General features: G+C 42.9%; 4 protein-coding genes across 4 annotated transcripts; 1 reads left to right on the forward strand and 3 right to left on the reverse strand.

The window, feature by feature from the left end:
- Positions 1-1319: 1319 nt before the first annotated feature.
- Positions 1320-2924, reverse strand: LOC4350568 (uncharacterized). The gene has a single exon (XM_015760467.3). The coding sequence runs from the start codon at positions 2856-2858 to the stop codon at positions 1491-1493; it is 1368 nt and encodes a 455-aa protein (XP_015615953.3). The 5' UTR covers positions 2859-2924; the 3' UTR covers positions 1320-1490.
- A 21126-nt stretch (positions 2925-24050) lies between these two features.
- Positions 24051-26747, forward strand: LOC4350569 (omega-hydroxypalmitate O-feruloyl transferase). The gene is made up of 3 exons (XM_015759951.3): positions 24051-24168; positions 24298-24792; positions 25585-26747. Exons 1-3 carry the CDS (start codon positions 24166-24168, stop codon positions 26473-26475), a joined length of 1389 nt encoding a protein of 462 aa, XP_015615437.1. The 5' UTR covers positions 24051-24165; the 3' UTR covers positions 26476-26747.
- A 1039-nt stretch (positions 26748-27786) lies between these two features.
- Positions 27787-34021, reverse strand: LOC107276343 (GRAS family protein RAM1). Its single transcript, XM_015761225.3, has 3 exons — positions 32810-34021; positions 28588-29363; positions 27787-28303 (listed from the first exon to the last, which is right to left on the reverse strand). The coding sequence occupies exons 1-3, from the start codon at positions 34019-34021 to the stop codon at positions 27940-27942; spliced, it is 2352 nt and encodes a 783-aa protein (XP_015616711.2). The 3' UTR covers positions 27787-27939.
- A 3975-nt stretch (positions 34022-37996) lies between these two features.
- On the reverse strand, positions 37997-44374 carry LOC4350570 (uncharacterized). The gene is made up of 8 exons (XM_015760296.2): positions 43903-44374; positions 43092-43254; positions 42597-42797; positions 41033-41275; positions 40232-40379; positions 40020-40085; positions 38918-39086; positions 37997-38821 (listed from the first exon to the last, which is right to left on the reverse strand). Exons 1-8 carry the CDS (start codon positions 44357-44359, stop codon positions 38460-38462), a joined length of 1809 nt encoding a protein of 602 aa, XP_015615782.2. The 5' UTR covers positions 44360-44374; the 3' UTR covers positions 37997-38459.
- Between the last annotated feature and the right edge of the window lie 27715 nt (positions 44375-72089).

Genomic DNA, 72089 nt, shown 5'->3' on the forward strand with positions numbered 1-72089 from the left:
CCGCCTCCACCACCACCACCTTCTGGTCGCCGCTCCCTATCCACTGGCAGCCGCACGCGCGCGCACGCCTGCCGCCACCGCGCGTGCTCGCACGTCGCCTCCGCTAGCCGCCGCTTGATTCTGTTACTCGGTTAGATTGCTTCGTGTATTGTGGGAGGTTCATTGCGCGATGATGCCTCCGAATGGTCAGGACTTGCATGGCGGCAGCCTCGACGGAGGCGTAGTCGTGCTACCGCCTCCATCTCCGGCGACACCGCCGCTGCCTCCATCCAAGATGGACTGCTTCTTGTCCTCCATTTGCACGCCACTCAATCTCCAGCTGGTACATATCGATGATATAGATAGATGCTGCTATGTGTGGTTGAGGTGATTTTGATCTTTGGTTGGATGCTTGATGTGCTCAGTTCATCGACGTGGCGTCAAGGTGGAGCGGGCGACCACGGCGGTGGCGGCGGCGGTGAAGGAGGCGCGCGTCGTGCCGCGCCATGCAGCGGCGCATGGGGTTCGCGGCGCAGGACGACGTGCTCCACCCCACCTCACCATCCGTGAGACGCTTCTCTTCTGCGCCATGCTCCATCTCCCGACCTCCGCGCCCGCCGCCGCTGAGGCCGTCATCTCCGAGCTCGGCCTCGTGTCGTGCACCGACACCATTGTCAGCAATGCGTTCGTCCGCGGCGCCGCCTCTTCTGCGCCATGCTCCGCCTCCCGGCCACCGCAAGCTCGCACGCCGCCTCCGCCGGCCGCCACTCAGCCCCACTCATAGCCGCCCGTTGCTACTCCCCCGTGGCAAAGAGAAGTAAAAAAAAAAGAAGAGAAAAAAGAAAGGGGAAAGTTGACGTGGCCACCCGTTGCTACTACCCCGCGGCAAAGAGAAGTAAAAAAAAAGAAGAGAAAAAAGAAAGGGGAAAGTTGACGTGGCTTGCTGACATGTGGGTCCCACGCTGACTCAGCTGCCACGTAGATCAAAACCGGGTTCTCGAAGGATCTCGGGTGACCAGTTTTGTATAGGCAAGGGACCCCACATATCTGGTTTTACGGTTCGAGCACGGTTTTTTTATCCGATGAAAATAAATAGATTTTGACAAACAATGCCATCCCATTGCGCGGCTGCAAACGAACACATCACATATTTGTACTGGATTCCTCATTAGGCCAGATACAAAACTTTCTAGATCGGTGCTGCAACTCGCCGCATTTAGGCCATGTTCGATTTACTAGAGAATCTATGTTAACTGCAGATGTTTCGTCGAAAGTTTGGATCTCACCCTGTCTGAATTTTTCTGAAACGATAAGAAACCGTGGCGGAATTGGAGTAAATATATAGCAAAATTGTTATCGTTTGATTCGCATTCGAAAGGACTACAAACCAAATCAAAAAACGAAAGAAACCAAAAATAATATTACGGATTTTTTTTTGTCTGTCCAACTCCAAAAGCTAAGAACTAAAAAAAACTCTTGTTTATTCAATCGCTGTAGCAGCTTCGGATGGACTAGCTGTTCGCCTTGGCTTCCTTCTTGAGCTTCTTGTTGCGGCGGCGCCGCCGGTCGCTCTCCTCCACCCGCCGCACGGCGCGCTCCAGCGCGTCCACCCGCTCCGCCAGCGCGCCGATCACCGCGCACTGCTGCGCGCTCCGCTCGCACAGCGCCGCCACCATCTCCATCACCTTCTTCATCTCCACCCCCTCCTCCTTCTCTTTCTCCTCATCTTGGACCGCCGGTTCGTCGACCCGCGCAGCGGGCGCCGCCGAGCTCTCCACGGCCTCCACGTCGTCGTCGGCGGCGGCGGCCTCCAAAGGGGATTCTGCAGTCACCATCTCCCACTCGCCTTCCGCCTCTTCCTCCGCCTCCTGCATCTCTCCGCCCACCACCTGTTCGACCGCTTTCTCCGTCTCGGCCTCGCCGCCGGTGGCTTGCCCCCCGTCCACCTCCATCTCGGTGCCCGCCTCAGGAACCGGGATCTCCACCTCGGGCTTCGGTTCCGCCTCGACGCCGTGCTCCTCCTCGGCGCGCGGCGACCCCGGCGCCATCTCGTTCTCTTCCATGTCGACGGCATCGACGGCCGCCGGGGCGTCGTCCGCGAGCTGGGACGCGTCCTGCGCAGGCGACGGCGTCATCATGTCCTCCTGCGCGTCGTGAGCCTCCTCCATGTCGAGGGCCGGGGCGGCGTCGTCGGCGACCACGCGGGCCTCCTCCTCCTCCTCCTCCACGGGCGGCGCCGCCGGCACGTGCTCGAGGGCGTCGACGGCGTCCTGCAGCGCGAGGACCCGCTTGGTTACCCTCCTCCGGTACTCCCTGGCGCCGTGGACCGCGTCGAGCCGGAGCAGCAGCCGCATGAGCGCCTCCCCGAGGGCGACCCTCCCCCTCGCGTCCCGCCTCAGCGCCTCCGCCTCGGCCGCCACCTTCCTCGCCACCCCCTCCGCCTCCGCCTCCACCGCCCTCACCTCCCGCACCATCCTCCTCGCCAGGAACCCCCTCGCCGCCGCCTGCACCCTCACCGCCGCCGCCTCCCTCCCAATCCTCGCCACCGATCGCGGCGGACTCATCTCACTCTCACACCCCTTCGCCTTCGCCTTCGTCTCAGACCCAGCAAACTGCACCGGGACGGACACGGACACCGGCCTCGCCCTGCTCCTCCTCGAGGAGCTCGGGCGCAGCACGTCCACCGTCTCCACCGGCTCGCCGTACCTGTACTCCTCATCGGCCGCCGCCGCCGGGAAGAACCGCGGCGAGGCGTGGCGGCGGCGGTCGGTGGCGGCGGGGGCGGGGGTGTAGTACGGGTAGGCGTAGTCGTAGGGGGAGGAGGTGTAGTAGTAGTCGTAGGGGTCGTAGCCGAAGAATCGACGAGACGACGACGCCATTGATGCGATCTCCGAGCTTCTCTTGCCCTTTTTCGATTCGCCTGATCTGAATTTTGTTGCGATAGTGAGAGGGGGACACGAGGCGGTGGGGATTTATATGGCTTAAGAGGGGAAAGGTTCGAGAAGGATTCGGATTGTTTCGGAATGTTCTGGAGTCTCGGGGATTCGATTCGGAGACGGGTCGGACTCCGGACTAGTCCGTTCTGGAAGAGTGGGGAACGAAAGGATCGGCGGTGGATGACGTGTGGGGCCCAGCTGTGGGGTTGGGTCACGCGTGACGCACGCGCGACGGAGGCGGTGGGGACAGGCGGGTTTCGTGGGTTATTAGATTACAGTGCTGAGGGGGTTGTAGACCGTTGGATGGAGAATCGACGGCTCTGGTTGTGGCCGCTGTGGATATGTTGACTGCCACCGGTGGTGATCTAATCGACGCGATAAGATTTTTGTTTCTTTTGCTTTTTTGCGCATTAGTAAGATTATCAAAATTAACCTAACTTCGTATCGTAATATGGGATGACAATGTTTTGAGTTGTATGGATAAGCCTCTAAGTTAGGCCTTATTTAGTTCCCAAAACTTTTCCTAAAAACCGTGACCTTGCTCCGCGCCTATCCGATGCCGCTGGCGTGCCGCCCTGGAGCTCCACGTTCTTCGGCCGCCGCCTTGAGCTAGAGGGAGAATGGTCGTCGTGCCACCTCGTCACCGTCGGCTCGTCCCCTACGCTAGTCGTGCTCCTTGCAACACCTTCCGGCCAGCTGGACTCTCCAAGCTTAATTAGTCGCCACTGCGCGTCCCCTAGCACGGCCTTGGCGGTGATGTGGAGGCGCGTCGTTGACTTGCACTGCTGGACTGAAAGAGGAGAAAAGGAGAAAAGAAATAGGGGAGAAAAAAAAGTGACGCTAACACGTGGGTCCCACATGCTGAGTCAGCCGGTTTGACCGGGTCATAGCACCACGTCAACGAAACAACCCACTAAAACCGCTGAGAGAGTTAAATTACACCGGTTTTAATAGTTGAGGGATTAAGATATCCGGTATTGCAGTTCAAGGATACAAATTAGATTTCGAGCTATATTTGAGGGACTCAAAGTGGACTTCTTCCTTTTTCAAATGAACAGAACGGGCATGAAACCCAGATCAATAAACAGGGCCAAACTCGTCCATCAACTTCTGGGCTCGTTACAGAACACAAAACTCAACAAGCTCCCCCAACAAGAAGTCAGCACTCAGCAGCAGACTGACAATAAAACAACGCGTTTTTCACTTAATTTTACTCACCTTTTTTCTATATGTGCTTCCACTTTTCAACTATACGCTTGTCTCTTCTATCTCCTCTTCCAAGTACTCCCTCCGTTTCAAAATATTTGACACTGTTGACTTTTTAGCATGTGTTTGACCATTCGTCTTATTCAAAAAATTTAAGTAATTATTTATTCTTTTCATATCATTTGATTCATTGTTAAATATACTTTCATGTACACATATAGTTTTACATATTTCACAAATTTTTTTAAATAAGACGAATGGTCAAATACGTGCTAAAAAGTCAACGGTGTCAAACATTTTGAAACGGAGAGAGTATTACTTTTAGTCCTAATTCATTTATACATTGTGTATTAGAAAAATTACAATATAAATAATTGAACTTACAATGTAATTACAAGTATTGAAATTTATAGTGTAATAATAGCTACTTCCAGAGATCTTTTACAATGCTCGAGAGAGGTTCTCCAGATACCTCTCCTCAACTTAAACAATCTGCAGCAACCAAGAGGTTGCAGGAAATTAATTATACTGTCCTCGTTTTCTGACAACAGCTACTATCAGGTAACTCATTACTCAACATTATATAGAAGTGATAGAAATTAGAAAGAGATATGCCATATGAGTCTGAGCTCCTTAAATATCAACCGGATACTCTCGTTCCTGTTTCTTCAAGAAGGAAATCATATATTTCTATCTCATTATGTGAGGGAACTAATGTAGTATTCAGATATCATCTACTCCCTCCGGTTATGCCTATATGATGTTTGTTCACTTTTCGATCTACGTTTGACCGTTCGTCTTATTCAAATTTTTTTTTAAATATGCAAAATTATAAGTCATGCTTAAAATGTCTTAGTAATAAATTAAATCATAATAAAATAATTAGTAATCATGTAATTTTTTTAATAAGATGAATAGTCAAACATCAAAAGTCAACAGCATCAAATTAAAAAAAATGGAGGGAGTATTAACCAACATGTGACATATACACACGCACACTATCATCATAAGGCATATGTAATATATACTACATAAAAAAGTGGGGGTAGGAATAGTATTTGCATCATATATGGAGCATATCATATCCTGTCTATATGAATGTACTCCCTCCGGACTGATAATATTAGTTGTTTTGGACAAGGGTAAAGTCAAACTTCAAAATATTTGACTACAAATAATTTCTAAAATATTCATCTTAAAAATATGAAAATCATATGTGTAGATTAGTCTTAAAAAATACTTCAATAAAATCATATATTTGTTGACATTTATATATATATATATATATTATAATAGAAAATAATTGTCAAAGTTACTTTTTGAAGACCGTGCCCTTGTCCAAAACGACAAGTATTATCAACCCGGAGTGAGTACTAGGGGAGATGATTTTTAGCACTTGGGTGAACATCCACTCGTTTTTTACATGTTACCTAAATATATAATTATTAAAAAATTAATAAGATAGATTAATATTTGTTACAAACATGTAAGTTCAAACTAGTAGATACACATTCATAATTATATTTGTTACAACTTGTAGAAGTGGAATTTGAATTTAAATGTTTGTGAAATGATACATCTCATATTAATATATCTTTTCAAATTTTTATTTAGCTATTTAGATAACATGTAAGAAATGGGTGGATATTCACTGGGTGCTTAAAAAGAAATTTCCCATGTACTCCCTCCATCCCAAAATAAGTGCAGTTTTGCACTATTTATTTCCAACGTTTGACCGTTCGTCTTATTTGAAAAGTTTTTATGATTACTATTTTTATTGTTATTAGATGATAAAACATAAATAGTACTTTACGTGTGACTAATTTTTTAAAAAAATTTCATAAATTTTTCAAATAAGACGAACGGTCAAACGTTGGACACGGATTTCCACGGCTAGACTTATTTTAGGACTGCCTTCTGTCCCATAACATAAGATATTTTGGGTGAATGTGACACATTCTAGTACAATGAATCTGGACAGACCAGAATGTGTCGCATCCCCTGAAATCCCTTATATTATGAGATGGATGGAGTAGCTACTTCAAGATTTTTTCCACATTCCGCCATGCAATGCCGCATTGGCGACTCAATTGATCATGGCCGTCTCGGCCGGCGTCGGCGCGCGAGAGCCGTCTTCGTCGTCGTCGTCGCTGTCGCTGCCGGCGGCATGCACATACGCGACGTAATTTTAGCTATAGCTGCAACGCGTACAATCTTCCGACGTCCAACGGGTGACATTAACCTTTTGATGATTTAGACAGCGTACTGAAGCCGAGCCCAACGTACATCCAATCTTTTAACTACTTAGGCAGTGATTTTTTTTTTATGCTCCGATGGAGACAGGAGTACATGAAATGATCCTGGGTGCGTGGTCTGTGCATCATTCTGCGCAATCTAGCTTACTAGGGAATCTTCTTATTCTCTTTTATTGGCTCCTCCTTTTTGTTTTTTTTAATCCCACATGGAACGGTTTCGTTAGCTGCTAAGCAGAAGCCGCCAATAGAGCTAGCTAGCATAAACTCAAGAATAATTATTACTCTCCTAGAAAACAAAATCTTACTAGATAACGTCTTGAAGCACGTCCCTTTTTTGAGCCTCGACCTTTCTTCGTATTCCATGCCAAAATCCACGCCATGGAAAGGTTTTGTGACCTCCTAATTGAACACCAATGGAGCTAGGAATAAACATAAGAATAATTATTAGAAAATAAAATATTAATTACTAGTTAATTTGAAGCACGTCCCTGCATTGTTGTTAGGTTCATTGTCCTTTTGTACACAGTCTCACGAGAATGAGGATTGAGATAGGGAACAATGTGAACGGACGCCATAGGGACCTTCCAATAGGGGTTTTTGTGGTGATGATACAAAAAAAAAAAAACGGAAACTCCAACCCCAAACTGGATCATCTTAAATTTCAAAAATAAAATGCAACAGAAACGATATTAATTGATCATATCATTTCAAGTAATACATGTAGGAGCTTGACATGAGACATGAGGACATGATACACACACTGAGATCTGACTGGGGCAGTTCGATCGGCCCTTAATTTGGAACCAAACACAAACACACACGCACACTCAAACTTGCAGACGATGAGCACAAAGCTAGATAGGTAGCTGCATGACACTCAGAAGTTGTAGGTGAAGATGAGCATCATGAGCGTGTCATCTCTGGCAAATTCAGACAGGAACGAGGGCCGAGAAGAGATCAAAGATGACATCCCAAAGGCGAAGGGCCAGCACAATCCCACCGCCGCTGCAGCGTCCTTCCACCATTGCTTCCAGGCGCAACAGCAGAGCGTCCAGCTCCCACGCCAGAGCTGTCCTCGTCGCCGCGCCGCCGCCGCCGCCGCCGGGATCCGCAGTCGTACGCAGCACCACCCCGGCGATGCTCTGGCCCTCCATCAGAACGAGGTGGGTGTCCTGCATCTCCCACCCCGTGGGTTCCATGGACACCTCGTAGCTCATCTTGTTGGGGTCCTGCTCCATATATTAACATTAGTTACAACAAGTGTTCCAAGTTAACAGTAGGACACTATAAGAACTACGCCGGCGGCAGGTGAAAAATAATTCAGATATAGTTCCTCCATCAAGACTATTCTCTGTCTCCGTCCGTTCGAATGCACAGAATATGATTAAGGGGAAGAGGGACCAGGGACTTGAGACTTGCAGAAGAACAAATGATCAAATTGAATGGAATGGACGAACTACTAACCATCAATCCATGGGCGAGTTGATCAATCCTCTTGATCCCCCGTAGCACCCGTGCTGGCTCACGCGCAGGATCCATATGCTGTGCACGCTTCGGAGAAGGGAAACGCACCAAGAAATATCGAAATGAATCAATGATACTAAGCTTTTTCTGTTCTGGAAGCCTGCTTCGGGTTGGTGCTTTATAACATTGTGGAGCTGAACCTTTTTGCATTTTGCCCCTTTCAAAAACTTCTTTCTATAAATAGATCTTTGGAATAACTACTTTCTGGAATGTGTCCTTGGGGGAACCACAATTTTTGAGATGGGGTTACACACTAGGCCGGGAGGAAATCATTTATCCAAAAAAACAATCTCTCCGGTTTCTAATGTTTGATACCATTGATTTTTTATATATGTTTGCCTATTTGTTTTGTTAAAAAAATTATGTAAACCTGCAAAAATATAAGTTACACATAAAGTACTTAAAATAATAAAATAAATCATAAAAAGTATAATAATTTTTTTTAATAAGGCGAATGGTCAAACATGTGTATAAAAGTTATGGTGTCAAACATTAAAAAATAAAGTGAGTAGCTAATTAATAAAATATTAATAATTCCTTTTAAATTAATTATAAATTCATTCATCTGCAGTTATCTCTAAAGCACCTTCAAATTTCTTGAAACATCAAGTTTTATTGGCTAGGAAAGTATATCCTATGTCCACATAAAACCTCTCTTTTTGTAACACTGCTCGTTCTCCCAGAACGCGGCTGCTTCAATTCTCAGCCGCTTACGTCATCCTTCTTGACTGTTGGTCACCTAAACCTAGTAGCGAGTTCCAGCATAGTGCCAAGGATACTGGCCCACCGATCTTCTGCCACCTAGGGAGGAAAATAGTAAAAAAAAAAGCCAAATCATTTTCACAACCATATTATTTTTTTGGAATCGGAATTAAAAAATAGTAACTGGAAACTGGAAACAGTATTAAAAAAATAGAAATGGAACTATTTGATCGAAAACATATGATGGTATATATATCTATCGGAAAAAAAAGGTAATTTATGTCAGGAACATCAAACTATAGTATCACATATTTAACTAGCAATCTAGCATGATTGCAAGAGTATATCACAAATTTATACTAACCCCATTCTTTAATATATACAAATACATACAACATGCACGATCGATAAAGTGATAAATGATAAACGATAATTATAAATTCGATGCATATGGTATTGTCGGGAACAGCTTTGGTTAATTTGGAACTGGCGATGTGTTTACACGTGCTAGCGTTTACTAGTACTGTGTGTTTTCTGGCAGTTGGTGTGGTGATCGAGTTGTTGAGTCGAGAGATGGAACATGGAGATAGTTTGGGCCCCAGTGATGTTTATAAAACGGTAATTACTGTAACAATATAGTTTACCAGTAAAACAATCGATAAATTAATAGGCAAACTATTTCCAACACCATTTCTGTATTTTCTACCATTTTTGTTTACTGTTTTCTGATTGGCCCTGTCAGCCGGTAATTTTCACGACCACAATAGCCCTGCGCACGGCCGGGACAACATGGCAGCTGACGTGGTAAGGGTCATATTATAAGATGTTTTGAACCTACGCCTAGATTCATCAATGAATCAATGAATAAGTTTTATGTGTGTGTCATTCATTAGCATCCATGTATCCATATGAATCTAGGAAGAGCCAAAACATCTTATGATGTGGAACGGATGTAATATTTTGTTTGTCCGAATTATTAGTTATATAAAAACTAAAGAATCCAAGTATTATTGATTATATTTTTTATGATATAATAAGTTAAAATTTAGAATTAATTAACCACTATTGATTTATTCTAGTGTTGGACTAGTCTCAGTTCATTGTTTTCTTAATTTAATATTAATAAAAGATTGTGACTAAATAAGTACTGACTTATTTTGTTTAGAGTTTCACTTTTACCTTAAAATACTAAAGTGTTTGTCAGCTTTTCAATAGCAGGTTTTTATCCGCAATATTAATAGTAATATAATCCACTCAATCAACGATTTATTCTTTTTCTTAGCACGAGGAATGCTCAATTAATACTGCAATGCTTTTTCCAGTAAAGGAAAAAAAATAAGTGAATAGTCAGTGTGTTGTCGACATCAATGAAAAAAATTAATGATGCAAAAACGGACTAAAAACTTCAGGAGATACGATCAAGATGTAAAATAACATTAAATAATCTTTATGCAGCATATGGTATTTGTTCTTTAATTCATATACATGAAAAAAAAATAACGCAGCCGTAGCGCCATATATTGCTCCCGGATTGCTCTCTAGCCATCATGATAGCTAGAGAGCAATCCATGAGCAATATATGGCACTGTGGCTGTGTCTTTTTTTTTCAAAAGAAACAGCAGGAGAGGCTCTTATTGTGTTATATTAAATAATATATAAAAATAATATTTACAAAGAATTTACAGAGAGGGCAGGGCAGATGAGGAAACAAAGAAATAGAAAACGGCTAGCTATACAAAGAATATACTACCTCCATCCCAAAATGTTTGACGCCGTTGACTTTTTTAAAAACTAGCAAGGTGGCCCGCGCGCATGCGCGGGCACTTGTATTATTGATTGGTAATATTATTGTTTGTTCAAAATTTTGTCTCATAGATTAAAGGCAAACTAAAGTTCGTATAATGTTATTTTATAATAATTAAAGGGTTCTATTTTTCTTAAGGTATCTTAAAAAAAACTTACGACTTTTGAATCATATTTTTTTTCTCTCGAGTAAATAAGAAAGGAGAAACTATTGCTAGTTAATTATCATACAGTCCATCTATATACATACCGTGTAGTATGGCCACAGATTAAAAATGCGAGAGTAAGATACTGAAAATTGTGGTTAAATCGTGTCATAAAGGCGCATGATATAATAAGAAAATGAGGGAAGCGTATGCATGGAGAAAAAATGGGAGGGGAAGCGTACGTACCCACGTACGCAGGTGCGTACCTGTGCCTCGGGAGGAGAGGCGGGACCACGTAGTATTTAGTTTGTTCTAAGATCATTTTAATCTAACGGATTATAATATTGGACGTGCCGATTTAAGTGAAAATCAAGTAATAGATACTTCGTTTTTTCTTAGAACTTCTAATATTTGATCTAATTCATTAGAGCACCACATGGCAGCTTGAGAGCATTTTAAGGAATTTTAAAGGACTTCACACATGTAATTAGAATATTAACCGCGTAATATGTAAGTATAGGACATATGGTAATATTTGTTCCAGCTTCGTCCATGTTATATACATGTAGAGAGAAATTAATTATTTGGCTAGCAAGCCATTAAATGTCTAATTAATAGCAATTAATTTTGACACATATTTACAGTTGTTTATAGTAGCTCTTACATATTCATCTTATGACTTTCATTATCCATTGATCTCCAATTTATTGATCACCATGACTCGCATGCAAAAAAAATGTACAACTTAGGGTTTAGGACAGGTGAAATTGATGAATTATCTGATTTATGTGATAGCTATTTGAGGGTATAAACGAATGAATTGACTTCTAAAATTAAAATGTTGTTTAAAAACAACATCATTTAGAAAGTTGGAAAGCATGGAAACGAAAATCCAAACTATGGAATCAGGAAAAAAGAGGGCCTTAAACTCCCTTATAACACCCTTGTCTTAGTAAGAGTTCTATTGATATTCATTAATATTGTGCTCGCATTTATAACATAATTATTTCTTTCACTTGTACAAACAAATAGTATAAAATCCAAATACGAGATAACACAATACATTATAATTATTATGTAATCAAATCTCAGTTTCAGCTGAAACAGAGCTAAGTGTTGGGAAAAACAGAACCCACGGTGCCTAAATCTTCCCTCGCAGCATCACACCTTTAATTTTCCTTTTATGTTATTAACAAAATGAATGATATCCATATATGATTTGATATGTGGCAAAGCTATAGCGCTGCAGCGGTCGTGATCACCTTAGATGACTCAAACACAACGCTTTGTCATGCGTGCAAAAGGCAAAGGTGCAGACGTGTAGTGTACAGCGGGCCAAAAAGAGAACTTCGGATGTTTTATTTATTAGCAACCAATAGATCTGATGATTTAAATAATGGGTCCACCGGTCCTAGTGTAAGTGTAAATTAGTTAATATAGATTTTAAATTGTTAATTTAATAGGTACACAATATAATGGTATAAACTTTATTTTGAAACAGTGCACTGCAATAAAAAATAGATCCGATAATTTAAATAATGGGTCCGTCAGTTTAGGTGTACATATAAATTAGTTAATAGATCTTAAATTGTTTATTTGATAGGTACACAATATAATTGTGTAAACTTCATTTTAAAATAGTGCATTATTTGAAAATAATAGTACAATGTAATGAGTACACCGGTTTAAATGGAAATTATCTTACATTATTAGTTTAATGGGTAACATATAATGGTGTAAATTTTATTTTCAAAAATTATAGGGCTAATTTAGTTACCTGTGAGTTGTATGATGGTAGACTCTTTGTTTGTAAAATTATTATTATTTAAATAAATATATCCACTACATAAATGAAAAAAAAAGGAAAAAAGGGAAAAAAAGAAGGGAAGGAAGCGTACGTACATGGTAAGTACGTATGCCTAAGTATGTGCGGGAGAAGGAGAGGTGGGACCCCATAGTATTTGGTTTGTTTTAAGATCAATTTCATCTAACAATGTATAATATTGGACTTACCAATTTAATTAAGTGAAAATCAAGGGGTTGATGTTTTGCTTTTTTTCTTAGAATTTCTAGGATTTTCTATAATTTATTAGAGCGTAACGTGGTGGCTTGAGAGCGTTTGTAGGATTTTCTCTAATTTATTAGAGCGCCACTTTTAGTATATAATAGATAGATAATAGATGGCTATATATATAATGGGTGTAAACTTTATTTTAAAATATTGCATAGCTAATTTAGTTATGTATATATTTGAAAATAGTGATATGATGATATAATTTATATATGTTTGTAAACACTAATCTTATATATAACGTCAGTGCGATATTTTGTTACAAGCTTAGTAGCTAGTTGTCCGTGAATATTTATACATAATAATTACCTATCACATGGTCACAGTGACTTATATTTTGCATTAACCCTTCTCCCCTTTACAGAGTACCAAGCCAAAAATAAGACATACGTATGCATTTGTATTTCATAGAAACTATACAAGGAAAAAGAAGAAGAGGGGATACAGAAGGAAGGAGAGCGGCATGGTTGTTTTTTCTTGCGATATATACATACGTATACCATATGTATACGTACCTAGGGGGAGGAGGAGAGGTAGGTGGGACCATAGTTGTAGTGTCCGATTTGCTTTAAGATTAATCTAATCTAACGGTTTATAATATTGGACCCACCAATTTTAAGTGAAAATCAATGTACGGATGTTTTTCTTTTTTCTCAGAATTTTTAGGATTTTCTCTAATTTATTAAAGCGCCACGTGTCAACTTGAGAACGTTTTGAGGAAGTTTAATGGACTTTTAGTATATATTTAGTATATAATATATTTAGTATATAATAGATAATAGATAGATAGATAGATAGATAGATAGATAGATAGATAGATTAATCATGAGTTGAAGAAGTGGCAAGGGGAGGGCCATAACAGAGTAAGCGTCCATATATTTAGTTTGGGCGATGCATAAATTTATATACAGCAGTAAACTTAATTTATAATGGAGGTAGCAGTAGTTATGTGTTGCAATGAGACTATGGTTGTGTTTAGATTCCACCTCAAAATTTTTTACCCAGTCACATCGAACATTTGAACATTTATATGGAGTATTAAATATAGGCAAAAAAAAATAACTAATTACACAGATTGCGTGTAAATTGCGAGACAAATTTTTTAAGGCTTATTAGTCCATGATTTAACAATGTGGTACTACAATAAACATTTGCTAATGACGGATTAATTAAGCTTAATAAATTCGTCTCGCAGTTTACAGACATAATTTATAATTTGTTTTGTTATTAGTCTACATTTAATACTTCAAATATGTACCAATATATCCAATGTGACACGACAGAAACTTTACGCCCTAACGCCCTAGTTCTAAACACCCCTATCTCAACAAATGTTATCTCAGGAAATATTAAAAATAAGTAATCGATGATTTTTATCGTCAATAAATTAAAAAAAGGAAAAGAAACAGTGAGTGGTGTCAGAGACCAGCGTGAAAGGCTGAGAGCTGCTGCAGGGGCGTATTGATTTTTCTCGCTCTCTCTCTCTCACTCTCTCCGTCTCTCGTTTCTTTCTTCTCTCCAGACCTAGCTCTCGTCGTCGGTCAGATCCACAATCGCAGGCCAGCAAGGTGAAGGTTAGGTTGGTTCTTCCAGATCCGGGCTCTTCCCCCTCGCTCCTGTCACCAGATCCGGAGCTGGTCGTCGCAGGGGTGGGGGTGGGTGGGTTTCTCTCGTTTTCCTCTCCTCTCTGGTCTTCTCTATCGCTCTCCTCTCTCCGAGGCGGCAGGCGGCGGCGCAAGTGGAGAGGCGGTGGGTGGCGGCGGCGGGTGGAGACGGTGCGGCCCAGCGGCGGGAGGCGGCATCGGCGGAGATGGCCGCGCCCTCCCCTCCGCGGCAGCGGCGTGCGGCGGCGTCGGTGGCGTGCGGCGGGAGGAGCGGCAGCCGCCTGGAGCCGCCCTCCCTCCGCCAGATCCGGCGGGAGGAAGGGCTCCGGAGCCGCGCCGCCTCACCGTCCTCCGCGCCACCACCGAATGCGCTGGTCGTCTTGACGCCGCCGCCCGCCTAGAAAGCGTCGCCGCCCACGAGATCTCTCGAAGCGCCGCCTCCCCTTGGGACCTACAATAGCCGACGCTGCCCTCAAGACCGCTGGCCTTCAACCGATGCCCAAGAAGAAAGCCGTCTACCCTCCGCAAGGACTGATGCCGTCCCTGCCACCGTCCTGCGTCGAGCTCGTCCACAAGTCCGACGACCGCGCCAAGCACTTCCGCCGCCGCACGTCGCCTGCAACCCGACGTGCCTCCTGCTACTTTGTACCATGGTCTCCTCGCTCAGATGGATCGGGTTGGGAGGAAGGTAATACATGGGTATTAGGTTTCTTGTTGGGATCAAATTCACGAGGTCGAGATTAAATTTGGTATTTCCGTGTTGATTTTGGTTGTTCGGTTGATTGATTGATTTGGAATCTAGCTCGGGGATTTTTTTTAAGACAAACTCGGACTCAAACGATTGGGAGGAACGGATCGCACGGACGAGTGGAAAATCGGGCATAATGATGAAAATTATATTAGATTGGAATTGGTGTATGGGCTTGTAGATGGACCTAGAATACTGAAATCACAGTTTGGGCTTGGGCTTGTGTTGTACTTCCATATGGACCGAACCAAAACAGAATCGGGCGGATGAATCGGATCGGATGAGTTTAGCGCGATTAATGACGGACGAAAATTCGTGATTTCTGTGCGATGTGACGACAGAAAAAATCCAAATATCTATATTAGTTATAGATATCTATCTTTCTATCTACCTATCTATATGTTGATCGATCTATCTATCTCTTATATTAACCAGAAAGATTTGACCATTAATAAAGTACATCGTAAGATCACAACTGTAGAATTGTAGAAGGTGTTAAGAGTCTATATTTGAGAAAAAAAATGTATTGGGCCTCTTGTTAGCCCATCTGGCCGACCATACGTATCGATCTTTCACAGGTTATCCTTCTTCGTATCAATCTCAGATTCATTCAATGGGAAAACCTTAACGTGTACAAGAATCCTGGCATTGAAAGGCTAGGTGGCATATGCCGGCGATCAATAGATCGATTCATTTATGTGGTGCTCCCTGGAAGTTAAATCCACGGTAATTCACTATTTATTTTTTTCAGTACTTAGAGATAAAAAAAGCAGAAAACCTACACCACGGCATCCCGTGGAGACGGGATCCCCTCCTCCTACCTCACTCTCCTCCCCCAAATCAGGCGGCACTGCAGCCCTCCCCGTCGTTGTCGCCCACCGCTCGCCGAAGCCGGCAGCCGCCACCGCGGGGGAGGTGGCGACGGCGAGGAGCTCGGCGGCAGGCGCGGTGAGCGAGAGGGAGAGCGGGAGCGGGGCGCGGTGGAGCCGGAACGGGTGCGGTTGCGGCGACATCCTCCATGCCCGTGTCTCCTCGACGCCATCCTTTGCCGTTGTGGTCCTCCCTCCCCCACGTCTCCTCCTCTTTTTGATGGTACCCACCGATAACCCGCAAGTATTAGGCTTGATACCTTGGTACCAAGGTCTGATACCTAGGAACCACCCGGTACCTTAGGTACCGGGCATCAGGTATCGGTCGATACCTAGTCGGTACCAAAGGTACCAGGTACCAACCGGTACCTAAGGTACCAGGTATCAGGTACCAGGTACTAGGGGAGCACATGTCCCCCACGTCTTCTCTTTTTGACGGTACCCTCTGATACCCCACAAGTATCAGGCTTGATACCTTAGTACCAAGGTCTGATACCTAGGTATCAGGTATCGGTCGATACCTAGTCGGTATCAAAGGTACCAGGTACCAACCGATACCTATGGTACCAGGTATCAGGTACCAGGTATTAGGGAGCACACGTAGCCAGAGGAAAGGAAAAGGGAGAGTCACATTAAAATATCCCGTTGCAACGGTATCCCGTTGTGTAGCTGCCCTCTAAAAAAAGATGGCACACTCACGATAATTATCTCTTTAATCCCATGCATTAAGCATACTAAAGAGATGGCACACGGATGCTTATTATCTCTTTATTTTCCCGTGTATTAAGGGTCTTTAATTTCCCATGTATTAAGGGACGCATTCACAGGTAGATGGGAGTGGTGTGCTTATATATTAGCTGTATGTATGCATATCTGTCTTCCGTTTTTAGATCATATAAAAGCACAATTCAACATTAATTAATTAAGAATTTCAAATTTATTACATAGTGAAAAAACGATGGAAATACTATATATAATTCAGACTACAACTTTTAAGACTCAACTATTTTTTTAAAAAATCATTAAATATTTAAAAATTCATAGTTATCTTTTTAAAAAATAATTTGGAATCAACGCCAGGTAGAACTAGATACTTTATTAATTTTAATTCTGAGCATTGCAATTATTAAGTCATGGAAATGTACTATAAAAATTACTTCCTCCGTTTCATAATATAAGACTTTATAGCATTGCCCATATTCATATAGATATTAATAAATCTAGACACATATATATATAGCTAGATTCATTAACATCTATATTAATGTGGGTAATTAATGCTAGAAAGTCTTATAATATGAAACGGGGGAGTACATATTTTACAATTACTATTTTTGAATTTACAGCTGTTAATCGAACGCCAATATATAGTTCAGTTCCTAAAAACATATAAATAATATATCATGGACTCTTTAGGTTTTAGTTTTTTTTTCCAAAGTTTATTGTTCCTCTAAATCCAGAATTAATAAACATGGAGTTGTTCCTATCTTACACTCTTAGTTAAGTATTTTGTAAATTTTATTTCGAAATTAGGAGTAGCAATTGACATAGACCCTCTTCTCATCTCACCGTAATTTTGTAAATTTGCCAACGTATGATTAAATTTTTAATATTTTGGCGGCTAGTTCAGCTAGAGCACAGGATCCCGTTAGGGTGCAAGGGCCACGGGGATAGTTAACGGGTGTTTGACCACCCATTCGCTTTTTCAAATCGATCATCTTTGGGCCTGTTTAGTTCCTAAAGACTTTTCTCAAATACATTACATCGAATCATTGGACATATATATAGAACATTAAATATAGATAAAAAGAAAAACTAATTACAAAGTTTGCATGTAAATCGTGAGACGAATCTTTTAAGTCTAATTAGGTCATGATTAGCCATAAGTTCTATAGTAACCCATATGTGCTAATGACGGATTAATTAGGCTCAAAAGATTTGTCTCGCAGTTTCCAGGCGAGTTATGAAATTAGTTTTTTTATTCGTGTCCAAAAACCCCTTCCGATATCCGGTCAAACGTCTGATGTGACATCCAAAAATTTTCATTTCACCAACTAAACAGGCCCTCTGTGTGTCCGCGCACGCCGCGAGACTCACGAGAGGCACTGCACTACACGTCGCTCTAACTATGGCTGAGTTCGGGAGTGAGGGTTGGTTCTAACACGCAAAACAGAGTGATAGTTAGTATATGATCTATTAAGTATTAGTTAAAATAAAGAGTGAAGTACATGGGCGGTCCCTAAACTTGTACCGGTGTGTCATCTAGGTCCTTGAACTCCTAAAATGCATTTTTAGGTCCCTGAACTTGAATGTGTGTTATATAGGCCCAAACGGGTTCTAACCCATTCGATGTGCTGACGTGGCAATGCCACGGTGGCGCCTACGTGTCTGTGGAATCCACATGTCAAGCATATATAAAAAATAAAATTAAAAATCATATTTTCTCCTCTTAGGTAGACAGAAAAAAGATAAAAATTCTAAGGTAGAGAGGAGAAAATATGTTTTTATAATTATTTTTTTTCTATGTGATTGACACGTGGGTCCAACTAACACGTATGAACTATCGTGGCATGCCACATCAGCGCATGGAAGGGGTTGGAGCTCGTTTGGACCTATATGACACCCCAAAACAAGTTCGAGGACCTGAAAATGCATTTTAAGAGTTTAGGGACCTAGATGACACACCCGCACAAGTTTAGGGACTGCTCGTGCACTTCACTCTAAAATAAACTTAAAAGATGGATTAATATGAATTTTTAAAGCAACTTTCCGTTAAAATTTTTTTGCAAAATACGCACAGTTTAGTAGTTTGGGAAGCGTATTGTGGTGTCTTATCCCATAAGTTTAGGCTAGCTTAGGGTCCGTAGACCTGTACTACTGGTGTGATTGAAGACACTACAAAACTTGTCTCGTAGGAGTAGGTTGGTCTCGTAGGAAGAACAAAGCTTGCAAGTCAATTTCGATCATCAAGTCCATATATCTTGATGTACGTGTCCACATAATACAATATACATCCTTTACGTCGACATAACTAGAAACATGCAATATATTATATCATGACACCTTATGTATACCATGGTGTACCATATAGCCATAAAATTTATATTAATGTTAGAAGTGGTATCAATATGATATATTAAAATATTATATTTTCTGGTTTACTTTAATATTAATCTAATCAAACGGTTTATAGTATTGGACCTACTAATTTATCTATTAATCATATGCTAAAAGTTTCTGAAACTTCCTTAAAACACTCTCAGACTGTCATGTGACACTCTAATAATTTAGAGAAAATCATAAAAATTCTGGAAAAAACAAACATCCATTCATTTATTTTTACTTAAACTAGTGGGTCCAATAATATAAACCGTTTAATTATGTTGATATTAAAATGAACCAGACACTTACAGTCCTCCTCCCTAGATAGTGTCCCACCTCTCCTTTATCCCCTTCCGTAGTTGAGTACGTACTTATGTACAGTATGTATGTTACGTACAATCAGTTCCTCTCCTTCCTATTTGTTATTGCTTTTTCATGTATAGCTGATATAATATTTATTATTGTAATAAATTTAAAATAATTATGACTTTACGAGCATAGACTACATTATATATGATTGTTTACCAACAGACATAAATACATTAGCTATACAATTAATGTTTCACAATAAAATTTGTACCATTATGCTCCCATCTATCTATTATATATATAAAAGATCGTTAAACTTTCTATAAACGTTCATGATATTACATGGTGCTCTAAGAAAATAAAGAAAATATAAAACATTTCAAGAAAAAAGCAAAATATTGACTCAATTTTCACTGTACCCACTATTTTCAATTAGATCTATCCTTTTATTTTCTTATGTTAGAGAAAAAAAATCCACATCTTTCCCACCCTCCTCGCTTCGTTCTGTACGTACATACGTACATATACGTACATCAGTATGTATATTGACACCCCTGCGATATCCTAATTATGCACGGCTCTCCTCCCTTCAATTCTATCTCATATTTTTTATGCGATATTAGTTATCAAATAGCAGTCAAATAGTAATGAAATATCTATCTATATATTAGAGTAAATTACACTAGCGATCCTTAAACTTGTAACGAGCTTTTCACTTAGATCCATGAATTTACAAAACACGCATCGAGATCACTAAATTTGGTTTAATGTTACATCCCGGTCTAAAACCTCGTTTGACCGTAGTCTTGTCTACGTGATATACCACGTGGACGATGACATGGATTTATTATTTTTTTTCTCCCTTCTCCCTTCTTTTTTTTTCTCCCTTATCTTTTTTTTCTCCACTTTGCCTCCATCCTCTCCCTTCTGCTGCTTACTGGTGGGGCCCACCTATCAAGGCCTTCTTCCTCCCCCGACCGGCAACCGCCATGGCCACTCCGCGCACATTGCTCCCCATGACGCCATCGTCCTCGCGCCTTCCCGCCTCGCCCACACATGCGGGGGACATGGTCATCGCCCACCTTCCCCACTTCTCCGCGCAAACCGACGCCGAGCCGAGCCGCCCGAGATGATGTCGCCGCCTTCCCCTCCCGCTTCAAATATGCTCTCCCCGGGCACGATTCCAGCCTCCCAAGCATATAAGGTCCACCCCCATGTTCCCCCTCTACCATTTTTCCCAACTCCTCGAGCTCGTCATGCCCTCTATCGCATCCTCCGTGCCGCTTCCTCTCACCACCGTCTTCCAGCTGGGCGCCACCGCTGCTAGAGCCATCGCCGCGCTGCTCCACTTGCACTGCTGGCACCACCGCTCCGAGAGATATCCCGGTTGCCGCTCCGCTCCCCCAATCCACCACTGTAACCCCGCCTCCATCGCGAGGCCAAGCTCCGCAGCCCACCGCCGATCTCCAGCCGTGCGCCGCCGACACCCTAGGTACTGCCCACCACCAAACATGTCTTCGCCGCTCCGCCTTGCACCCCGGCCACCTTTTCACCCCTCCAATCAACTACCGAGACATCATCTTTACCGGCAACCCGAGCCACCGCCGCCATTGCAACCATCCCGGCCATCACTTGCTACCATTTTCCGGTCACTGCAAGCAGCACCGCTGCCTCCATCGTGCTCACCGTATTGAGGAACTCCTCGGCCGCCCCTTCTTCGTCTCCAACCGTCACCAGAAACCTCGTCCACCACGTGAGGTGAGGAAGGAGAGAAAAAATGGGGAGAAAAAAGGCAAAAGGAAAATGTTGCCATGCCATCGTTCACGTGGCATGCCACGTAGGCAAGACCACGGTCAAACGAGGCTTTGGACCAGAATGATACATTAAACCAAGTTTAGGGATCTCGATGCGTGTTTTGCAAGTTCGTGGGCTTAAATGAAACCACGTTACAAGTTTAAGAACTGCTAGTGTAATTTACTCTATATGTTATATATTTAAAGTCTTATGAAACTTCTACAAACTCTCTAAGCGAATTTCTACAAAAGCTTCTAGGCCACCACATAGCACTCTAACAAATTAGGGTAATTCTAAAAAAATTTGAGAAAAAAAAGTCTAACCATCGGTTTTCATTTAATCGGGTGAACCCATTATTTTCAACCATGAATCATTTTGTAAATACCCTTCTGATCCCCTTCGGGCCCTACAAGTGCATCATATACACGGTTTAAAAAAGGTATGCACATGTAAGGTGTAAGGTAGTTAATTGAGATAGGAACCTAAAATTTAATGTTTATGGGATGAATGAGAAATATTAGGCACCTGCCTTCGTGTGGCTTCCACCACACATGCAAAACGGATGCTGGATGCATGTAATCCAATCCCTCCCTGACTCCCTCCCGTGCCCTCTCTAATCCCCTTTTGAATTCTTTATAGGCAACTCAAGATAGAAATGATCATATATTAAATATTCAAAATGGCCGTAATCCTGAAATCATATACAGATTTTTAATATATCTATTGTTTTCTTTATAGTCGTATCAAAAACTCAATGATCAAAGATTAAATATTCAAATAATCATAAACCTCTACAGAGCTCATAGAATACCACATGTCACACCTCTGAATTTATGAAAATCATAAAAGTTACGAGAAAAGCAGTAAAACATCTAACCATCAAGTTATGGCTAAAATCGGTGGGCCAATATTTCTGATATATCTTACACAAGACAAAACCCTCCTCTTGGACCCATACATGTACGCGCGCCTCCTAGTTATTTTAACATCCAATAAAAAAGCATCTAGCGAGTAAAATGGACTATCTTAGTTGACAAATGTTCGGTAAAATGGTATTATAGTTAAGTTCAATCGATCATCAGCTACCAATCATCTAAGAACATATTGAATATGTTCTTTTTTTTTTGGTTTAGATGCACATTTTATCTCGGTTTATGTTAGCACGTTTTCTAAACTGTTAAACACACAATATGTTTCTATAAAAACCTTTTATATAGAAGTTGCTCATAAACTATTTTTCAAGTTTATAATAATCACAACTCAATTAACCATACACTAATTACTTTCGCATCCTACGTGCATTTACTTAATCCTTATTTTTTTTATCACTTCCGAACGGAACAGAGTGTGACACGGCATATATGTACTTTCCCTTCGTCCTTTTGATGCCCTAATTAATCGAATGCGACCAGTCGATGGATGGATCGATCGGCCATCACGTCGACAAATCCCTTGTCACACGGGCACACGCAATCAAGGAAAGAAAGAAAGAAAGAAAGCAGCCATGTTTGTTAATGTTCTTGTTAACCAGTAGCTGGGTTTGGCCAACGATCCCCAACAAACATAGCTTGATAGCTCCAGTCCGTGGCCAACCCCCCAACAGATTACACTTTCTCTGGATCACTCGTCATCGCAGATTAGTAGGAGATTCTTCGGTTTGTCCATATTGACTAATAAACCAAAATATCTTATTAAGGAATAAAAAATATATAGTTGAACTTTTATATATTTGTTCGTACTGACTTAAAAGTTAACGCTAAAAAAAATTATGTTAAAATATCTTGAAATTAACTTTAAAATTAAATTTAAAAATTTAAATTTTAGCTTTTGCTTTAACTTATTAGGCCAACCGATACCACAGTGGACTCCACCTTGATACGCAGCCAGCTTACAGGTGGGGCCCACTTTCTGGGCGGGCAATTGGTCCACAGTGAACCGGTCTATTCATCACTGGAGTATAGTAGTCCCGTGGACCGCCCAAAAGTTCAGGCTTTTGTGGGTTGACTTCAATTTATAGGTGAGTATTGCGAGTTTGTGACAGATTTTCCGTGGAACAGGAAGCAAACACGCATGAATTTTGTGAGATTTTCAGATGAGAACAGGTAGCTCTCCGTGAAAGTTCAGGTTAGGATTCTCCTGCTCCTGAAAATTCAGAAGCTGCACAATTTGTGTTCAGTTTACCAATGATCAATGTATCTAGACTTCTGGACTCTGGAGTATCACATAGGTAAGCGATTCGATCAACTTCCAAAAAAATAAGAATTTTCTTCTGTTAAAGAAAAGAACATCAGGTGTATCCTGATGATAAAGAAAAGAACATCAGGTGTATCTTGGTTAATCGATGATCTTTGTTTAACTCGGTGATTAATTTGCCGGCCGGTTGACTTATGTAACATTGTAATTTGTAACGTACATATGAAGCTCTTAATTTGACATTACAAGTGTGGTCGTTGAAGTAGATTTGCTTAGGTCGAACTATATATTTGTACTTGTAGATCTCCAGTGGATTATTGGATTTCCTATAGAGACAAGAAATTGCAATGTGCATGCGTGTGCCTGGCAAATTAATCAACCATGCAAATATCATCCAATCAAATCACTCAGGTTGTGTGCAAAAGCATATCCAAAGCCAACTTGAAAAAAAAATTACTCGTTCATCGGTGTCACCTTCCATATTCTTTCAATTAATCACAACCTGAACATATCCAGTAGAATCTGAAAATCTCATTTGAATTTCTCATTAAGCTGTGGTTTTTCTTCCCCAAGATCAATCTAGCTGTACTCAAATGCTTTATAAAATATGAATTAATTAATTATCAAATTGGGTATTGTTGACTTCTCATTCCCCAGATTCTGTGGTGTGCTGAAAAACAGGAAAGAGCAGCATTGGTAGTTATGCAACCCTCTCCAACCCCAACTGTTCTTTGGATCACTTTGTCCTTCCTTGACATCTTTTTTTCCTATTGACACTGATCACTGACCTACAACCCCTATATAAACACTTCCCCCTCAACCCCATATCCTCAAACACACAAAACCCCAACTTTCTCTCTCTACAATCCATCAACCAATTTCTCTCCTCCTCTTCCTCTCTCATCACTCCAAAGATCATCAACCATGGTGAGCTACACAAAATGAGCTTCATTATTTATATATCTTGGATAATGGTTTTCTTGCTACTCATGTTTAATTTGCAAGATTGCAAAAAAAAAAAAAGAGAGAAAATGTGACACGTTGTGGTGTGTGTAGGTTGTTGAGGTTAGGGAGAACGGCGCCGTCGTGGAGGTGGCCGACGGCGGCAAGGCGGCGGCGGCGGCGAAGCTGACGGTGAAGCGCGGCGAGCCGGAGCTGGTGGCGCCGGCGGAGGCGACGCCGACGGGGGAGAAGTACTACCTGTCCAACCTGGACCAGAACATCGCCGTGATCGTGCAGACGGTGTACTGCTACAAGCCACCGGCGGCGAGCGGCGGCGACAATGGCGACGCGGTGGCCGTGCTCCGCGACGCGCTGGCGAAGGTGCTCGTCCACTACCACCCGCTGGCGGGGCGGCTGACGATCAGCGCGGAGATGAAGCTCGCCGTGGAGCTCACCGGCGAGGGCGCCGTGTTCGTCGCCGCCGACGCCGGGTACGACCTCGCCGACGTCGGCGACCTCACCAAGCCCGACCCCGCCGCGCTCGGCCACCTCGTCTACTCCATCCCCGGCGCCAAGAACATCCTCGAGATGCCCCCCATGACGGCGCAGGTAAACACCTCGTGCCGCCATTACTCCTCTCCTTTCCTAGCTTTAACCTTTCTGGCGCCATTGCCCTGAGCTTGGCGTTAATGGCGCCATGGCGGCCTCGCTCTCTCTTCCCCTTTTGGTGAAAGGAGATTAAAAAAAAAAACGATAAAAGCCATGCAGCTGCGTGGTCTCAGTGATGACGTGGCAGGTCACGAGTCGATGTCTTAATTGGGTTTCTGGTTAGGGGATGGGCGTTGCAAAAAAAAAAATTGAATTTAATGTTGCTAGGAGTACCATAGATGGAAATTCCAGAAAAAACATTTTGAAAATTAGTTGTACTTCGTTTTTTATTCCGGGTTTTAGATTGGAGAGTTTTTAAATGTGTTTGTTCTTTCTTCCAAAGTTAGGTTACCCACCTCGACCTATAAATCAACTAACCATATCAATCATTTTTTGTTTTTGTAATGGCTAGGTACCAGCTCATGACATTTATAATTATATTGTCACAATCCAACCTTATCACCCAAGTTCCAATATGTATGGGGGGCACATCTTCAACGAAATACGCACTAGATTAAATATTAAATATTAATTAATTGTACCCCCTTGCTGATGTGCCAAATCATGCACTAAATCGTTCTTGGCTTAAACAATCCATCTACTAAACATTGTTCCAATTTTAACTAACTCAAATCAAACTCGTAGTTCAATATATGACTCATTAAGCAATAAACTAGTAATGCGAATTTGAAAAGTTTAGTATCTTTGTTTGCCATTAATTCATCAGTTTAATAATTTTTTTTTCTTTTGCAGGTGACACGGTTCAAGTGCGGCGGCTTCGCGCTGGGGCTCGCCATGAACCACTGCATGTTCGACGGGCTGGGCGCCATGGAGTTCGTCAACTCGTGGGCGGAGACGGCGCGCGGCGCCGCCGAGCTCACCGTGCCGCCGTTCCTGGACCGCACGTTGCTCCGCGCGCGCGACCCCCCGGTGATCTCCTTTGAGCACCACGAGTTCGAGGAGATCCCCGACGTCTCCGACACGGCGGCGCTCTACGCCGACCAGGACCTCCTCTACCGCTCCTTCTGCTTCGACCCGGACCGCCTCGAGCGCGTCCGCGCGCTCGCCCTCGCCGGCGCCGGCGCCGAGAACGGCGACGACCTCGTCGGCGGGCGGTGCACCACCTTCGAGGCGCTGTCGGGGCTCGTCTGGCGCGCGCGCACCCGCGCCCTGGGCCTCGCGCCGGAGCAGCGGACGAAGCTGCTGTTCGCCGTGGACGGGCGGCGCCGCTTCGAGCCGCCGCTCCCCCGCGGCTACTTCGGCAACGGCATCGTGCTGACGAACGCGGTGGCGACCGCCGGCGAGCTGCTGTCGTCGCCGCCGTCGCGCGCGGCGGGGCTGGTGCAGGCGGCGGTGCGGATGGTGACCGACGGGTACATGCGGTCGGCGGTGGACTACTTCGAGGCGACGCGGGCGCGGCCGTCGCTGGCGTCGACGCTGCTGATCACGACGTGGTCCAGGCTCGCCTTCCACGGCGCCGACTTCGGCTGGGGCGCGCCGGCGATGTCCGGCCCCGTCACGCTGCCGGAGAAGGAGGTCATCCTCTTCCTCGCGCACGGCGAGGAGAGGAAGAGCATCAACGTCCTCCTCGGCCTCCCGGCGTCCGCCATGGACGCCTTCCAAGAGCTCATGGACGAGATATGATGAAAAAAAAGGATGGATTGCATTGGTCACATGGTTTATGATGCATATGGATGGTGTTCTTCTTTTCTTTTATGGTTAAATTTAAAATTTGCATGGGTTTATACACTTTGTAGTGTGGTGTTTTGTTTTTAATGATTAATTGTGGTGAGCATGTGTTAAATGTTAATCAGCTGCTCTATGTTGGTGTTTGATAAGAGGCACTGTGGCAAAATGGTTGTAACTTGTAAGATGGTTTAATGATAATGAGAAGCAATTGGTATTTGTTTAGTTAATTGATGAGGTTTTTTTTTGTACTACCTTGAACACATAAATTCGGAATATTTTGTTCAACTACAATATTGCCTTAAAGTTAAACATTTAAATAATAAAGTCTCTCAAGACAAAAGGAAAGAGAACTAGATAAGCAGGGGAGAAACAGGGCAAACAGAGTCACGAGGGAATGGCAAGCAGAGGACGCACCAGAGGGTGTACAAGCTCACTCAGAAATCATTTTCAAACATTGACAGGGTGTTCTTCGATACTAGAAATTAACAAAGTTTGGCAAAAAAAAAATATTCACATGAAAATTGATACCAGCAACTTTGGTGATTATGAAAGAAACTTGTCAAAAAGCCAAACAAACTACACCAACCCTACTATAGGTTAGCCAAGCATAATCTACCTAGAATGCGCTCACCCATAAACAAGGCGTAATAAGTTAATGTACAATAAATTGTTCTTTTTGTTGGGGAAACTATTTTAACAGCTCGAGTGGATGTCCACCTATTTATTGCATGTCATCTAAATAATTATAAAAAAAATTAAAAAAATATGAATAAGATAGATCAATATGTAATGTATCAATTCACAAACATGCATGTTAAAATTCAACTTCTACAGATTGTAACAAAAATAACAAACAAAACTCAAATTACTACATGTATATTTACAGTTAAATTTGTTATTTTTGTTACAACTTGTAGAAGTTGAATTTTAACTTGCATATTTGTGGAGTGATATATTACATATTGATCTATCTTATCAATTTTTTTAAAAAATTTTCATAGTCATTTAGTTGACATGCAATAAACGAATGGACGTCCCCTCAAGCTATTAGAATCCATCCCCTTTTTGTTGACACTATTTGCAAATGTACTTTTACATGTGAGATATAGGAGTACAAATGATATATTGTTCAACATGTTGAAAATGTTACCATATTCATCTACAAATTTTGTTAAACTTTAAAAAATTTAACTAGAAAAAAAAATTAAAACAACTTATAATATAAAATGGAGGTAGTATAAATTGTACTAAAAGACTTCCAAATTATATATTAAATAATATATTAACCACACATGCAACAATCGAAACCTAATGCACATACGGTGGAGGAGCCCGTCTTGTAGCTCCTCTTCTTCATCGTCTCCGGCCACTGGCTGGCCATCAATTTCGGTTCCATGTACCACCATGGCTATCAGTAGCTCAGCACCGCCACGCGGAGGCGGCGATGATGGCGCGGTCCTGCCACCCGAGGAGGAGGCAGCCGCTGTCCTCGGTTAGGCGGTAGCCGTCGCCGGCGCCGTAGAGGCCGAGCAGCACCTGGCTCTGGCCGACGGCGGCGGCGCTGAGCGGCACGGCCTCGAACCCTCGCCCTTCCATGAGCCGCCGCCACCGCTCCAGCCTCTCGTGCCGCGCCACCCGCTCCGCCCCCTCGCACGCCACCACGTTCCGTATCTCCGGCGCCAGCAGGCACTGCTCCACCTTCATCCTCGCCGTCGACTCCGCCGGGAACGTCGCGTCCAGCGAGTCGAATATCGCCGAGTAGTAGTGCAACGCCTCCAAAAACCTTCAAAAACATCATGCAAACATTCAAACCATTTTCCATGAATTTCACATGGTTTTAAAATCTCTGGCTATAGTTTTCAGAGAATAATCTAGCTATTTTTGCTCTAATGTACAATTTTAGCATCATTTAGCCCGCTATTAGAAGTTTTTGAGGGTCTACCGTTAAATGCCTTAGTCCGCTATTTGAAACATTAGAATTTCGTTCAAATTTGTCAAATACCATACCAATGTTCAAAAGTTTTCGATGAATTTCGTTTCGAATTTGATGATGTTTTGGTGGTTTACCTGCCCAAGAAGTAGGGGCCATTGTGGGCGGCCTCCTGCTCGACGAGGGTGATGATCTTGGGAGCCTGGTCGCGGATCATGGAGAGGAGAGGCGGGAGGTGGGAGGAGGGGACTCGGTGGAGGCGGTTGACGGCGTTGACGGCGAGGGCCTCGCCGACGCGGCGGTGCAGGGCGGCGGGGCGGAGGCGCTCGAGGCGGTCGGCGGCGGCGGCGTGGAACTCGAACGGGACGCGGAGCGACGCGGCGAGGGAGGCGAGGTGGCGCCCGGTCTCCCTGACGGCGGCGGGCGGGTGTCCGACCCCGGTGAGCCGCAGCGTGGGCGGGCCGCCGGGGCGCGCGGCGAGCGCCTGGAGGAACGCCGGCCACTGGTAGCCCTGGAGGATGTCGAGGTCGACGACGTGGACGCGGTCCTCGCCGTGGAACGCCTCGAAGATGGCCTGGTTGGCGGTGAAGTGGGCGAACTTGATGTAGGGGCAGGCCTGGTAGAGGATCTGGTAGACCTTGAGCGTCTCCGGCGACGGCGGGAACGGGTAGGGCGCGGCGGCGGCGGCGGCGCGGGGGGAGGGGGAGGCGGAGGTGGGGGAGGAGAGGAGGGAGAGGCGGGCGGCGAGGGCGTCGGCGAAGTGGGAGGCGACGCGCTGCATGGAGTCGCCGAGAGGGGAGGCGACGCGGCGGAGGAGGTGGAGGTGGCGGAGCGCCGCCGGGTGGTCGCCCTTGGAGACGAGGTCGGCGCACGCCAGCAGGAGGTGCACCAGCTGAAGCCCACTGTCCTGCTCCTGCAAATTCAGTGCATGCACACTGTTAGTAATTACTAGCACTGGTAATTAAGGTCCTAATTGCAGTGATTATTCATGATTTAGTTAATGACCAGTAGTAATCCCTCTGAATTAATAATACTTGTTATTTTGAACAAGAACATGGTCTTGAATAACAACTTTGAACATTATTTTCTATTATAATATGTATAAAAAATATTAACAAATATATGATTTTATTAAAATACTTTTTAAGACTAATATATACATGTAATCATCATATTTGAAAAACAAATATTTTAAAAATAATTCATAATTAAAGATTTAAAGTTTGACTTTATCCTTATCTAAAAGAATAAGTATTATCAGTCCGGAGGGAATAGCAATTCGGTTAGAGAACATGATTAGTGTTTAGTTAAGGAACAAAACATTTCTCCCGACTGATTGGAACATCTGATTAGCTTATGAGAAAGCACACGTGCAAGGTGTTGATTAGGAATTTAATATTTGACATCTATTTGCACTACCAAAGTTCATGTTGTATTAATCTGTATACATAACTCCACAACACAGCTTGAACAATCATTTTCTGTAATCCAAATTAGCAATTAGGCAACCTTGTCACAATTTCCAGCAATCTATACTCAACTCGCACAAGGAGAAATTAAGACAAATCCATTGCTTGTAAAGTACCGGTACTATTCGTATCGAAATTTGAATTGTCGATTTTGTTTCTCAATGCGTGGATCAATTATGATTTATGAACTTGTTTTTTGGTAGGTGATAGGTGCCATATACTCAACATTATCAAATTATTTTATAACCATTTCATTTTATTTGAAATAAAAAAAAAGATATAGGATGGATGTCCCTTCGATGGATTAGATTTTTTTTGCCACAATGCACAATTTAGAAAAATCACAGCTTGTACTTAATATTTAGTTCAAATGAAAATGAAAATATCTAGAGTAGAAATTTTCGGGTACACAGGTTGGTCAATCATTTTCAGTAATTCCAATTCCAATTTTTGCAATGGTGCAATATTGTCCTTTTTATTATTTTTACGACACAGTCCTTATATGTCCTTGCAGATGAGCATGTTTAATATATTCACAAATTTACTCTGACTTAGTCAATCGTGCCAAAACAAGCTATTTAATTTGAAGAACTAAAAGCAGTTCTCCCAACGTAAAGTAATTTTATAATACACAGTTACACACCAGAAAACGCTACTTTTCACAAAAACATAATTAAGTAAATTTCATAAAACACTACCTATTATGATTCAAGTTGCACAAAATTATAAGGATATAATGATCCAAAAGTTCACATACCACACCATTAACCATTTTGACATACTCATGTATCAAAGCAGATGCAAAAGAACAATTTATATGATGCAAAAAATTCTTATAAATTTCAGATGTCAAAAGTGTTGTAAATCAAAATCAAAATGATTAATAGCGTGGTTTATGAAAATTTAGGACTATAATACCTAAGGTTATGTACCACTTGTCAAAATACATGTGGTTTGTGTATTTGGATCATAATATGTGAGGTTTTAGGAAATCTATTCATAAAAATTGAAGAACGTGGATTACAACATGGTCTGAGTTGTAAAGTGTGCCCTTGTAACTTACGGATCACAACTTCAATCAATCGACCGCGTAGTTTATTTAGCTGTATTAGTTTTAAAAGAAAATTTATTATATACTATTGAGTTTGTTCCAATTTAGCGATTGATCATTGATATTTTTTTTCTCTATAATATACTGAGGATTTATAAATTATTGCACAATATGCCATTGGATTTGTCTTTTTACCACAAAAATCCCAAATACTTGTAAAGAGTTAACTTTTTAACCTATTAAATTTTTTTAAAAAAATATGAAATGCTTTTGTACCGTGTTCTTACACTTCAAGATTTTTTATTTTTCTAAAAGTTATTTTTTGTTATAAGAAGAGAAATTCCTTACGCAAAATCTATTAGCACAAAAGTTTTCTTAAGGTTATAAAAGATTATTTGCATTAAAATTGACACAAGAAATATTCTATATAGGATATAACTGATACAACATATTTTAAGAAAATTAGAAATGCAAAAATCTTAAAACTTCGTGAGAGGATGAATCAATAGTTAACCTTCCATGTTAACAGTATATTGGGTATTTTTTATATAAAAATGCTTAGTCCAATGACATATTGTAGAACAATTAATAAACTCATTGATATATTATCGAAAAGAACAATTTAAATAATAAGTTATTGAACTGGAACAAATTTAATATTAAGTTTATATATGAAGATTTTTTTGGTATACACAGTTCAAGTAATTTTATATATGAATTTTTTTATTTTAGTTATGCTTTTCAGTTGTTCTTTTTAAAAACAACTTCAGTGTCAACAAAGTATAACACCAGTCAACAGATCCAATTTTCACCAAACGAAACATTTTAGCAAAAAGTTCAACTCCACTACGTAAACAGAGCTCTGACTGCTAATTAGCAATAACTAGAGCCTAATATAAGTTATGAAACTTTAAATTTGGACTGCAGCATTGTTATGTACTTGTTGTCAGAATTAACACATATCCTTTGTCCTGTTTCTACACTAATAAAGTCACAATCACAATTAACAAGGCATCAGGGCTACTTTTGGCGAGTTGGTTATCCCTTGCGACAAAACAGCGCTCTTAATTAGTTGGTGATCAAGGATTATATATGTATACTAATCACACGCACGGACTTGTGCTGTTAGCAGCACGCGTGCATGCATGGAATACGACCATTTGGCCAATTGAGGTCGCCCCCCTATACGGCTATACCAGAATTTCAGAATCTTTCACTGAAGATTGGAGGAACAATCATTTATTGTAGTCACACTTTTCTATAAGAAAAGTTGGGAAAATTTGGATATTAGTAGCATGCTTTTCAAACTGCTTGCTAAATGGTGTGTTTCATGTAAAAATTTTCTATATAGAAGTTGTTCTAAAATATTAGATAAATATATTTTTAAATTTGTAATAATTAAAACTTATTTACTCATACATTAATACCACATCGTTTTGCATAAAACTCATAATCTTCATATTCATCTTTATCTACTTATTTTTCATACACCAACTAAATAATGTGTTTTTTTAATCTCCAAACTACAAATTTGACTGCTGATTTATGTTGCAATGTATTGTTTATTAAAACCTTATAGTGCAATTCTAATTCTAATTCTAATATTATTAAAACAGTTTTCAATGCAACTCTCCTGGTAAAAATCTATATATGTAGATATTCTTGGAGAAATTAGTAGCCAGCGTTAAAACCAGAGAAAAGATGACTGCATGCATGGTCAATTCACTTTGTTAATGTAAGATCAATTCACTTTTTGATGCATGGTTAATCTTTTCTGTGCAATTAAGTTTTTGAGATAATAAATCTCATGCTTAACTAGTACAGTAATTAATTAGTTACCTGCTCAGCCTCTGATTGGATCACTGAACCCAGCATGCTGTGAAGTGAAGAATCAGCTGCCATCTGATGCTGCAGCGGCGGCGTCATGCCTTCTCCTCCGAACTCGCCGCCGCCGCCGTAGTACATCTCGGGCTGCACGAACGCTCCCACTGGCAGCTCACCGGCGACAGCCATCGCCGCCGCGACTGCCTCATCGCCGCCGCCTCTGTACGCGGCCGGCTCCGGCATCGCCAGGCACTCCGACAGCGTCGGCAGCAGCTGCGACGACGCCGGCGCGGTGACGACGGAGACGGAGGCGCCTGATCTGTTGATGTCCCCTCCGCCGCCGCCGCCGACGCCGCCGGCTGCCTTCTCCGGCAGCTGGTACGACCCTAGGTACCCTTCCTCGAGGAAGGGGTCCATGGACGGCAAGGAGGGGAGGCCGCTCTCGCCGCCATGGACGACGTAGGAGGAGGCACAGGAGAGCGTGGACGGCGTGTTGCTCTTGACGCCGCCGCCGCCGCTGCCGCCGCCGACGTTGTTGATGTACACCTTGTGAAGCGGGCTCTGCGCCTTCCCCTTGCCATGGCCGGCGAGGCCGCCGTACTGCGGCTGCGCGCCATGGCCGCCGCCGCCTCCCTCCATCCCGCCGCCATGCACGTAGCTCTGGTGGTGGAGGTGGTGACCGCCGCCGCCGCCGCCGCCATGGCTAGAGGTGTAGAGGTTGGAGAAGGTCGCTCTCCTCGGCGACGTCGCCATCTCCCTCCTCGGCGACGTCACCATGTACTCCCTCTTCGGCGAGGACACCATGTAGTCCCTCTTCGGCGACGAGGTCACCATGTAATCCCTCTTCGGCGACGAGGTCGTCACCATGTAGTCTCTCTTGGGCGAGCACGCCATGAAGTCCCTCCTCGGCGATGCCGCCGCCGACGACATGGACAGGAGGAAGTCGGCGCCGGCGCCGGAGACGCCGATCTGATCAGCGAAGATGGACTCCCAGAGGGCGATGTCCGGCGACTGGATCTCCACGTCGTCGATGTCGCCGCCGCCGTCGAACCGGAGCGCCTGGAGCCCGGCCAGGGCGTCGTTGGCCTCCGGGTCGGCCGACGCCGTCGACGCCACGATGTTCGACTCCGACACCGACGCCGTCGGCGAAGTCGGCGCCTGCTGCTGCTGGAGCTTCGCGCCGCCGCCGGCCATGTCGGCGGCGTTGAGCATCGTCGTCGTCCCCATGCTCGAACACATCGAGATCAAACGATCACTTGTATACTACACTTGTAAATAAGTATATATGCAAGCACTAGCTAGTAGTACATGCAATAACCTCTCTTCTCTTTTGGAATTAAGCCACTAACTAATTAAAAGCAAATGAGCTAGCTCTTCTATATCTACTGATCAGGTTGTCAATGAGAAATCTAGCTAAAATTATCTCTGAATTCTACCTCACAATTAATGAGGAGAGAGTGAGATGAAGCTTAATTTGCAGCTAATATATGAGTTTGGTTTTCTCCTCCTTGTCCAGCTTGGTTGGAGCCAAGAGATGCTGCAAACTTGTGAAGAAGAGAGGAGATAAATGGCCTGGTTATTGGAGGCATCATGTTGGCTTGTGCACACCATGTCAAAAGACTGTTTTGGTCTGTTGCTGGTGTACATTCTTTGCCAAATCCCTCTTGTACTGTTTTTGGGGTGCTGGCTGTGGCCTATTGGCGGGGCACGCTTTCCGAGTTCCGACAAACCGGTGAACTAGGTCTCACAAGAAAACCAGAGGCCTTCCAAAGTAGAAGAGACAAGGAACTCGCTTGGGAGGAAACCCTAGGACACCATTGTCCATTGATTAAAGAAATATATAGGAGGAGATCTTTTCTCTTCTTTAGATATAGCTCAAGGACGCCGTAAGGAATTATGACAGCTGATACCATATATGGAAGGTACATGTTGAAGCAGGAGATCGGCACAGAAGATGAGGAGCTATTTGCATTGCAATTTCGTAGTAAAAAAAGCATATATACAAGGAGAATGGCCCCATGGATTGGCCAAATGCGGATAATACATCATTCGGTGTATTAGAATAATAATAATAATTTAATATGTAAAACTTTTATATGTGCTTTCTTAGCGACTAAAATGCCAATATTGAAAAATAAACTTCGATGGAAAAACTTCAAAATCAATTTTAAAATTGAGCTTGAATATTCAAATTTTAGCCGTGGCTGATGGTATATATAGGAAACTATGGGGGCCGAAAGTTTCTCGAGAGATTTGGATCCATCTCCATGCATGGGTAATGGCTTTGTGGTTTCTTTTTCTTTAGACTCGAGAGTTAAGAATATGAGCAAGGAAAGCCTCTCCTGCACCTCACCCGTAACAAACAAGAAAAAAGGTTTTTGCTACAAATATGTCAGTCATATGTTTCGTCCTGACTACAGTCGATTTTTGGGGCATATAGGATTATTATTGTTGAGATTCGTGCCATTGTTATGGCCGGTTTTATTGGTCCGCGCTTAGATACCTGTAAAGGTTGTGTGCTGCTTTCTCATACCGGAGCTAAGGATGAAAAACGAGCACACAAATTCCCGACCGACTGAATATCATTTCCATATAATTAAGTGGTATTGTTTCTGATCATTTTCATTTCTAGCAATATATAGAATTTGCTTTTTTTTTCTAATTTCTTTCAACGCTGTATTGTTGTTGATACTGAAATGATAAATATGGTCAATTCCTAACTGACTGAGAATTGTTTCTAAAGAGATGCTACCGATTTCGACCATTTTCATATGTCGCATTGTCCTAAAATAAACCAATTCCTCGCATTCGGAGAGACTTTAAAGCTGTGTTCTATTCCTATGTCCAAGTTCCCAACCTCTATTCCCATGTTTTCTGTACACACGCTTCTTGAACTACTAAACATTATGTTTTTTTTTAAAAAAAATCTACAAGAATGTTGTTGTAAAAAAAAATATATTAATCCATTTTCAAGTTCTTTTAGATAATAATTAATTAATAATATGTTAATAAGTAACCTCGTTTTCTGTGCAAGGAGGAGAGGTTCCGAACATCTCTTTCCGAACACAGCCTAAGTAGGAAGAAACACCAAAGTGGCCCTAATTTAGATGAAAGTAGCATTGATGGGTGTGGGTAGGCAAAAGGTATTGAAGGGATAAAACTCTTTGAAAGGACTCCATCATTTCGCTTATTGACGGAATAAGTGAAATGACATATTTGCAAACGAAAAATAATTTGCAAATAAAACTTTCATATACGTGTTATTAGCGATCTAAAAGCAAAAACTGAAAAATAAACTAAAATAAAAAAACCCCAAAATCAACTCCAAATTTAAGGTTGAAAATTCAAATTTTAGCTTATAAGCATAAGCATAAGCCAAAAGATGAGGCTGACAACCTAATGAGAAATAACAAAGTAAAAATTGATTTATTTTGGACAAAGTTAAAACTGTAGAAATTATTTAGTTTGGGATTTCGCTATGTAGTTCACATTGCCCAAGCACAAAAAGGCAGGATGCTAGGTACAAATGCGACAAGAAAGGATAGAGAACGAGAGAGGAGAAAAAAAATTAGAGAAGCTACTTTGTATATCTGATGTTTAATGTTTACACTGTAATTAAAGTATAATTACACTATAGTTACAATATAATGTAATATAATAGTGTTTGCTACTTTTCTAGATGAAAATTAATTTCTATTATGTAGCTACTTTAACCAAATTACTATATGAAATATAACTGTTTTAGGCTCATATCCAGAAAAATAAAAATCAATGTTCAAAGCCTATGGCCTCTTTATTCGGAAACGGAGGTTTTTTTAATGGAAATTAAACTGATTTATACGAAAATCCTATAAAAATTACATCGTTAAGGAGCCCTAAAAGGGTACATATTTGGTTGTATTTAGACGTATTACTTCATCTTATTTTTCCTATAAAAGTTTTTGCAAACTTTAAAGTGCATTGTTTACATATATGTGGTACTAATAAACTATTAGTGCAGTGTGGAAATCCTCTTCTAATATGGTGTTTTTGGAGTCTTTTGTCGATCGATGGATAAAATAACATTTGAGCAAAGAGTAGTATATACTCGTCTCTGCAAGTACGGCATTGACAATGTCGTCCGCCTAGGCTTTGGATTTCCCAAAGGCACAGAGCTGTTGGACCTGTCCCCATAGTTGTGTTCTCTTGGGAAGCATCCTAACATGCTTAATTCTCTTGTGCTTTTGTACTATGTTCCCTTTCCACAACATACCATGGAATATTACATATATACTACTACATTATATATGTACTCTGGATAGTGGAGATTGGAGCACACAGGACAAATTTTTTTTGTATGTGTCTACAAAATAGAGCAACTTTAATTGCAATATAGTTAATGTGAATATGTTTGAAGAGTTCTTTTCATTATATTATTATGGCAGGAGAGAAACAAAATGGGCAAGTCTCTTTCAAGTGGGACCCATGATGAGGGGTCCTCCAATTGCATGGTACAAGATGGATGGAGACACGTGAGCCAAAACAGTACAGCTTCATATCTTTGCTTTGGAGGGTTTCTTGATTGGCTTATTAGGCTGCCATTAGGTGTGTTTTCTTGTTTGCTCATGAGATGGTAAATTAACTTCTTGCTGACAACTTGTTCAAATTAGTTGTACCGTCCAACAGAGATAACTCCTATTGCTGTTACAAGACGATTGGTTTTTAAAACAACAATTAAAGGCTCCTGTGTACGTTATGATACTATATGGACAGCTACAAGGATATTATAAGTTAATATTTCTAGCTGTGACAGCTATCGCTATTATATTTCTATACAACTAAATTCAAATTATGAAAGCAAGCATTTTTTTTTTACAAACCTGTATAGCCTGTGAACTTGTGAAGGACTGGTGTATACGGTTCTTTCTTAAAGAAGGCCATTGTGTCAATACTTGTTAGTTTAAGTTGCTTAAGCATCAGTTACATGTCTACTTTCTCTGGTTCTTTTGAATGCTGATTTGGTGATTGATTTGATCATGAAGTTAGGTTGAACCCCTCAGTGTTCAACTACCACAGTGACACGGACATGATGGAAACAGATTTGAATTATTCTGCTCCTTTCTGCAACCCTGTGAAGCAGCTAAAAACCACATATTTGCCAATCAACACTCAGGGGTTCAACTCACCAATGGAAGAAAACCGTCTTTTAACTGCGAATAATAATGAAATGAAAAACAGTGGCCACCACTGGCAATATTGCATTGCACCTATTAATTGGAAAAATAAAATGTCCACCATTACAGTTTTCCAGTTGAGTATAATACCCAATAAAGGATTTCACATGGTAATTATGCATCAGTACATCAGTTTCACGTCTCTTGATTTTACTATCTTCACTACATTCTGGTTGCACTATTAGCAACAACAGCGATGTATAACAATAACAACAAGATTCGAAACAAGGCATGCCTTGAAACGACGTCTAGCCTATTTTCTATAGCTTTCCTACATGACAGTTCCAGGTATACATGATACAGCCCACCAAAATTGGAACCACCTTACAAAATTAGCGTCATGGCCATTTCAAAAAGCCTAACCATCCTAACCTATACTAGCTCCTTAGGTAAGTGGTAGTGCAAAACTGCGCTCTCCAAAAGAGCATGACTTGACGAGCCTCATTCGCATTCTACAGTTGCATTGAACTATTGTATGAAGGAAGAACACGGTACCTTTTCACATGATCTTTCCTTGACCTACAGTATGACATGAGGTGTCTCTCATCCACCTCTCCTGTGTTTGATAACCGGACTCCATATTCCAGCAATCTCCTCACATCTCTAGGAATGGGGCTTTGCCATTGGCCGTCCCACCAAGCAGGTGCCAGGAGTGGGGTCAAGGCACATTGGTGCTGTTGATGTTGGCAGCTCAAAGGGCCAGCATATCTGTTCCAGATATGGCCCCAGCCACCCTGTGACGAGAGGCCGTCAACCAGTAGGTTGCTGTGGACACTGCTTAAGAATGTGAAGTTTGTGCCTGAAGACTCACGACCTGATACAAGACAATTGCACAGTTATTTAGAATTCGGTCTTCATACTGAATTGTTCCAAACAAAATAGAACGGGTATGAAAGAAAGGGATATGCACCAAATCTGTTAGCTGCAGCCAATGCTGCAATGAGTTGTGCATAGGTTGTCCCTACACGTCGGTGTGCTCCAGTGACCACTGCATATCTGGCTTGGGAAGCCAGAAAGAAATCAACAAATGCTGCCCACCTTGGAGCTGAACCCCAGTCTCTTGAACGGAAATCCAAAGCCTGCAGAGGAAGGAACTTAATTTGGGCAGGAAATTGGTTCTTACAAGTGTAATAGCAACTTGCAGAGATCTCTATTGAAAAATATTTAAAATAAGATAGGCTGAATTATGTTAACAAAATTGTAGAACCACTCCCATCGTTTTTATTTTTGCAATATTTAATACTCAATTAATCACGTGATAATGATATGTATCATTTCGTGTCCTGATTAGGTCACTTAATTAGTTAGATCAAACAAAGCCTTAGTATTCCTTAAAGAAAACAAAGAGAGTAATTATTAAGTCTATTTAGATGAGTAAGACACAAAGAGCTAAATATGATTTTATGTGATAATTTTTTAATTAAAATATAGCTAATATGTGATGTACTCGTAATATTTTTTAATATAGAAATTCAGATACCTCCTTTTCTTTTATATAGTAGGTTCATATATGTACTTGGAAACATATATCTTCCCAATCGTAAGTACATTATGCTCTTATTCCTTTTTTGTTAAGCAGTATACGTACGTACACGGTAATTTATTTTCCCGGTAATAGAACGTACATGTTTTTCTCCGGTGAATAGTTGTACATACACGGGAGACTTGTCTTTTTCTTCAGTTCTTTTTATTGTGGCAGATTATCTAAGATAATGGGTCCACAAATTTAAATGAAAATCAACGATACACATAGATCTGATCTAATGGTTTAAATTAATGAGTCCACCAATTTAAGTGAAAATCAATGGTGAGATTAAACAGTGCCACATGGCGGTTTGGGAGTGTTTATAGAAGCGCCACATGGCGGCTCAGGAGCGTTTGTAGGAAGTTTAATGGACTTTTAGTATATAATAGATCTAACACCCGGGAAGATACTTCTCACATTTTCAGTAAACAGCACTGAGAAACTGTGGCAAACATAGTGATGGATCTTTCAAGAGAGTATATTGTACCTTTTCACTTCCAGTTATCTCTAGATCAAAACTCCTGGAGAACTTTTTGTGATCAAAATAAATCACCTGCTTAAAAAGTAGATCATAATCATCAATTCCCCTTCCTTTTAGAAATTCCAAGCTAATTAACTACGAAAACTATCTAATCATAACCCATTACATTTGAATAAAACTATGAAGTCCTTGAGATAACATTCGACAAAGTAACTAACCTCAGCAAACTCACTGATGTCTTGCTTTATATCCTTGGCAAAGCCTGGTGTATCTGAAATTACTGCTACCCGAGGTGTACCCTTCAAATGACAAATCTCTATAGCTCTCTTAATACAATTAACTGCAGCTTTTCTTGCTCGAACTGGCCTAGTCAAAAAATGAGTTATGTTCAGCAGTTCAACCCAGATGACGTGGAAAGGTCGCTAATAAATTTGATCTGCATAATCGTAATTTGTAGGTGGTGGAGGTTCTCATATCGATAAGGTGCAAAAAACGTCAAATCAGACATTACCATTTGCATTAGTTTATTGAAATTTCTGAAACATTTATAATCAATCCTGCTTGTAAACATATAGAAGAGAAATGTTAAAAAATTATTAATTAGACAACAGGAAAGAAACGAAAAAAATAAGAGGTTGACAGGCCAGTTTGCTGAACTATAATGAATCACACTATCTATTAATCATACAAATCTTTACTGATTCAAGTGGGATTTTGACGTTATGATGTAACATATGCTTTCAGCTAACTAGTAATTACTGTATCAAAATGGAATTTAATTGCTTTTACAAACAAATGCAATGTCAAACAGATCCTTATGTTTCAGTTGACAACTGCACCAAGAGTTTCTGTTCACATCTACAGGTGGAAGCAGCATATTTCAAGGCTAACTGATGAACCAGTTATTTTTTGACGTGAAGTTTACAACGTCAAATTTGACAATATCCTATTATGTTTTCAAATGAATGTGGAAATTTACATCTATTTCCTTCCTTTATGCCACAGATAGTGCTTCATACCTGTTTGTCATCATGCGCATGTGCAATACAATATCAGGACTGGAACCCTTTAAAGCCCATTGAACTGCCTTTTCAACTGTCTGTGAAGGAGATATTATAACTTGCATAAGTTCACCAAATGTATTAGGTCTCGCACGTAATGAGCCAGGGGATCCAAAGAGTGACGAAGCAGCTGTTTTCATTCTAGCATGAACATTCTTCAGAAAGAATTGGATCCCAACTGCATCTGTTGTACCATCAAACCTAGCATCATTAACAAGTAAAACTATGTCAGCATGCGTTGGTTTTTACATTTAGTTTTGGTAAGGAAATTAACTGTTAAGACAAAGATGTGAAGAAATTCCCAGCTAACATAACCAGAAAACAATTCAAGTGCATGACTTTTTATCCCACAGCTAATTAATAAAAAAGTTCAGGGGTTTTAGGAGGCTGTTTATGTCAGATGTACTAGTAGTAATGGTCAAGCATCATTTATTTCTTCCAATTAGTACTTGGCTGTTATTTCCTTCTCGAAACATGGATGGTTTGGAACATCAATCGTTACATTTGGTTTTAATATGGATCCTCAATCTTTCTATATTTATACAGCTCACTTGTTTTCTTATATCAAAAAGAATTGCAAAGATGACTTGTAGATGGCAATATTTTAACAGGAGATTGCAGACAGATAAGTACATCATGTTTTTATACAGTCCTTTTATTTTTATTTCAAGATAGTAAGTTTGCTTATAGCATGGTTACGCTCCAGTATCTGACTTTTTATGTAGAAAGTGGAAAAAGAAATTAAAACATAATATGGGGTAGCACAGTAGCAGTAGGCCAGTAAGAACCCACAGCGTGCATGCATAGTGCTTCCAAAGTATCTGTTTACAAAACATTTGCAAAAGGTCATGCTTGCACGTGTGAGTTACTGCATACTGAATATGAGCTATAGTTATTTAAAACTAGAACAGTATTTGTATACAAAACAGTATTACATTGTTGCCAAAAAAATGGAAATCACTAACTTTGGTAACTCCATATGTCTATAAGGCCTGCAAATGATGTGTCTAATGAAAAGAAACAAGATTCATCCGAAGTATCTAGTGCGCTGTGGTGTCCATATACAAAAGGTGAGAATAATCAACTTCAATAACTTGGTTGGAAATGAATATCTGGGTATTTAATATATTCAGAGTTCAGACTTCAGATATTCTACAGAATATCATTTTCTTCATTTTGTTCTTACAAAAGAATCTTGATGTGGATAAAAACAAACATAAGTGCATGCAATGTGCCAGACATAGAATGCAATCTCAGTCAAGGGCATATAAGCACATGGTGAAATAATACAAAAAGTGAAATAGTATCTACATTAATATGGGGGATAATCAAGACCTTTAAGTCTAGCTAAATATATTACTTATCATGATTTGCACAAAAAAAATTGACAGGGCATGTCATTTAGTCATATCTGAAAGGGACAAATGCAGACACATCATGAACATATCAATGTTATGTCAAGAAAACTAACTGTTGAAAATGTGACTTTACTAGATTGTAACTCTTAGACTATAGTACTAACCAGATGATTGGATCTTTCCAGCTATTCCAGTCACTGCAAAGTACATTAGTCTCTGTTGGGTGTTCAAAATTGTCGACTCTCATACTCAGATTTCTACCATATGTTCTAGCACAGCGATTTTTCCTCCATAAATGCTTTACTTCTCCAATAGTGAATGAATGATTGGTGTAAGAAATGTACTCTCCAAAAGGATATAACCCCCTGTTGGATAAACCGATAAAGGAACAAACAAAAGGTAAGATGGTAGTGAATATCAATCATCAATACTCTAAATTTCTAATTGTTGCCATAACAATATTTTACAGATTCAAGATGGATTGATATTGTGCCTACTTTATCACATGTATAGATGGAGTGACCAACTAGAAAATTAAATTTGATATGTATTACAGTAATATCTCATATATAATCATCACAGGAAAGTCAAAATATAGGTCCAACGTATTCAAACCCGATAGATAAGGAAGATAAATAATTGAGAGTAAATGCACATGCCTGGTTTGCCCGATGATGAGAGACCGGTTTAACATAACACTCAATGCTGCTGCTGTTAATATCTTGTACATTTCATTACCAAACCCAGCTTCAGAGGCTTTCCCCAACACAAACCCTTGTTTGCAGAACTCATATGCAGGAAGCTCTCTAACTCTTGAAGCTCCTGATGACAAATTGATACAAGTAAATATTGGGTGTCCTCAAAATCGACCTAGGAACTCAAAATTGGCTAGCCGAAGACTCTAGACAAGATCACAGTTCCAAGTCTTGTTGTTTATGATGGTAGCAGAGAAATTACAACAGGGAACAACAGAGATCATTTAGAAACAGCCATGGTCAAAAGGTGAAAAATAGCTACGCATTCAAAGCGGAGACCGCATTGTAGACGTGTGTGTCGGTATCGATTCGCCTATCACGACAATCTCCCAGTGAGTTGGCAAGTAAACCTTGTGCAGTGCTGCGGTTCTTGCTTGCCTTCTTGGTGCTATTTCTGCAGTAGCTTAACCGCAATGTTTCGAATTGAGCAGTGATGAAACCAAAAGTTCTTAGCTCTTCTTCTACCCAACAAGTTGGACACGGCAATCCACATCAAAATAACAACCATTGATGATTCATGGAACTACACACTACGAGGCCACGCAAACATTTCATCATCACCAAAGAGGAAGAAGAGATCATCGGCCACCCACTGAGTCCATGACAGGTGGGCCCGGGCCCACATGTCAGGGACACAAACAGGAGCGGCAGAAGGATCAAAGGGGATCGAATCTCCTCTTCGAGGCGCACGGATCACAGCGAGGAGCACACGCACCGTGGAGGAGGAAGTGGCGGCGGATGAGCTCGCGGACGCGGAGGCTGGCCGCCTCGGGGGAGCCCCGCCCCGCGGCCTCCTCCCCCATCCTCTCCACCGTCGCGCACGCGGCCCCGGTGGTGGAGGCGCCCCCTCCAGCCTCCACCGCCGCCGCCGCCGCCTCCCCGTCATCCGAGTCCCGCGCCTCGGAGAGCTCGCCCCGGAATGGGGAGGCTCGGGCGGTCGAAGACGAGGGGAGCTCAGGGCCGTGGAGGTGGAGGACGACGAGGAGGAGTAGCGAGGCGGCGCAGACGGCGGCCACGAGGAGGCCTCGCCGGAGGAGCGGCCGGAGCGAGCGGCCCCGCCGCCATCGCGGCATCGAGGGTGGTGACGCGAGGAATGTCTGCGACTGCCACTGTGTCGACTGTCGAGCTTTGCCGTTGCCGGTGAGAGGAGAGGGGAGGGGTGGAAATGACATGTTTACCCCCGCTCCCTCCGTTCGACTGAATTTCAAATGATTTTTTGGGATTTCAAACGAGTTCCTAAGCCTAGTTCTTTTCTCTAACTCAAAACTTCAACTTTCTTGTTTTTTTAGCGCACTTTTTAAACGGTTAAAATGGTATCTTTGTTGTAAAAAGGTTCTACGTAGAAGTTGTTAGAAAAAATCAAATGAATACATTTTTCAAGTTTATTGTGTTGACTTTGTCCGGTCGTGCTAACATGTCGCTTACGTGACAATTTTATAATAAAAAAAATAAATGTTAGTGGAGCCCAAATATCCAAGGATAATTCTATCAACCAGCCCCCCCCCCCTCTTCTCGAGCTCCTCCTTACTATGTCGGCCCCAAAGCGGTAACCTCCTTAATGTCTACGGTAGCACGCCCTCGCCGAGGTCAAGGGACTACATCACCACTCTTGGCTACCTCAACAGCGAACGCGGGATGCAAGGAGTAGACGGCGTCATCCCCGAAGTGAAGTGCTGATGCGACACGCGAGATGAGGCATGCGTGGAGGATACGGAGGGCGGGGTGTAGGAAGAGATGGAGAGCGTGCCGTTAGTGACCTAGGAGGAAGCATCTAGCGTCGAGAGGCGCAAGGCGGATCTGGCGAGCTTGCTGGCAGCTGTTTCGCAAGAGAACAAAGCAATCTACCCTGTGCATTTCCTACTCTCCTTCATGCATACCGGATCTAGAGGTCAAGAAGGGGTGCTCAAGGGTAGTGGTGAATAAGGATTTGGGGACAAAACTCGGTGTTGGAGGCGGAAAACATGGTGGATGGCAGAGAGGGTGGCTGCCGGCAAGGAAATCACCGGAGGACTCTCTCCAACCTTCTTCTTATTCCTCCCAATCTCTCCACCCTCCCTCTGCATGACCAAATCTGCCACTAGTGGACCTCGTTGCCCCAACAATTAGTTGCAGTGGAAACAAGCGGCATAACCATGGTTGGAAGAGCTCTGGTCGGCATTCGATGGGTGGGGGCGACTGCGGGGCAAGGGACAACAGCAACATCCTCATCCCGTACTCCTCCACGGCGCCACTCCCACCGGCCGTGGTGAGGAGACCAAGTGGTGGTTTGGGTTGTGGCAGTCGAGAGGGGAATCCTAGCTCGATCCTCCCACAGGGCTTCGCCTCTCAGCTCACCAAGATGCGCAACATTTCTGGCTCCGCCGTGTTAGCATTTGATAATGGTGGTGGCAGAGGCTCCCCACCTCACCACCACCAGCCGACGATGAGGTGAGTTTCTACACCCCAACGAACTCAATCCTCCGGTCCCGATGCCGCTAGGACGAGCTCGGTGATGATGCCTCGCTCTAGGCGTGAGCGTCGGTGAGAGTTGTCGGTGTCTGGTATCACCCACTGGCCTACAAGGAGGGAAGAAGATAGAGAAGAACGAGAGAGAAGAAATGACTCTCACAGACATGTGGGTCCTACTATTATTTTTAACTTTTCATCACAGGTTGCCGCTTACACATGGATCCCACTAATTCATTTTTATTTGTCTTCTATTGCCCCGTAAGCGCTACATTGGACGAATGAATACAAAGTCAAACTAGACAAGTTGGTACCACGTTAGCTAAAACCACTCACAATATCATTGGGGAACGTAATTTACACTGGTTTTAGAAGTTATGATGACATACACCTGGTTTTAAGATTGAGGGATGCGTTTAAAACTCGCCATATACTTGGGGGACTCAATATGAGCTTATTCCTTCCATAAATTTCTGCATTGGGTAATCTATCCAATTGAATAAAGAACAGAGCCTACCTCACCAACTTAACTGGGCTGAAAACCCCAAGCAAATGACCTTTTACCCGTACAGCCCATCTAAGATGCATGTTCCTTCTTGACGTCCATTATCTTACTTACACAGCACACTCATAAGGAATAAGTTCATTTTAGGTCCCTCAATTTGTCATGAGTCTTACCAAAAACGGTTTAGACGGTGATTTTGACTGTGGCACCTACGTGGTGTTGACTTGGCACTTAAAGTTAGAAAAAAATGTAGTGAGGGGTAGTTGGATGGGTGCTTTTACCTACCTTGAGGAGCTCGGCTCCGGCGTCGAGGTCACGCTGCTCTGCCAGCCGCCACTTGCTAGCTTCACCGCCGGAGACATAGGTTCTTGGCGAGCGAGAAGCTCCGAATGAGCACCTTCCACTGCTTCTCCATCTCCTGGCCGGTTCAGCTTCGGCGAGCGCGCGCACTGCGACATGGCGGCGCGCGCGGTGGCCAGCTTCTCCTGGTACGTGACGCCGACGGTGCGGACGAACTCCTGCCCACTGCATCGGCATGACGCCGCAGGCTGGCGCGACATTGAGGACTGCGGCCGATGTCGCTCTTGGGCCGCTCGACCACCGGCGGTGGTGGGCGCGGAGGGAGACGGGTGCCCCGGCGGCGGAATCGCATGGGGAGCGGAACGCCATTGGCATGAACCGGCCGTTCCACCAGCCGCCGCCTGCCCCTGGTGGCTGGTGGTGGTAGATGTTCACCGTTAGCTGGTTATTCTCGCCATCTTCCCCTCTTCAACTCTTCCGATCTCTCATAATCCAAAGGTTCAAGGTTACCAGAAACCTAGCAAATCCCCTTAAGTATGTTATATAGAAGAAGAACGTAGCATGTCTGTGTATTGTTTTGTTGGTAGTCATCTGCTCGCTTCATCCAAAAAGGTTAAATATATTACTTTTGTCATCAAAGACAAAGGAGAAATTAATTAATCTTGCATGTAATAAAGATTATTAAGGAGTATATGCATGCACGTAATGACGTAAATAATACTCCCTCCGTTTCACAATGTAAGTCATTCTAACATTTCCCACATTCATATTGATGTTAATGAATTTAGACATATATATCTGTTTATATTCATTAACATCAATATGAATGTGAGAAATGCTAGAATGACTTATATTGTGAAACGGAGGAAGTAAGTATTTAGATGGCTCTGTCGGCAAAATGCAAACACTTGTGATCGAGCTTCCTTCCCAAGATCCTAAGAAGCCCTTACTGATAACAAATGATCAGAAGGAAAAGTGAAGCTAACAGAACATTATTACAATGCTTGTGCTTTAGCACACTTAAGCTATCACATATTCAAAGTTGCTCCCTGCTGAGATGGAATGTGCTGAATAATAAAGTCCACATGATAGCTTTCGAACTGGAAATTTTATCGATACATCAAATAAGTTTGTACGCAAATTCAAGTACCCTACCCATAATGAAACCAGAAACCACAATATCTGAACATAAAATGTAACACCCTGAAAATTCGACTAATAAGATCAAAACCTTAAAAAAATTATGGGCCTTCAAAAACTTTTTAAATAAATTGCATCATGCCGATTTTATCCGCCTATTTCATTAGATTTTGATTTCGGAGTTCATAGATCGCGAATAAAGAATAATTAATTAGGAATAAACCCTAAATAAAATTGGCAAAATAAATAATTAAAATATAATTTAAAATAATGATTAGGTGAGGATAGAAATAAATAAAATATTATCGCGACCATATTTGTATCAATTAAATTTAAGTGCGATGGAATAAGAATTAACTCTAATTAAATTCAAATAAATTATATAAAATAAAATATGGGTAATGTTAATCTAGGGTGAATCTTTTGGTTAGAACAACACAAATATTGAGTAAGCTTGATTTGTGCAAAAATTAGAATTTATAGGGCAAGATTTAAATAGAAAATAGACTAAATTAGGGTTAATAAGGATCTAGCACTATTCATTGCCTACAAGGTGCTTGATGTGGTCCTAGCCTAGCTGGCCCCGAGCCCCGCGCCGCCGACGCCGTCGCGTCGCCGTCGCCGCGCGCTGTCGCCATCGCCACCTGTCGCCGCGCGCCGTCCCATCGCCGCCTGCCGCCGCGCGCCGTCGCCATCACCGCGGCCGCGCCGCGCGCCGGCCCGTCGCGCCATCGCGTCGCCGTTCTGTCGCCGCGCGCCGCGCGCTCGCCGCCGCGCCCGTCGCCATCGCGTCGCCTGTCGCCGTCGCGCCGAGCCCCGTGCCAAGCCGCGCCAAGCCCCGCGCCGCGCCGCCCGCCCGTCGCGTTGCTGCTCCAAGCCCCGCGCCGCCGCGTCGCCGCGTGTCACCGTCGCTTGCACCCTGCCGCGCGTCCGCTCGTCGCTGTCGCACTCGCTCCGCTCGTCCCATTGCTCCAAGCCCCGTGCCGCCGCGCGCATCGCGTCGCCGCTACCGCCTGCCGCGCCGCGCGCCGCTCGCCCGTCGCCGTCGCCGCCTCGAGCCCCACGCGCCGCGCCGTCACGTCGCCATTAGGGCCGGCCACCCCTCCCCGCGCCCTATAAATTTCCCCCGGCCACCCTCTTTCCACCCCACACCATCCCCACCCCATTCCCCTCTTCCTCTCCTCTTTCCTCTCCACCGTGCCGCCGCTTTCTTGTCGCCGCGCCGCCGCCCTCGGTGCCGCCGTGCCGCGCCGCGCCGAGCGTCGCCTCGCCTTGCGCCGCCGTCGTCGGTAAGCCGCCGCCCCTCCCCTCGTCCCGTCGCCGTCGCCGCCCCGGGTAGGCAGTGAGCCGAGAGAGAGAGGGAGTAGAAGAAGCCGGGAAGGAGAGAGGAAAAAGAAAAGAAAAAGAAAGAAAGAAAGAAGGGGGAGAAAGAGAGAAAAAAAAGAGAGAAAAAGAAAAGGAAAAATAAATAGAAAATTAGAGAGAGATTGAGGAGGTTTAGAAAATTTAAAATAATTAGAATTTAATTATAGATTAATTATAGTCGTAGAATTGCAACATTTAATATAATTATAGATTATTTTTGGTAATCTCTATAAGTAATCAATTCACGGTAGGAATTTAGATTTATTTAAGAGCTAAATAATTATGTTGAATTCTTAGGAATGTACTTCTAAATCACAAAATGACTTAGGTTGAATAACCTTAAAATTTGGAATAAAGTGGTTTCGCAAACTTTGTAGTCGATATAGAAAGATCGATTTGCGTCGACTTTTATTTGAGTTTATTTGGATTTTATTTGAATTCTAATTGAATTCAAATCATTTCTTCGCATGTAATGTTAGAGCCCGAGGGAGTTGCGGATCCGAGCGAGGCTCAAGACCCGCAGGACTTCGAGCAAGGCAAATCATCACTATTCTTTGAACATGTTGATCCCAATTGCGAAATTGTTTTGTTTACAAATAAAATTGCATGCAATGATGAACATCTTACTTGTGATCATGCCATGCCTTGATTATTGTTTACCCTTAAATCTTCGTAACCATGTTTACGTATGAGTCCCTAGTCAATTATGACAATTGCTTAGAAATGCTATTCTAGAATCATGCATACTCATATTTATCAAATGCTATATGCTTGGGTAATTACCTTTGGGAAGGTAATTGAAATGCGGCATGTGGAGACATGAGCGCCACATTGCCATGATATTGATGACATGATTTGTGAAAGGAGAAATAAACTAAACAACTGTTTTCGACTGGGGCGGACGGAGGATTTGGGTGGTATCTGGAAAAAGGCTAGTATCGTCCCCGGTCAATTAAGGATCGAGCCATGAAGTTAATCATGAAACGACCCCCGTACAACCACACTTCTCGTATGGGTATAGACCTAGCTGATTAGATAGCCGAGCGGAGGCACTATCCCTGCATAGATGATTCACCCCTGAGTGAGGCAGGTGCGCTACAGTGGGACAACCGTTGAGGTAGGGCCGAGAGGCATGCCCTACATTGGTGTCGCCATTGGTAGGACTGCCATGAGTGTGTGAGAGAGAGAACTTAACTTGAACCATAATTTAATATGTGTGTGAGACTTCTCTTTCCCGGGAGCGCCAGAACTCCTCTCACTGCTAGAAACATGGACGCCTAGAGTGCATGAGGATTTAAGTTCATGGAGCGGGTACTGCCAATGCAAGGTTATCGAAAAGCTTTGCCGTGATGCGTCTCATGTGTTGGGACGAGGCTCATGTGTTGGACAGTCGCGGAGTGCGGGTAAAGTGTACATCCACTGCAGTGTGAGTAAACCAAATCTATTCGAATAGCCGTGCTCGCGGTTATTGAGCACCGGGACGTGTATTACACTTGGCTAGACTCTAAATTCTTAACTTGTGTGGGATGGGATATTGCATGATGATTTTTATGCTGTTGGAGCCACTTCCTGAGAGGCGGGAAGATGGACGTCCTCAGAAAACCATGACGACTCAATGGCGGGAAGCTATCCTTGGGATCACAATGGATGGTGGACAGAACCGTCGTTGTTTAAATGTAAACACTGGTACTAAAATTTGATTAGTCAATGCTAGGTCTTAGGCTTGTGAAAAGAATTACAAAACTGGCTTTGCGCAAAGAACCATAGCCATCCTTTGAATACCCCTATCATGTGCATTGTTGCTGTGATGGCTTGCTGAGTACGGTTGGTACTCACCCTTGCAATATATAAACTTAATCAGATGCCGGAGATGAAGCTTCGGAGGATCCCTACGCGTACTACCAGGAGGGTGATGAAGACGATGGTGCTCAGTAGGTCTTAGTTACGGTCGTTGCCTGTGGCAATGGCGTGCCGCTGCCTTAACTCCGCTGCCTTATCTACTTTTGTTTTTGGAATGTATTTCGGACTACTCGGTCCTATGATCTAAGACTATGCCTGCGGGCTTATGATGTAATAATTTGCACTAGACTCTCGTATATGTGTACTTGGTATTTCAGCTATGAATTCGTGTGTACCAGGCTACTTGATCCAGGGAAATGGTACTGTTTACACGATTGATTCCTATTATAAAAACAGGGGTCAGCTTGAGCTTCTACCGGTATAACTGGAATTAAAAGAAGCTGGCATCTAACTGCCTGTACTAGTATATATAGCTGAAAAGTGTACATAATGACACATTTAACGTACTGAATTGAAAGACCCTAGACATAGCTATCATTGTACACTAGAAAACAAATACTCCCTCCTTCCCTAAATATTTGATACCGTTGACTTTTTTAAATATGTTTAACTGTTCATCTTATTCAAAAATTTTTGTGAAATGTGTAAAACTATATGTATACATAAAAGTATATTTAACAATAAATCAAATGATAGAAAAAGAATTAATAATTACTTAAATTTTTTGAATAAGATGAACGGTCAAACATTTTTAAAAAAGTCAACAGCGTCAAACATTTTGGGATAGAGGGAGTACTACATCTAATCCTATATATCTATAAAGTTCATCCCACTAAGTGTAGTTAATGCTAATTCTCTCTTCTCTCGTGAAGCCACATCACCTCAATTGTTTTTAGCCTTAGGATGATTCATCAAGGGTGTAAATTGCATCTCTTCCTCCCAGAAGGCACACCATACAACACAAATCATTTAGAACTTTAGCCAGAATTGATGAAGATACAAAAATATATAAACACATGAAAAAATAGTTTAATAGGTAAGAATTTTTTTTTAGAACTCATATCTACTACACAATTCTCCTGTTTAGCAACGCACGGGGTACCCATCTAGATTCAAAACAGACCTCCCCACAAAAAGAAAATCAAAGCAGGCATATCAGAAGTTAAATTATGTAATCTCTTCCAAAATACCGAAGCAGAATGTTTGAACCATAAAATTCTTGCGCTTTCACAAAAACAAACACAGATCATGCAATTCTTGTGCTTTTACAGAAGCTAGCAGTCTGGCTCAAACATATCATTGAAAGAAAGAAAAAACATGCATATTTCAAGTGTACGTTTGCTATGTAGAGTACTATGCAGCATGCTTTAGTTTATGCACAACAAAGTATGCACATACAGGAAAACTCAACAGCTGTTACAGTAACTGACTAGCCGTATGCAGAGCTCATTCTGACAACAAACAACAGTCAAGCTATTAATGACTTACTACATGCAAATTGTAGTACATTGATCAAAATAAGGTATTTTGACCGGATGCCCAAACCCAAGTATTTTGGGACGGAGTAAGTAGCACATAACAATATAACAATAGGCACACACTGGTCATAATCCAAAACACATAGTAACATGATAATCCATAAGCAAACAGCCACTGGTAATGTTGCACCCAAAAATAGATATTGTAGTTCACAAATCCCATAGATAAGATAACACAAATTCCATAGATAACACAAAGATAGATAGGTTCAAACACTAGGTGCACATAATTATCTCTTAGACTTTAACGAACAAGAAGTTTGAATGAGAACTTAATTAACTTAATTAGGGAAGATCATCTGGCGCTGATCATCCATCTCGACGTAGCCACGCAGCTCCAGCTGCTCCCTGACGTACCGCTGCATCTCCCTCCTCCTGGCGTAGATGAGGTTCGTGCACGCGGCGACGCCGAGGCGAGCGGCGCGCAGCATCTGCTTCCGGGGCTCCGGCATGGACAGGCCGTCGATCCTCTCCATGTTGGCGGGCTGCACGTCGCCGTCGGGGATCTCCCACGACAGGACGGCGTCGATCTGCTCCTGCGGCTTCCGAATCCGCCTCTTCGGAGGATGTCTCGGCGGCGAGCTCTGCTGCAGGCCTCTTCTTCTTCTTCCTTTCCTCCACCGCCGAAGCCGCCGCGGCCTCCTCCTTCCGGTGGTCGGTCCCGGAGCCCGACATCTTTGCTCTCCCTCACCCTTCTCGCCGGCGGCGGATCAGCGGAAGGGGAAGCGGCGCCGGCGGAGGATGTAGGGTTTTGGTACGGCGTGCCTGGATCGATCTGGACTCGGGATGATCCTCTCGATCGCTCTCAGGTTCGGAGTTGGCGTATCTAGTTGTGTTGCTTAAACGTTGAAGTTCAAAGCCGTGGTCAACAACATTTTTTTTTAATTTAAACTGCAGAGATATATCCGAATTTTGGAACAGATACGTCCAATTTTCTTTTTGCCTTTTTAGGCCATATCCGAATTTCCTTTTTTTAAGTTTATATACCTAAAATTTATGCGCCTAAAGTTTATACACACAAAGTTCTATTCCTAAAGTCTATAAACCTATAACTTGTCTACCGAAAGTTTATATACCCAAAATTTATACATCGAATATTTGTACGCCTAATTCAATTTTGAATTTTGGATTCGGATTCAAACGTTATATTCATAATGTTTTTTTGCGAGGATACTCATAATGTTGATATATTAAAATATTCTACACATATCTATCTCTACTGTTATAAAAATTAAAGATGTTTTCATCGATATTTTGGTACCACTACTACACATGAGATTTTTCTGGACGCTGGCCTCGGTAGCTAGCTTTCAGGCAGGCCGTAAGTGGCTCCGCCTGGAACAAGTCATATTGTGTAAAATTTTAAGTTTGTTCGCTTTTGAAAATACATAAGGAGTTGTATAAGAAATCCTTTTTAAAAACTTGCATGCTAACTTGGGACGAGAGTCATACTTCTAATTACTTTTTAATTATTGTCATATCATAAGAAAGCAACATGTAGGAAAGCAACATCGTATTTTAAACTAAATTTTCAAAATCAAACCAGGGCTGCGCCCCTATGCGACGGGAGGAAAGCGCTTGGAGTGTCGTGCGCAAGCGAGATCGAGAGGAACATCGGCTACCACCAAAAGAATAATTAGTTATAAATATAAGCACACGTGCCAAGTCTAGAACCTGAACCATGATGGGTTGGTTCACCATGAGAAATAATAAATTAATATTCCATATCAATAATCATGGAAAATAAAATAAACTCTACAGTATAAATACTGTATAGAAGTTTCTTTTTCTTTTGAATTTCATAATACTATAGAAGTTTCTTTTTCTTTTGAATTTCATAATACTACTGTTTAGGAAGCAAACAAGATTTTGCTCCCTCTATTTCATATTATAAGTCAGTTTGATATTTTTCTTAGTCAAACTTGTTTGAGTTTCACCAAGTTTATAGAAAAATATAATAACATTTTTAACATAAAATAAGCATACTATCAAAGTATATTAAATGTTTCATTTTGAGAACGACGAAGCATTCCTTCTTGCCTGAAAATTAGCAGAAGGACCTTGGCAACTTAAAAAATAGTATGAATCGTACATGATTGCCAATAGAATAAAAGGGTTTACATTGATAATAGTTGACGTACCGGTGGAGGTTTTCATAAGCGGGCCATGCTACTACATACGAGTATTTATTTCATGGTTATGCATGCCTCTACTGTCCCGACAAGCTCAACGCAGATTTGATTGACATTCGGTGTCTATGAGTGCACGAATAATTCATTTTGCTACGTCAGAATATCTACACATTCTACTAACTAATTTCATCATATATTTTTTGCATGATGAATTACGTAATAGAAAAGGCGACATACGAGCCTATTCAGATTCGTAGTAATAAGATGTTTTACATTTCGTACTAGATTTACATCCTATGCTAGGTTTGTTTTTGTCAGGGTTATAGATACCACATACTTAATAGTAATCTACTAAACTCCGCAGGGTCCACCACATACCATGTCTTATACGGAAACAAAACTCGTATATAGAAGGAGTTCCGAATAAGGAAGGACAAATAGAGTTCTATATGAAAACGACAAGTACTACTCGGATTGTATCCATATTGGTCTCCCTAGTCTTACTTGAAAAGGGGGCATCTATGGGTATAAATACAAGCCCCCCTAGGAGGAGAGGGGACAGGCCACAAAGCCACAAACCAACACACGCCGTCAGATCTCGACATCAGAGATTAGTCTAGCCATACCCCATCCGGTATTTACGGAGGCCGGTAAGAGGGATCTAGCGCCATCTCTGATCTCGATGAGTTCATACTCGAGGAGGAAGACTACCCTTTTGTCGACTACGAGTTGGTTATCTAGCCACGAAGTCGACGACAGTTAGATAGGTTATCCTAGATATTGTATTTATGTGATCCAGATGAATAAAGAGCAAGACCGGCTTCGGCTAACAGGATGTAGGGCTATTACCTGTCAGATAAGGGGCCTGAACCTGTATAAAAATCTCTATCTCCATCTCTTTTACCTTAATCTCACATATACCCTGGTACCAACGATCCACATACCATACAAATACCCTAGTTGTGATCCCAAATGTCGACAGTTTTTTTTAGACGGAGGGAGTAGCTACCGGTAATTCTTCCCCATCTTCAGTACGCATTAAATCGTTCTTATTTTTACGTGTTTTTTTTAAAATTTACATTTTCTTAAAAAAAGAGAACGTGATCGGTTAAATATAGGAATGAATTTTTGCCAGCTACCTAAACCCTTGTCGAATAAGGAGACTGTCCACATTCGTAGTTATAAGATGTGTCATATTTTGTATTAGATTTAAATTCCATACTGGTTTGTTTTTTGAAGGACGGATGGAGTAGCTACTAGCAATTCTTCCCCATCTTATATTTACGTGGTTGTCTTAATTTACGCTATTTTAAAAAAGAGAACATGATCGGTTAAATATATGAATGAATTTTTTGCATGGTAATTTTAAAATTTACATCGCTTACAATAAGACCGAATCCTGCTTGGCTGGGCCTTACCCTTGCTGCGGCCTGTTGCCTGCAAGATGCCGCCGCCCAGGCCCAGCCCAGCTGCTTCTGCTGTCACCATGGGAATAAGTTCACTTTGGGTCCCTCTATTTGTCGTCCAGTCCGATTTTCGTCCCTTGACCACAAAACCGGATACGACCCGTCCCCCTACTTACAAAAATCGGGCAAATGAGGTCCCTCGGCGGTTTTGATAGTGGTTTTGGCTGATGTGGCGCCTACGTGGCTAATTTGACTCGATATTCATCTGATGTGGCACTGACGTGGCGCTTAGGTGGCAATTTGACCAGGAAAAATAATAAAGCCCATGGGACCCACATGTCATTTTCACACATAAAATAATAAAAAATAGTGGGACCCGCGTGGGCCCCACATGTCATACTCACCCCTCACCTTCTTCCTCCTCCCTTTCCATTTCTCTCCCCTCCTCTTTCCAGCCTCCAGGTGCCACGGCTCACTGGGTCATGGGGAGGTCCGGCGGTGGCGGCTGGCGATGCAACAGCCGCCGCCGCCGATGAGCTCCACCTCTCGGCGCAGCCGTGCAGCCGCGCGTGTTTATGACCCCGCGCCCGCGTGGCTGTCTGACGGCGTGGGCGGCATGGATGGATTCATGGATCTAATCCCGCACCAGCACGTAACACCCCCGCGACGGCCGGTGACGTCGCTCTCACGCCGGCGAGAGAGAGTACATCTTCAACTGCCAGCATTAATTTGCATCGAGAGAGAAGATTAGCAGCAGCATCAAATAATATTGTTTCAGTTTCGTCGCAATTAAGCTAGCTAGCCATGTGAGGAGTCAGTTCGATGCCTCGATTGATCGTCGGTGTCGAAGAGGGGTCAAGAACTCAAGATTAGGCGATCGATTCCATCTGACTCATCGGCTGAATCATACGAGCTACCGTCAATTGAGTACTCGTACTAAAGTACGCGTGTAAATGCTACTGACTGCATGAGAGAAACTGTACAAATCCTGTGCTTACACAATGTACTACGGCCTAGCCATGATCTAGATGATGCAGCACAAGACCTTTTAATTAATTAGTCGATTGACAAGCGATCCATCATCCATGCATGCATGGGAGTAATTTAAAGGCTTCGAGTTCATACACTGTTGCATTGCGACTTGCGAAAAACACAGTGCTACATTGAGAATTAATGATGGCCATCCGCAGCTAAGTGATGATCTGTGAGCAATTAGCAATTACCAGTTACTGACGAGAGGTGAGTAGGTAAAGGCATTATTAGCAAGAACTGCATTGGAACAAAGTTCATTCCGGTGGTCAAAACTCAAAACCCTAGTGAGCTAAGGCGTGAGAGCGACGTCGCCGACTGTCGTCGTCTCGCCGTCGCGTCGCGGGGGCATTACGTGCTGGCGCGGGATTAGATCCATGAATCCATCCGTGCCACCCACGCCGTTAGACAGCCACATGTGCGCGGGGTCAGAAACACGCGCGGCTGCACGGCTGCGCCGAGAGGTGGAGCTCGCCGGCGGCGGCGACTACCGCGTCGCTGGCCGCCACCGCCGGACCTCCCCGTGACCCAGTGAGCCGTGGCACGTGGAGGCTGGAGAAAGGAGGGGAGAGAAATGGAAAGGGAGGAGGAAGAAGATGAGGGGTGAGTATGACATGTGGGGCCCACGCGGGTCCCACTATTTTTTTTATTATTTTATGTGTGAAAATGACATGTGGGTCCCACGGGCTTTATTATTTTTCCTAGTCGAACTGCCACCTAAGCGCCACGTCAGATGAATACCGAGTCAAATTAGCCACGTAGGCGCCACGTCAGCCAAAACCGCTATTAAAACCGCCGAGGGATCTCGTTTGCCTGGTTTTCGTCAGTTGAGGGATGGGTCGTACCCGGTTTTGCTGTCAAGTGACGAAAATCAAAGTAGGCGACAAATAGAGGGACCCAAAGTGAACTTATTCCTCACCATGCCCAGATGCTTGTTGCTGCCGCTGGGCCTAACTATTTGCTGCCGTCGAGGCGCCCATTGCCCTGGCCACGGCCCAGTTTCCTGCTAGCTGCCGTCGCTCGCCCACGCCTGCTTGGAGCTTGCGGCCGTTGGCCATCGCACGCCGCCACGCCGGTCGTCGCACTCAATAGTCAATACGAGTCGCGACTAGGGGAATTGGGGAGCCAGGGTTTACCGGCACAACCAGTCAACATGCATTTTGATCCAAATCAACATTACTACTTCAATTACATATTGAAAGATTTGCTCTGTTCTCTTACTATCGACTAGATCAAGTTAGGTATTTTTAAAAGAGAAAATATCATATTTTACTAGTTAATTACTCCACTATCATATATTACAATAGTTTTATTTCATATATTACAATAGTTTTATTTCATACTTTGCGTCTCTCTTGATGATGAACGGTACATGTTGTTCCACCTCTCATTACCTCTGCATGCCTCGCAAACACAGTAAAATATCTTATCACTCCTAAACTTTACACTAAAAAATTTGGTACCACAAGTTACCTAGCACCAAAAAATCAGACTGAATGATTTTGAAGAACTAAAGTACACAAGAACCTCTCCACTTCCCCCGCATCGCCCCGCGCAGCCGACACAGGAGGCGAAATGCTACCGCCACCACCGCCCCCTTTCCCCCTCCACCCTTCCTCGCCACCGCCTGAGCTCGCCGCTGGCAAAGTCAGCTGGTGACCTAGGATGGCGGTGGCGGGGCCTTCTCGCAGTGGCGTCGTTTCTCTACGCGAGGGACTCAGTAGTCGCCAGCGGCGGGAAGAGGGGGGGGGGTCTTCAGGCAGGGCGGCGGCAGATCCGGCCCCGCCGCCACCAGATCTACGACAGTGGCGTCCGGAAGCGCGTCGCGAGGGCGGAGTGGCCGGCGGAGACCGCTGCAGCGTGAGGCGGCGTGGTGGTGGCAGCCCGTGAGGTGGCCGGCGCTTGGGAGGCTCCACCGCTGCGGCGCGAAGCGACGTGGAGGTCGATGCGGGTCAGCATCCAGCCCCTAGGCGGCGGCATCCGGCGCTACCGTCACTGGATCTAGCACCGGCGGCGGCGAAGTGGGGCGGCGCGAGCGGTGGCGGCGCGGCCGGTGCTAGCCGCTGCGGCAGAGTCCAGCTCGGGCGGAGGGGAGGCTGGCAGTCGTGAGGTGGCGCAGCGGTGCCAGCCGGCGGGCTACGTCGGCGACTCCGGCCTCTCTAGTCGCCGGCAACCACCCTTTTCTCTCCTTCCTTCCCCCTTTCTCCTCCTCTCTCTATCATCTCTCGGCTCAAGCAGAAGGGGGAGGCCGGCGCGCTCCCCCTTCCCATCCCCACATTCCTTCCTTCCTCTCATTTGCTCTGCTGCTTGCCACAGTGCTCCTCTCTCTGCGCTGGTGGTGAAGTTGGAGGTGGTTGCCACAATTGTAAGTTGTAGGGTTTGCCCCGCGAAGCCCGGAGACCCTCGCCGAAAACATGGAAGACACCGATGTTTTTGTGGCCCTTGCCTTTAGCTCTCAGTTTCCCTTTAGGCCGGCCAGGCCCCCTCCACTCCTTGATGCTCCTCCCTTGTCTTGGCTGTCTGTTTCTAGACCCGGCCGTGGAGTCTTTTGGTGGTTGAGGAGATTTGTTCGTCCGCGTTGTTGGTCCAGTCTGTCTATAGTTAGGGCTCTTGGGCCTCGCCGGTGCTTCATGCCCCCTGTGGCTGTGTAAACCTGTAGTTTTGCCGAGTGTGGAGTGGTGTGCTTACCCTTCGCGAGTTTAGAGTTTTTGTGTTAAGGTGGAGTCGGAGCTGCTGCATCGGGTTTAGCTGATGAGCTGGGCAAACATAACACTCAACACTCTTGCTCTAGTTTCTTGGAGGTTCCGCACTCTTGAGGGAGTCTTGGGCGAAAGCTCTGCCTGATCTTCCAGGTTCGGTAACATGGACACCTGCGGGTGCCGTTTCCTCCTTGGAGGTGTTGCTTCGTAGACTCTCTCTCTTTTGGGGTGAAAACCCAATCTAGTTTTTGGGCGGGCGTCGGCAGCGGCTTTTGCCGTTGTTCACTCCTTGGAGGCTTTGCCTTGAAGGTCTTGCTCTTCTTTTGATCACTTCTGTGGGTCTAGTTTTTGTCACAGGTTTTTTATGTCTTCTGTGTAAGGTTTTGCCTGTTTCCCTTTAGCAAAATGTGCAGTTGTATGGTTTTCGGGTCCGGTTTTCGTTATAAATAGGATCAACTCTCTTTTTCTAATATATCCGGTAGAATTCCTACCATCTACTGTTTCAAAAAAAAAAGTTACCTAGCACCTGGAGATACTAAGTTTTATATTAGAAAATATGATACTCTCAGTATATTTTTAGGATGAGACAGTAATAATTATCTCATGGTCCTATGTATTAGTATTCTAAATATTAATATCATTTCTATTGAATTTTATTTTTGAAATTACCGAAAGAACCTGAGGCTGGATAGTTTGGGAGCATGCATGACTGTTCCCACCAGTCAGCGGCCGGTGGAGTTGTTGAGCTTTTCATTTCTTGTTTACTAGAAAAAATATGACCGTGCGTTGCAATGGGTAAACTATAATTATAAAAAATATAAAAATATTAGCTGATTAGGGTTTATTTTTTATGATATGAGCCCTTTAAGAAAATATATTCCTAAAGAAAGAAAGTTCTAGAAAAAAGAAAGGAAAGAATTTTCATAATTTTTTAGCAATTTTAAATAATTAAAATGGTACTAATATTATTCCTAAAAATAAAAAATACTTAAAATACTGAGAGAGATAAAATAATTTTTGCCCGGCCCACAAACTTGCGGCCCATGAGGTGGCCCAGCCACGGGGCGGCCTGGGAATGTCGCCGGCCCATGTCGGGATCGATCTGAACCGTTCATTTTGATGGACGGCTCGGATCGTACCTGAAATCCCTAACCCTTGTTCCCTCCCCTCTCCCCACGGCGGCACCGCTACCTCTCCCATGGCAGCGCCACTGCCTTTTATTCCCACCGGCGACGCTGCTCCCTCTCCCCTCTCCCCACCAGCATCGCAGCTCCCCATCCCTCTCCCCCTACCGGCACTGTCCCTTCCCCCACCGGTGAGTGGTGGCCTCTTTCCTCCTCGTCGGGGTGCCGCTGCTGTCCCGCTCGTCGCCATATCCAGCGGGTTGGCGGCGCGGCGGCTTGGGATCTGGCTCCTCTCTCTCCCTCTCAACATCTGCCCAGCGCAGCGATGGGTCAGCGACTTCTCGGCGCAACGACTGCGCGGTTGCGGGTCAGCGACGCAGCGTATCCCCGGCGCAGTGGCAGGTCGGCGGATCCTGGCAACGAGGCGGCGAGAAGCAGCGACGGCCTCTCACTCGCCCTTTCCTCTCCTGTGTGATTTATTTGTGATCCGATTTGATTATCTCCTGTCCTGTGATCTATTTTGGATGTTTTTTTTTTGTGATGATCCCTATTTGGATTGGGATTTTGTTTTTGGGTTGGATTGTGATGGTTTGGGATTTGGAGAGGGGATGCATGTGATGCGGCGACGGACCAAGCCGATGAATCAGACTTCTTTTTTTTTTCCCTTCTTTACGGTTTTTTTTTTTTTACAAATTGAATCTGACTTTCCTTTTTTTCCTTTTCATGTTTTTTTCATCTTTTTTCGTTATTGCGGATGACAGAAACGTTTTTAATTTTTTAAGTAGTAGAGATGGCTATAGAATATATATATATATATATATATATATATATATATATATATATATATATATATATATATATATATATATATATATGGCTAAAGGTAAAGATAAAGATCATCTTATTCAGTTTTTTTCTGGTGTTTAGGGTACATGCTTTAAAAATTAAAATTGTATAGGAACATAAGTGTCGAAACATAAATTCGGCAATAATAAAAGGGGTAGCGCACGAGACCTAAAAGTGGATGGATGCGGAGACAAAGGATTTAGACAGGTTCAGGCTCTCTCAATGAGAGGTAATACCCTACTCCTGTTTGGGGATTTGAATCCGCCGGGTGTGTATTGATCTGACGATCTGGTTGTGTCTCATGCCCCCTAGAGGGCCTCCTGCCCACCTTATATAGGATGAGGGGCAGGATTACAAGATAGAAACCTTAACCAACACGGTATCGGTTTCCTAAATCTACTTTACAACATTACCAAACCAGGACTTTAGGCCGTTCCGTAATATACAAAGAAACGTAATACCCAAGTCATGATATGTTACATATTCTATAGATATAAGTTATCCCCTATAACTAGTCGGATAACTATGTCGTGTGGGTATGGGGTACCCATAATCTCCACAGTAGCCCCTGAGACCTTCACAGTCGAAAAGATAATCTTCTCTCGAACCAGATTACTCCAAAGCCAAGTGATTCAATCATCTTTGCCATGGTCTCCCGAGTACTTTTACCAAATATGAAGACTGTGGAGGGTTGAAAAATAAAGTCAAGTGCATCGACTAGATGTACCTAATAGGTGTAGCCCCCGACTATGTGGTTAGCTGAACAAACTAAGCATATAGTCAAGGAATAAATAATCTAACGAACCGAGTAGTTTTGATAATTGTAATCAACCAAGTGACTTGATATCAATATATAGCATATGCGGAGTGAATCCCGCAAATAACATGATCCAAGTGATATACCGACTGCTTTGTAAAAATTGATGTGAACAACCTAAAGTTGACTACATCATTAAAAATTCACATAGCAAAATAGCTATAAAAAAGAACTTGATGTTGTGAATAAAGAAATATCCAAAGTATTGGGCATACACCATGCGCACACTGCTTTAACAGATGTGCTTAAGTCCCTAAAAGACACATGGTTTCACCACACCTGGAAATATATGGCATATGTGGTGTAACATCCAAGTAAATAAACTCATAAGGATTTACCAACCGTCTGGAAAATGACCAAAATATATAATCAGCCTAAGCCATAATATTGGTCAATAAAAGTTCACACTTACATGGCAAAAAGCAATGATATTGTATCTAATCAATTGCTTTATTAACCCAAACAGCGCCTTGACTATATAAAAAAGTCAGCGGGGCAGCTATGAAAAACTTCACTGTTGGGCACCTTTAAAGATGTATTGTACCAACTCCTAAAAAGTTGAGTAACTGCGGTATAAAAGGATTTTAAGGTATTGGGCACTTGATCACGCGCACTTTGGCCTAAGCAAAAAGTGCCTAAGTCCCTAAAAGAACGTGACAGGCCACACGTGAAAATATGGGCTGCAGACATATTAGGCCTAGGCTAGAAAAATATGCCTTCAACACCCTTTAAAGGATGACGCATGTAACATGCTCCCGAGTAATAAATCTTCCGGGTGATATAGACCAAGTGTAGCTCATATGACTAGCTTCTGATCTGAGTGATTATCCCTTATGGGATACTCCCAAATAGATATAATAATTGAATCCCGACTGGCGCAAGTATTCGGTTGATAACCCTTACGGGGAATAATGAATAGTCCAGTATTTGAGCATAGAAAATAGACCCATGATCATGAATTCATGTTGCATGTATCCGGAACAAGTCCAAATTGAGGATATGATACTTGTGTTTGAGCTAGTAAGCCCTTGAGCATATAGCTTGTCCTTCTGTCGTAGTCACAATTGTCCATTGGCAATACCTGATGCAGTCGACATGGAGATAAAATGACCAATATGAAGATGATATCACCCATCAAAGCTGACGAAGATGTTGGTGGTGGTAAAGACAATGACACCAATCAAAGGTAATGAAGTCATATAGCCATGGAGGCGAAGAAACCAGTCGGCGGCAGACAAGTCAGCCAGCAGTGAAGACGAAGACGCCCAGTAACGGCGACAGAGTTGTGCAGCCATGGCAGTGAAATAATCAATCGATAACAGATGAGGCACCCAGTGAAGAAAACGAAGACGCCCATCAGTAGAGGCATAATAAGCCAGCCGTGAAAGCGAAGACACCATGGGCAGCGGCGGAGGCAAGCCAGTGGTAAAGACATAGATGCTCATCAATGGCAATGGCCAAATCCATCAATCATGAAGATGAAGAAAATAGTCAGCGACGACAAATACATCCGATGGTAATGATGATTAGCGGCAATAGAGATAGCTGGTTATGATGACGAAGTGTGGCCCATCAACAATAGCAGAGTAGGCTATGTTGAAGAGGCTTGACATGATGTTGATGAAGATGACGATGTCGGTGATCCAGTCAATAGCAGTGTAGCAGACAATGATAATGGCGAAGATGCTCATCAGCATTTGTGTAGTAGGTCAACCGTGAAGGCGAAATAACAAGCTGGCAATGACGGAAGCAATCGGAGGCGAAGACGTAGTCATCCATTAGCAATGACAGAGATGTCAGGGCCGATGAAGTAGAGAAAAGTAAATGATGTTGTCCAACTCATCGAAACTGAGCTGATTGGTTAATAACTCTAAACTCCCGGACATGTAGATAGAATCTCAAACTTGATACTTGAAAATTTTGGAGTAGATTGTGGCGGCATCCAGAAGCCAAAATTGCTGGTGAAATAATAAGAGTTGCTGAAATAGAACGTCTGCTCTGAAGTGAAGACGAAACTGATGACTCCCAAAGTAGATTCCATAGAACTCGTTGGCTGATTAGAGAGTCTTGACATAAAGCTTGTCAAATTTTAAAAGTCTTGTATTTGTGTAGCCCCTGACTCTTTGGTTAGTTGGGAAACAACTAAACATAGAATCGAGAACTGTAGTTTCTTGTCATCGAGTAGTCATTGCTTGAGTGAAAATGCATGTTGAAGATGTCCGTGTCGTGAACTCGTGATCTCAACCAGCCCAAGTTGTGCGGCGTGGCTTGGATCGTGAGCGATGGCCAGTTGACACGCCGTGCGTGTCGATCTTCGCCATGATGCCGTCATCAGCAGTAGCCGGCGGAACTCACCATCGGCTTTGCAACGTCGGAGAGTATCTTCATTGAATTTAGCAAGATTGCTTTTCACAACTGGATTGGATCTTGGAGCGAAGATAGTGCCGGTGATTCTTGAGATTCGTTCCATCACACTTCTTGATAGATAACTCGGCATACCCCTACCTAGCGCGCCAACTGTCGAAACATGAATTCGGCAATAATAAAAGGGAGTAGCGCACGAGACTTAAAAGTGGATGGATGCGGAGACAAAGGATTTAGACAAGTTCAGGCCCTCTCAATGAGAGGTAATACCCTACTCTTGTTTGGGGATTTGAATCTGCCGGGTGTGTATTGATCTGACGATCTGGTTATGTCTCATGCCCCCTAGAGGGCCTCCTGCCCACCTTATATAGGATGGGGAGGGGCAGGATTACAAGATAGAAGCCTTAACCAACACGGTATCGGTTTCCTAAATCTACTTTACAACATTACCAAACTAGGACTTTAGGCCGTTCCGTAATATATAAGGAAACGTAATACCCAAGTCATGATCTGTTACATATTCCATAGATATAAGTTATCCCCTACAACTAATCGGATAACCATGCCATGTGGGTATGGGGTACCCATAATCTCCACAATAAGAACCTGAGGTAGGTGCTATAAAAATTAAAGTTGTATGTGAACGGAAAAATCAGAAACAGTCTTGTTTCACGTGATTTGGGAGGGCATATGCATGCATGCGTCAGGGCTGGCGCACGGCCTAGACGCGGTACGCGGTGTGGAAAGTGGGAATTGCAATCGGATGCGGGCAGCCAGCAAAACGTGCGACGTGACTACGGAAAAAAAAATCGAGCGCTAGGATTGGTGTGATGTACGAAATTCACCGGCAAAAACACCTTAAATTTTTATAATAGGTAAAGATTAGGTGGCCCCAGCTTGGTACGTAGGAGTAGTACAGTACTACTCTAGCTGTCTTCATCTCCAAAAACAAGCAGACACTTTCCTGCTTGTCAAATGTTGTCAAATCGTGGCAAGAGGGCAGCAAGGAATGTTTGTGCGTTTTTGCATGTCTAGCTTGGTTAATTGGGATCCCTGGTTAATTAGCCAGAGAAAACGGTGCCTCTTGTGTAAGCTAGCCAGTGAGGTGACGTCGTGTGGACGGGTAAATGCAGCTGCAGGTGGCGATCGAAGAAGGGATCGCACGGCCAACCAACCGCTCTGCTCTATTTATATACTCCAATATATACTCCGTTTGTTGCTATCTTGAACCAGCATGAATAAATGATAATGGAGGGAGTATATATATGTCTACTTCACTGTGCTGTACTATACCACTCTCTCCGTTTCACAATGTAAGTCATTCTAGTATTTTCCACATTCATATTAATATATGTCTAGATTTATTAACATTAATATGAATATGAAAAATACTAAAATAACTTGGAGAGAGTAATAATCTCACGCTCCAACGTATTTACTGAAAGGAGTAATAAAATTTGGTCCTGATCCTTTTTTTCAAGTTGTTGAGAGACGGGACGAATATGAGGTAAAAGTCAAGAACTCAAGATGTGCTGCAGCCTGTGATGTACTCCAGTCTCCAGCTAGTGCCTAATAGTGCTATTTGCCGAAGCTGTCAAGCTCCTCAATGGAAACATTGACCAAGCTGTTGACCCCGCAAATCGCAAGCAGTTCAACGAGATAGTAGTTGTTGAGCAATTCTTTTTTCCGAGTTCCAAAAAAAAAACAATTATTTTCCCGGTTATGTAAAAGCAGATCCGACTGCCTGAAATATATAATTAATTAATGCATATACAAGCTGGCTATGTGCTTAATTATTAGGCCGGTTAAATTAATTAACAGTCATACGTATACATGCGCTGCATCGACTGGAATCTAGCTACGCCAGGCAGAAAATTAAGTGGCTAAAATGCGAATTTAATTTGAGAAGGCGATATATATATATATATATATATATATATATATATATATATATATATATATATATATATATATATATATATATATATATATACACACACACACACTTATTTACTAGCCAGTAAATTGCGTCTGTAGTATATAAACTTGGTAGGTTGGTACGATCTAGTGAAAAACTTAAAAAATAAGTATATAGGTGCAACAATTTGGCTAGTGCGTGTATTTTGGTTAAAAGAAAATCAATATTTCACACCATACATTTAATGCTATGTTAAAATTGTCTACATCTTTCATGTTGGGCAAAAAAAGATTAAGTCTCTATTAGTCTCAGATTAAGTAAAACTAATTACTGTTCCTATTTTCAGACCGAGCAGCAGTATTGTTTTTGCTGTTTCTCCTAAACCGTTTATCGGAATCGAGCGAAACCAGCGGCGTTAGAAAGACATCGACGATTACTATAAACTTTATTTAGGTCAACTAACCTGAATCCTGACAGTTTAAATCCAGATTTAAAAATACTATTGTCAACCCATAAACAACACCTAAAAACACCCGACCCGACCGGCAATCCGATCGGTTTCCACGTGAAAATTAAACTACCATGGACCAAGAGGAGTTACCCTTATGGAGGAGGAAAACAAATTTGAGGTGAATTTGTGGAATCCCAGAAAAATCCCCAACTTTTCTTCTCTTTCCACTCTTGCTTCCTGCGCCCCCTGAACCTTCTCCTCCTGATCGTCACCAGCAGCAGCAGCACCTGATCGTGAGTCGTGACCACCAGCAGCAGCAGCCCCAGCAGCATCAGCAATGGATATTAGCAGCAGCAGCAGAACCAAAGCACAAAGCAGCAATGGATCGGGTCGACAACAGCAGCTCACCGGAAAGAAGAAAAACGGAAAGGATTCACCGTTGGCGACGGATGATGATGCTTGCGATGGCCGGCCACGGCTGTAGCGGCGGCGGCATAGAAGCGGCGCCAGCGACAGGGAGCAGCAGCAGCGACTGGATTTTTCACATTTTGGTCCTTTTAAAAAACTTATTTCGCAAATAGACCCCTGAAAAAACTTATCCCAGAAATGGTCCTTTTTGGGGCGCCAGAGTGGCTGGGCGCCGTCCTCCTGCCACCGTGGCGCACGCGAACCGACGTGGCAGGAGGAGGGCGCCAGCCATGCTGGCGCCGCCCCAGGGAGGAGGGCGCCAGCATGGCTGGCGCCGCCGCCTCTATTCCTGTTTCTCTGTATGAAGTTGCAACGGTGTCATTTTTATTTTATTTTTTGATGTTTTTTCACACTCAGGATCACGATACAACCAACCACAAAAAAAATTTAAACTCGAACTACCACTTAGCTAAGTCTGAAAATATCTAGCATACCACTTAGTCTACTTTGCACCTTCACTAAAATTAGACCATAACTCCTTTAGTAAAACTCTTTGATCAGCATGTTAAACATAATGCACTCTACCACTATATGAAATTACTTAATCTAATTCAAAATATAACCACATGAAATGACATATATAAGTTAAACAGTACATAGAGATGCAATTTTTTTATTTTTATTTTATTTTTTTGATATTTTTTTCACACTTAGGAGAACATAGGAACCAACCGTATAAAAAATAAACTCAAACGGACAAAATATGTGACATGTAGAATTTTCCAAAACTCTACCGAAACGGACAAAATATGTCATCTATTAAAATAGGCGTAACTTTCTCATACGGACTCGGAATCATGCAAATAATATATGCACGGACATCTACAGAAAAAGTTACATCCGATTCTCCCCACCTTTGCCGGGTTCGGCGATATTAAAACCTCCAAATTCCGCTTGCAAGATTGTGTTTTCGAGGAGAGAAGTTTTTCGGTGGAGCTTTGGAAAATTCCACATGCCACATATTTCGTCCGTTTGAGTTTATTTTTTACATGGTTGGTTCCTGTGAGTTCCTAAGTGTGAAGAAAATATCAAAAAAATAAAATAAAAATAAAAAAGTTGCACATCTCTCTCCTCTGCACTAGTTCGGAGAGAGGAGAGGAGAGGAAAAATTCTACATGTCACATATTACGTCCATTTGAGTTCAATTTTTCTATGGTTGGTTCTTGTGTGTCCCTAAGCGTGAAAAAAATATCAAACAAAAAAAACAAAAAAAAAAAAATTTCGGGGGGGGGGGGGGGGGGGGGCGCCAGCCACTCGGGCGCACTCCCCCTAGCCACCTCAGCATCGCCCCGCCAAGTCGGCAGGGGGACGGCGCCAAAGAGGCTGGCGCCGTCCTGTTGAACGACGGCGCCAGCCACTCTGGCGCCCCAAAAAGGACCATTTTTGGGATAAGTTTTTCTAGGGGTCTACTTGCGAAATAAGTTTTTCAAAAGAACCAAAATGTGAAAAATCCAGGCAGCAGCGACACGGGCGCAGGGACGGGGCGGCTAGGGCTAGCGTTACCTTTTTTCTCTCTTTCTTTTTATGTTGATTAAACAGAGATGCTAATAAAGATCGAATGGCCCATATTAATTCGATCCCCGGTACTTCATCCGGACTCCGATCACTGTAAACTTCTAGTCTATTGCACTACTCGGCGAGCTCTACGCATCCACGGTTTCGGATCGTCTATTCGAGCAACGGTTTAAAAGTTAAACTTTTGCGCATTTGTTCTAATATTCCCCGAAATATACTAATTCAAAATTTGGGGCATTACATTCTTCCCCCTACAATCGAATTCGCCTCGAATTCGCCCAATTATACTCTAGTACACAGGGTATTACAGTTATGAACATGGCAAAACACGAAATTGAATCCATGAGCCAATGATATAGCAGTTAAGCTTATAATACCAGGATTAATCAAAGATATGCATCAATCAATGTTTTTGACTAAAATACACGTGATTGTCAAGTGTATGTATCAGTCTACTTATTTTTTAAGTTCTTGCACTAAATCGCATGCACCTACCAAGTTCTTATACCGTGGGTGTAATTTACTCATAGGAGAACTAGATTGTTTGTTATTCCTTAATTTAGTAGCAAATTTTAGTAGTGTAGTAGCATATGATTTGAGCTGTGCGTCAGCAATGGCGATGTCAGCATTCTAGCTACGAGTTTACGACAGGCCAGCCTAAATACGGTAAGTTACAACACATTCTTGCATGCTAGCTAGTATTAACGATTCTTTTTAAGGGTATGTTTAGATTGTAGCCAAAATAAACCTTATAAGTTTTAGCAATATTAAAAATTTTGATAAGATGGCAATGTTGTCAAAATTTTGGCAGGATTTCTTATATATTAACCAAATTTGGCAACAAACTTGTAAGAGTGCGCAGCCCGACCCACCAACCGTGGGCCACCCAGGTCACATTGGGCTTGCTCCACCACATACCCAACCGGAGCCACAACTTTAGGTCCTGGGCCTACACAACCCAAAAGACTAGTCTGATGGGTGAGGACCGCCTCCACATTTTAAGTTGTGCTCTCCCACCATTAATTACTGATGTGGGACTAAAGCCAACAATGCTTGTTATAAAATCAACCGCGTAATCGACATCGGTAGCTAAACACAGAAGAAAACGCTATAGGAGATCCAAAACAATGTGTCGACGGGTGGTACCCATAGACCGGATATAGAGGGTATTGGGGTACGTTGGTACAAGGATCTACGTAATACGACATCAAGCAAACAAGAGACGAGGATTATACTGGTTCAGGCCCCTTGATAGGTAATAGCCCTAATCCAGTTGATGTGGGATTATATAGTGGAAAACACAGGTTACAAAGGGAACAATAGAACTTGTTGAATCCGGCGAGATCGTAGTCGAGTTGGTTCGACTAGATCCCGATGGCTTGGCTTCTTGCAGGCTCCGACTTCGTAGGCTGTGTGGGTTGTGTTGGCTCTAAGATTCGATGCCCGAGGTCCTTCCCAGGGGGTCCCTTTTATACCGCAGGTCAGGCGGTTTCCAAGTAGAACTCGGAGAAATTAGACCCTACACGATACATTGACGACCCAGTCTTGTCCGAGTAGGACTCTTCCCATCCGTAGACTCCATGAAGGATTTCCTTAGTGTACACAGGAAGTGTCCGTATGCGCGTAGGTATACCATACCGATATGTGACGTATATCGAAGGGTAAAGGGTATGCCTAACCCATAACCCTGACACAATGACGACACCGAGACACGATATTTGGTAACGGAGTTCAGCCGTAGCCTACATCTCCGGGGCACTGATTACAGGCGCTCCTCCCCGATCCAGCATATACAGCGTATCAGAGTTACAACGACTCACGGCCGGACGCCATCGACAGCCGCTCTCTCTCGCTATGCTAAGTCGCCATGCGGTTACAACAGGCACGCCCCTCTATTTATGAGAGAGCCTAAGATAGAGTCCGACTCTTACTCTAGTCCTAATACCTATTATAACTCCAAGTCCTAAACTGTAACCGACTTTATACACATATTCGATACAAACTCTAACACATATTAGTAGTTGCGAGTTACAAACTCTAACACATATTAGTAGTTGCGAGTTGTGTCAGTTTAGTGGAGGCAGTTTCGGCGCACCAATCGAAGCTGACTAGGCCACCATCGTCGCCGTCCTCAACACCATCACCAGCGCCGAAACTGCCTCCGCCGTCGCCGCCGGCGTCGCCTAGGGTTAGGGTTCGGGACTGGGAAATCGGGCTGGGGAGGGAGATGGACACAGTGCCTAGTGGCGCAGGGGTAGATTGGTCTTTTAGAAAATTATCTGACCTCTTTTGCCTCGGAAATTATAAAATATTGCCTCCGGTGTCTTACAGCTAATTTCACAACTTTCGTAGTGTCCGTGGGCAAAGCCAAGATTTTGCGGTGTCTCATAGCCAATTAGACGATTTCGGGTGTCCTGTAGCAAATTTTGCCTATTTTTTTTCTAAATAAATGACTAAAATGCCCCTGATTAGATTATTTCCTGTTTGATCATTTTAGAAACATGCGGGCATGCAGCAACCAAAGCAGTGGGCTAGAAATGTGAGCGCAGAGTATACCTATGAACTAGAAACATGTGAGCACTGGGCCAAGCTCCAGCACGACTAGTCGCCCATTAGCCATAATAATGATACCTATATAATAAAATTTCAGAGTTATATATTAAAATCTAACTTTACATGAATTATCTTCTATGCAAAACTATATAGGGCAATCCACTAGTTTTTAATAACATAAGAGATATTTTCTCGAAATATAATCCAGGATGCTGTAAAGAATAATACATGTAGATAATATCCAATGATACCTATAGTCCTATAAATATATATAATTTTTTTAATATACTAAGGATTGACACTTGTTATGAATTTAATGATCACAATTTACTATAAATAGTTTTCAAATAAGTAGTGACTTTCACTATTTATAAATACATGTATCTTATGTTATGTTCTATAGCTTAAAACTAATGATTAGTGTGTAAGTAATTATTTTAATTTATACACAGTAAAATAATTATATATAAATTTTAGAACATAAATA

This window comes from Oryza sativa, chromosome 11, assembly GCF_034140825.1.
Source record: "Oryza sativa Japonica Group chromosome 11, ASM3414082v1".
In the NCBI taxonomy this organism is placed as follows: Eukaryota; Viridiplantae; Streptophyta; class Magnoliopsida; order Poales; family Poaceae; genus Oryza; species Oryza sativa.

Coding starts and splice junctions, on each gene's coding strand:
- LOC4350568 (XM_015760467.3), bottom strand. CDS start 2,858: ATGGCGTCGTCGTCTCGTCGATTCTTCGGCTACGACCCCTACGACTAC.
- LOC4350569 (XM_015759951.3), top strand. Junction 24,793..25,584: donor TGCCCCCCATGACGGCGCAG/GTAAACACCTCG, acceptor TTTCTTTTGCAG/GTGACACGGTTCAAGTGCGG.
- LOC107276343 (XM_015761225.3), bottom strand. CDS start 34,021: ATGGGGACGACGACGATGCTCAACGCCGCCGACATGGCCGGCGGCGGC. Junction 29,364..32,809: donor TCCAATCAGAGGCTGAGCAG/GTAACTAATTAA, acceptor CTGAATTTGCAG/GAGCAGGACAGTGGGCTTCA. Junction 28,304..28,587: donor GGCCCCTACTTCTTGGGCAG/GTAAACCACCAA, acceptor ATGTTTTTGAAG/GTTTTTGGAGGCGTTGCACT.
- LOC4350570 (XM_015760296.2), bottom strand. CDS start 44,359: ATGTCATTTCCACCCCTCCCCTCTCCTCTCACCGGCAACGGCAAAGCT. Junction 42,798..43,091: donor CTCATCATCGGGCAAACCAG/GCATGTGCATTT, acceptor TTTATCCAACAG/GGGGTTATATCCTTTTGGAG. Junction 38,822..38,917: donor GGCTGCAGCTAACAGATTTG/GTGCATATCCCT, acceptor GTCTTGTATCAG/GTCGTGAGTCTTCAGGCACA.